General features: G+C 39.3%; 1 protein-coding gene and 3 pseudogenes across 5 annotated transcripts; all 4 read left to right on the top strand.

Moving 5' to 3' along the window:
- The first annotated feature begins 32,904 nt into the window (after positions 1 to 32,904).
- LOC144700392 (small nucleolar RNA R71) lies at positions 32,905 to 33,001 on the top strand (annotated as a pseudogene).
- A 9,200-nt stretch (positions 33,002 to 42,201) lies between these two features.
- Positions 42,202 to 42,298, top strand: LOC144700391 (small nucleolar RNA R71; annotated as a pseudogene).
- A 9,191-nt stretch (positions 42,299 to 51,489) lies between these two features.
- On the top strand, positions 51,490 to 51,586 carry LOC144700390 (small nucleolar RNA R71; annotated as a pseudogene).
- A 7,908-nt stretch (positions 51,587 to 59,494) lies between these two features.
- On the top strand, positions 59,495 to 71,553 carry LOC144716481 (putative UDP-3-O-acylglucosamine N-acyltransferase 2, mitochondrial). 5 transcript variants are annotated; one of them, XR_013584903.1, is made up of 12 exons: positions 59,520 to 59,702; positions 59,791 to 59,979; positions 60,073 to 60,271; positions 60,768 to 60,844; positions 61,192 to 61,241; positions 61,559 to 61,623; positions 61,763 to 61,814; positions 61,897 to 61,967; positions 62,617 to 62,683; positions 70,158 to 70,270; positions 70,955 to 71,026; positions 71,099 to 71,164. XR_013584903.1 is itself a non-coding variant. In XM_078591597.1 (11 exons), the coding sequence occupies exons 2-11, from the start codon at positions 59,883 to 59,885 to the stop codon at positions 71,156 to 71,158; spliced, it is 810 nt and encodes a 269-aa protein (XP_078447723.1). In that variant the 5' UTR covers positions 59,495 to 59,592; positions 59,791 to 59,882; the 3' UTR covers positions 71,159 to 71,553. The 5 variants fall into 5 exon arrangements, 4 of the variants coding, with proteins under 4 accessions (XP_078447723.1, XP_078447725.1, XP_078447722.1 ...); XM_078591597.1 differs by lacking the exon at positions 70,158 to 70,270 and having other exon boundaries at positions 59,495 to 59,592; positions 71,099 to 71,553; XM_078591599.1 differs by lacking the exon at positions 70,158 to 70,270 and having other exon boundaries at positions 59,511 to 59,592; positions 59,852 to 59,979; positions 71,099 to 71,553.
- The last annotated feature ends 536 nt before the right edge of the window (positions 71,554 to 72,089 follow it).

The raw sequence follows: 72,089 nt of genomic DNA, 5'->3' as shown, positions 1-72,089 counted from the left end.
AAAATCGAATACGAAATGGTGTGACAAATGCTGATTAGTATGGTGTTAGACTAAAGATTTGGGATTGCAAGTCACTACCAAACTCCCAATGACCCGATAGGATCAACTAGACGTCTACGTGGTGAGGGACACGACGTGTCTAGAGGTGTCCACATCCTCTATTGCTAGGTGACCTAATTTTATGTCAAGAAAAACCAAATTCTTGATGATGATGGCTATTCCTATGGATGATATATCACGAGGCAGTGGAACAGTTGGTTACGGTACTACAAGAAGTAATGATACTGCAAATTAAGTGGGGGAGAAAATGGTACCTTATGGGGGTCAAAACCCGCAGTCCCTCGAGAGGTTGTCATTTCATGAAAGATGAACGTAGGTCGTTAGGGGGGCTGTAGGCATGGGCCGGCTGTGAGCGTGGACAAATGGTAGGCGTGGGCATGGTCCCATGCTCATAGAGCGCGAAGAGGGTGCATGTAGCACATGGAGCCAGTCAAGAAGTTGGCGGCTGACAGTCAGACAACAACGATCGTAGCTAGTGACCAGGCGATTGTAGCCACGCAGATGTGAGGTACGCAGGGTGCGAGGGGACTTAGTTAGCAGGGCGTCGGCTCACAGCAGTGTGTGGCAGGGTGCTGAGCGCGAGGGAACATGGCCTGGCACCAAGCATGTACACTACCATGCACAGGCATGGAAGCCTGGCACCAAGGGTCGGCGAGGATCGAGCGTGGTCCGGGGGCTCTTGACCAAAGGGCTTTCCCTGGCGAGCCACCAAAGATGACTTAGCAAGTGTCTTCTTGGAGCCCTTTCAGTCCAAGAAGCATGTTCTTAGCAAGGTGAGTTGAAGCAGAGGTTGTCCAAAGCGATGATGTGGCATCGTCAAGCAAGGAGGCTACGGCGAGTACTTGAAGTCGGGTCGCGGGCATCGGCTCGGGCTTCATGGTAAGTTTGTTAGTGTTCCGTGGTCGGTCTGGTGAGATGGTCCCCCATCAAAGAAGATAAACACATAGGTTTTTAAGCTTGCTTAAGTTGGCTCAAGGAAAGGTGATTATACTCTTGAGAGTTCACGAAATGACCATTTTTACCTCAAGAGAGATACTGCTTGATAGATATCCAAAACACTGTACAAAATCATAAAGTGGAAGGATGGATGATGGGTGGATCACTCTATAATATAGATTGACTTGTTAATATGTTAGGAAAAGAAAATCTATATACCAATGTGGAATGATATTAGAGCCAATTTGTTTCAACTTATGAGCCAATGCAAAGGAAAACTACATCAAGAATACTAGAATATAAATGAGCCATCCTAATCTAATTGGTTGTACAAATGGATTGGAAGATGGAAAAGATCCAAAACAGCAAATCAGCTAATATCAATCATTATATGGAGAATCGGTCACATTTATCGTCTGTATTGAGGGAGCCGTTGGAACCTTGGGATACAATTAGATATGTTAAGTGTGAAAGATGGGAAACATTTTATAAAGCACTGCATAGGGTATCATAAAAGAAAGACAAATTTTCAAATGGACTAGACTTTTATAGGCCATCTAGGACAAAGAAATACAAGAGACAATGGTTATGGGAAATTACTAAGATCCTCTCTATCAACTAATCATCAAAACGTAAAACCAAGGATATTGGAAATAGAGATTTGACGTGTAAACTAAAATGGAAATGGAAAGAATGAAAGATAAAATATTGACGAAGGCAAAAATGGGGTGTAATTTGTCGTTGTTATTTTTGCTTTGATCAAATAACATTTTATAAAGCACTGCATAGGGTATCATAAAAGAAAGACAAATTTTCAAATGGACTAGACTTTTATAGGCCATCTAGGACAAAGAAATACAAGAGACAATGGTTATGGGAAATTACTACTTAGATCCTCTCTATCAACTAATCATCAAAACGTAAAACCAAGGATATTGGAAATAGAGATTTGACGTGTAAACTAAAATGGAAATGGAAAGAATGAAAGAATCAATGAGATTGATAGTCAAATATTTATTCTATGAACGTATGGATTTGACCCCATAAAATATTGACGAAGGCGAAAATGGGGTGTAATTTGTCGTTGTTATTTTCGCTTTGATCAAATAAACTTTTATTTTGTAAACTTACTCAGATATGTATAGTGTTGAGTAAGGTCCTCTCCACAGGAATTGGCATTTAGAAGTAGAATTAACTAATGAGTAGGACGGCTAACAAACACCGCTGCATGTTTATTTTAATCTCCCCGTGAAAGTAAAGAAGAATTTAATGGTGATTTATAAAGGAAAATATCCTTACTGATTTTATTTTGCCCTCTGATTTTACAGATAGGTAGAGAAAAAAGATTAGTGATTTTAGGAAATTTGTGTAGAATTTTTAGAGGTCAAATTATAGGAGGAAATGCAGGGGCAAATTACTGAAGTTTAAATGTTTGATAAAAGAGGATTCGAGATTTTTATGATTTTGTTTAATAAGGAACGATATAGAATTTCATTGTACTTTACTTTGTGATGGATGTATAATAGGAAGTATGTCATCCCAGATTTTATTATATTTTTAGAGATTTTTAATTGGATTAAAAATATTTGAAAAGATTGTTTCAGAATCATTTGAAAAACATGCAGACCAAGTGCTCGAAGAAATCCTTAATAGATTTTTTGGGTTCTTTTATATGTTTTTTTACTTGAAATTGATTTCATTCGATTATGAGGAAATGGTTTGAGGAAATGGATTTAGAATTTTGCATCAATCATTGAATAAAATAAGATCTAAATCAATTTAACTTCTAACCATAAAGATTGAATCACTTACCGGATTTCTGCACCAGTTCGGAGTCGCCAACGGCTCCAGACCCTTTCCCGGCTGTGTTGTCCTTCAGGTAAGCGATCTTTCCCCTTCTTCGACTATTCTCCCCCAATAATCTCCCTTCAGGTCACAGCTCTATTACAGGCATTGATCAAGAGATCCAGGAAACAAGAAACAAAGACGCAGGACCTTCTCCTCCGGCGATTAAATTTCAAAAGCGCGGTTCAATATTCCAGCGGCCAAAGATAGTTTCCTGGAAACTTCCAGATCTTTTTATAGTTCAGGAATGGTCTATAGACCTTCCTAAACGATATTGGACTTTTACAGCGAAGTCTCCGGCAACGAATCGGCAGAAATCTGCCTTCTCGTCGTCGGATTACCGTCGCCGGCGATAGAGACGGCAGCCGGACGAGTAGCTCTGTTGAGATTCGTCTCAACTGTCCGGATCTCTTTCAAAGGGATCAACGGCTATGATTAAATCATAGCCGTGGACCCTCTTTATCTACAATGGACCCTGCTCCGTCAGCGGTGCCACGTTAACTCCGAATGTCTACGCGGTCATTTCTGATTCGCCCAGGATGGAGCTCCGCGCTGAGTTGTCGCCTGGAAATAAAAGAAAAGAGAACAAAATTTAAAAGAAGATCTTGAATGTTCGATCTTCCTTTGGAAGATCGACGGTCAAGATTAAAACATGCTTTTTAATAAAAGCTCGAACATACACGGGCTTCAGGCCAGGTAGGCTCAAAGCCCGGTCGGGTTTTGTTTGAGAATTTTTTTAAGATCGTGGCCCGATGGGCCGAGATCATATCTCAAACGAGACCGATGGCCGCCTGATCGGATTTGAAAACCTGGGTTTTCATAATCCCATATTGTTCATTGCAAAAAGCAAAGACAGTTTATAAAGTTTATATTTTATAATATTCTGAAATGAAATAAACCATTTACCTTTGGGCACTAACTTGGATTACCTTGGGCTGCCTTTAGGCTAGGCTTAAGGCGACAGCTGCACTATGGGTGTCGCTTGTGGCTGTGACCTCAGCTGTTGCTGCGGGTGGCTACTGCAATTTTATTAATCAACAATTTTCATACTATGTTAATCAATGCAAAAACCCATTAAAAATATGACATTTTACATCATGGCTGAATAATTGCATGAAAAGGGAATTTAACATAAAAATGCATGTTTATTTCTTTGAATGAGTTCATTAAACCTTAAGAAATGTCGATTTGCAAGCATGATTTATGACTCGTCAAATATCAACAAGGAGGAGAAATAATGGAAGTTTGTAGTAATCTTATAACAGAAAATACCCGTATTACTAGTGATTGATGCCAAGATACAGATCAAGTAATCATGATAGCAATGAAGATCTGGGGGAAATGAGGACATCAGGGGGAAAAGAATATGGCAGTGAGGATTACAATGGAGTTGAATCAGACTCATCCCAAACAAAATAACACTGATGGTAAGAATGGAAAATAGGAGTTGAATGAGACTCATCCCAAATCAAATTCAATATATAATGAAAAACTAACTTGGAAAAAAACAACAAAGCCATTTCAACCAGTGGGAAACACTAAAAACACAGAAGAGTGGAATATTTTAATTGTCACTTTCCTTTTTAAATTTTGAATTATTGCCAACAACTGGATTATGGAACGCAAAATCAAATCCTAACTATGATAGGCAAGCAAGATATATATGAGAAAAATTAAAAACTACTTTTAAGTGTCCTCTCATTGAGAAAGTATCCTCGAACCAACACACAAATGAAAAAAATCAACTGCAACTATGTACATAAACAGATCAGTGACTCATATAATCTCATACCATAACACACAAATAAGATCCTGAACAAAACATACATAATAAATGACGGTATAAGAATAATATTTTTCAAATGATGAAATTGAATGAATGTCAAAACCTTTGAAAAATTAAAATAAGCTAAATCCACATATGGGCCATCGGAGCTAAGTTTATACAAGAGCTCTAGAACCCTTCCAAATTATGAGTCTCGAGCAATAAACACTATGAAAAAGCATGTCATTATTTATAAAAGACATGCCATTGTTGATTGAGGAATGATAAACATTTCACGAAAGCCTGGAGTAAAAGATATACGGAAAGCAAAAGATTCATCATGAGGACATTTTAATGAACCACTGAGATTTACTCAGAAAAATAGTTCACATTGATTCCTATGGGGGCAGGTTTTTCCCCGATTGTGACCACAATTTTTTAACCCAAAAACATGAAAATTCATAAAACGCACCTTTGGAAAATTTTTTGATACTGACAAATGAGTCTAACAATTTAGAAAAATTGGATCTGTCAGAGTTTTTGTAGAAGTTTATTTATCCCAGACAATAACATAATTTATACTCATTCAGTATTGGAGAAAAATAACTTGCCAAAAAGAGTCATAATATAATAATATAGATATTTTTTCCACATTCCAAATGGTGGAATATAATATGGAGACATGTAGAAAGCTACAACAGAGAGGTAAAGAAAATCATCAAAATATTCATCGTGACAATTCATATTTTTCTCAAAATCAAATGCATAAACTAAATTAGCAAATGCATTTTTAATCATTATCTCGGCCATATATAAATGGAGACATAAACAACCTTCACTAGTGAACAATAATATTTTTGCTAATGTCCTAAAAAATTAATAGTTAAAAAATAAGTCCAAATTTAGGCATTTTTTGTCTTTCTTTTATTTAGACGTAACCAACATTTTTATGAAAATTTTCAACTAAATACTCTATAATTAATTTAGGGCAAGTAAGGGGTCAATCCATAGAGAGGCAGAAATTTAAAAGTGAGATACATAATTTCTAAGATTTTATGGATATTTCGTCAATTGATAAATTCCTATGATCTAAATTAAATCTGAAATGCAAAGAAAAACACTAAAAATATTTTATACTAATTTTCATAATACACTAGAAATAATTTTTTTTTGAATTTTCTTGAATTTAATTAACACCAAAAAACAATAGAAATATTATAAATGGGAGTTAAATATTTTTCCCCTAAATATTTTGTAGATGTTTAATTTTAGGGATTTTTTCTGATTTTTTTGGAATTTTAAAATATATAAAATAAGAAAAATACCTTTTGCGGCTATTACCGGCGCCGGCAACAGCGAAGCCGTTGCAGCAGACCGAATGAGCCGGAGGTCTTTGTGTGGCCTGTATAGGGCTAACAGTAATGGGTCAGCCCACTAGGGTTCAGCCCAATTCGGCTTAGTCAAGACTTAGCCAAATGGGCTAAGCCCTAATGTGCTTGACCCAATATGGTTAGGACTTAGTCAAATTGACTAAGTCCTCCAGTTTTTTGCCTTAAATGATGGAATTCAAACACAATTTTCTTTTGGAATTTGAAAGTAAGAAGGAAGGATGATCAAGAGAGAGACTGGAATGGAATTTTCAGAGAGAAAGGAACAGTTTTAAAGAGAGAAAATGACTGAAATGAAGAGATAGCGAGACAAAATGAAGAGAGTGTAGAATAAGTTTGAGATGAAATTTGAAGGCGAAAAGAAGGATACTTTTATGAAATTTTGATAGGATTAACTAGGGATAATTATAAAGATATAGAGAGAATGGAAAAAATCTAGAGAGAGAAAGAAGGGAAAATTGAATGTTTAGATTGAGAAAATGATGGACTTTAAGGGCAAATTGATGGATGATGATGTGAAAATTGAAATCTAGGTTCCTAAAACCTCAATGAAATTCTGGTGAGCCCTCAATGCTTCTTTCAATTTTTTATCCTTATATTTTGCCAAGATCACGCGTTTTTCAATACAAACAAGAGATGAGATTGAATGAAAACTTCGACAAACCTGCATTAAGCAGGTTGAACAACCTGGATTCTGAAATATGCCTTGTCCGGCTGGACAGCCACTTGCTAGAGGACGTCCAAATTCAAAAGTAATTACCAAAACAAATAATCATCATGCAAAAAAGGTTTAAAAAATAGAAAACTAAATCAAACCCCAGGCAAATGATCATGAATACTAATAACATGCATTTCTAGTGCCTTATATTATTATATTTACATGTTTTTCTGCATTAAATTACTCATATTTGCATGTTATCAAGCTTAAAATGATTAAATCTATTTTTAGAACCAATTTCTGATTTTTCTACATTTTCTGGGATATTTCTAACAATATATTCCAAAAGAATATAATTTTCGAGATAGAATATGATTTTTATGGAATTTTTTGACAATAAATGTGAAAAGATATGATTTTTCTGAGTCAAAAAATATATTTATACATATTTTTTGGGATTTAATTTTATTTAATATGATTTTTTAAGTATTTTGGCTTTTTCTGCGCAGGGCGACGTGGCACACCCACAGCCACTCATTCAAAACAAAGAAAAAATAAGAAAGAAGAGGATGACATGGCGCTAATGGGCTGCCACATCACCATCCGAAAATAACATGTTTTTAATGTGTCTATTTTCTTTTCGTCTTCTCTTTTTGTGTCTTTTTCTTCCTCCTAGGAGCATGTGCGCGGAAAAAGACAAATGCGTGTGGAAGACCAAAAGTGCAGAAAATGAGGCGTTTTGACTTCTCACTGGGTGCGAAAACGAGGATGATGATGAGGAGAGAGAAAATATCAATGGGTAGGATTACTCCAACTTCAAATGGCCATAACTTTTGATCTACCTCCGATTTAGCTGAAATTTTCAGCGCTGCTTTGTCTCCCACTCCGCTTTTTATCCATACCCTATGATCTATAAATAGAGGCCTGGATCATTGTAAAATTCATCTTGAATGTGCCTCCTACTTGTGTGGCTGATTGAAAGATAGTAAGTTTTGAGATCCATCAAGGGTGTTCCTGGTGTCCTGAGTGTGTGAGAAGAAGCAATACAGAAGAGGGGGAGCTTACCAGCACTCGTAAATCGCCGTGATCCTGGCAGAATGTAAGGATCTAAGGTAAGCATCTTCGCCTAACGTTGTTTCTTTCTCCTCACTAAGGTTAACAGAATTAGGGTTTATAATCATATTTGCACGATCATTCTACTCTATTTTCTCGTATTTTTCATCTTAGCCACCATACCATTCCATATCCAACCACTATCCTCGTTCATACCATCGTTTATCATCATATCCATCTCAATCACTCACTCTTCTCTTGATGTTAATTTAACTTATAAATTACGTGATTTGTATCGATATCACTAGCTAACATCCTTGAATCTTGTTTCCGTCAATCTCCTCGTCCATCATCAGTAGTATAAGAAAATAATTCCTTAATCATCATTCCCTGTGGAAACGATCCGTACTTACCACCAACTACGTATTTTTAAGTACAGTTAAAAAATATTTTTATTGAATAATCTCAATCACCAACGCCGAATTTTAACCCTAAAATTGATATTATCAAATACAAGTTGCATACTATAACATGATTCCCATCTCTTCTCAAAACTAGGGCAAAGCTAACCTTCTTCAGTGAAGTTGTATCTGGAACTGAATATTTGGAAAAGGGAGTACAAAATGAGTGATTTTTATTACATATCCTACTCTACCTGTTGGATATCATTTTACTGTGTACTCCTTAAATAGCATAGCTGATATTATCTTCTCTTCTTCAATTGCCTCTGTCAACTCTATTCTGCATTGAATTGATATGTATTTACAACCTCTTTTTATTAATCTATACATAGGTATATCCATACATTGACATGATACTTGCATTAAATTCGAGTATAGCTTCTAAAATGTGCCTCAATTTGGAAATAATGAAACAGAAATGCTAATGACATAATGATGATCAGAATTTATTATATATAATCTCCTTTTGACTTTTTCATTCCATGTTTTAACGATGAGTGTACATATCAGACAAGCTTTAAACAATACATCTACCAGACAAGTTAAAAAACTATGCAAGTCTCAAACTCGGATCAAACGCAACCAAAGGGAACCCATAAAGTAATTAAGCAGAAAAATAAGGATTCAAAGACAAGAGATTATGAATGTTTCATCCTCATCCCGAATGACATGACTTTCTAGTGTCAATTAGAAAAGCAAATAATGGAAAAGGGAAACCAGCTTATGGAAAAACTCTAATACGTATAGTAAGCATGCATATGAACATAAATCAATTAATGAAGTCAAATAAAATCCAAACTACGAAACACAATCTAGATATGGAAAATAATGTCCTCAGTCAAAAAATAGAAGAAAATACATGGAAAATAATCAAATTCTTACTGATGTCACAAAATTAGGAGTGCCAATTATATCTCATTTCCTATTTGCAGATTCTACCATAATGAAATTACTACTGATGCCACAAAATGAGTGAATGTCCAGTCTCACTCATATGATGATTATAACTGATCCGATATCCATTATTATGGAAACACTAATGATAGATTGTGGATACTTCTTTAATAGAACAGTTCACTAAATTTGGTTTGTTTGAATCCCTGAATAGTTTGATACAAAACTATCAATTAAGTAACTTCAAGTCATGGTTGTGTAAGTGGTCCTTGAACCTGAGACACCTATGACATCTTGTGGATGGACAATCATACTTTCACCATGGTCCATGAGTTACTAATCATGTTATTCTAAATGGTCCAGCAAGACATTCATGAAGACTATTGAGCAGTCATAATGGGACCATCCACCCTTAGTGTTGAATGAGACAGATCAAGGAAGGTGATGGAATGAATTTCTTGTCAAAGCTGGAGGAATATCGAACAATTATCCTTTGATGATTTTTGAATATTTTTGTACTAACACACAAGACCAATTAGGGTTTGGAAGTTGACCATACCCTAAATTATCTTAGGACCATAAGGAGGATGAGGAGCTAGACTTACAGGATAACCAAGGGCAGACCGGTTCTATGATTGAGTTGAATCAACACTCATTTGTATCTCCTGGAGTATGAAGCATAGCTTGGCACTCTAGGGGTTGCAAGTTCAACTTATCGATTGGGTTAATCAATCATTCATTAGTTCATCTAAATGATGATGCATTTAATTAATGCGGATGACCAATAAAGCTAATTAAGCATTTAAGTTATAAACTAGATGGATACATTGGCCTATTCGGTCACACACAAATGGTCTTTTGGACGTTGAAAGATATACTTAATGTTTGGAGGTTTTAAAAAATATCTATTTATTAATAAAAGGAAAAAGTCATTGAACACAATTCACCCCAGCCAGAATTTTCAAGGATATTCCCCTTCTTTTCCCTTCTCCCTTTGGATCCTGTATATTCCTAATGGGATTAGGAATGCATATCAATGATGACAGAGTTTTAATGGGGCTTGTCTAGGTAAAGGAGGAGATTTGACATGCCATGAATCCCTTGGATAGATCTGTAGGTTGCACACTTGAGAAGCTCAACATGTCTCACTCGAGGATCCAAGAAATTCCATATCAAATCTATGCCCAATTTATTTGATCAATCATTTTGGAGATGCCATATCTATGCCCTTCGAAGACTTCCACCATAGGAATCCCTCGTCTTTCCCCATATCATCGCCATAGAAGCCAACATAAATATTACAGGAATTTCAATGAGTAGACCAAATTTTACAAAAGCCTTGCATGATTAAATTGGAAAAAATAAAGATATTAATGCATGATCAGTTCATGAAGTAACTGAACTCAGTACTTATGACATTACTGAATCATTGGACATCTATTGGAGGTTTATATGGACTAGGATACTATCAAATATTTTAAATCATAATAAAGTGTATCAGGGAAAGAATATACCTTAGAATTTAGAGGAAAATTGCCTTTTATGCATTTTTATAAAATGAACAAGTAGATGTCATTGTTACAATAAAATGTTACGTAGCACCTATAATGAGGTTGATTATTGATTTACATAAATGCATGTTACTTTATGAAGAAATCCTTCAAAATGTAGACAATGTATTCACTCGTGTGAAAAATGAGAATGTGAGAAATTGATAACCAAGAGTTAAGGATGATGAAACGTTAGAGGAATTAGAGAGTAGACATCTTTTATATGTTATTATTCCTCCTAGACTGTAATACATGCCTCAAAGAGTGACTAAGGGTGGAGTATTGGCTATCATAAATAGACACGAAGACTATAAATAATGTATTCATAAATCCTACATTCTAAGGTGTCCAAAGTGTTGAATTATTAAGAAATGGAATGCCTGAGAGGGGGGAGTGAATTAGGCTATCCTTTGAAATTTTTAGTTTAGATAATAATATAATCCTAGTTCCCCTTTATCTATATTTTATAGTAATAAGAAGGAAACGGATGACACCAGAGTTTTTAATACAGGTTAGGGCTAATCCCTTGCTCGTGTCCCAGGATATCCGACCAAATTTCTTAATCAAACCCTAACCAAGTATTTATAGCCCCCAAAGCTAAAACATTCTGGTAATAGGAATACATAGATACCTCCTATCTAGGAATTGAAAACTCAAGTTGCCTTGACCCCCTTATCCTTTGCAGGTACACACGCTTTCTCCATTTCTTCCCACAGACCACCAAGGTTCTTCACAGCTGGCCCAATCTGCCTTCATCCAGAGATTTACCTATCTCCTTTCAAGAGCTAATTACAGTACAATGTTGAGTATTCAAGATGATACAATTGATGTTTTGACAAACAAACGAAGGACAATTAAGATTTTGACAAAGTGATTATAAAATGTCCACCTTTATACCTTTGAGTCATGGAATCACCTGGTCACTATTAATCATTCTAAATCTCAAATTGACACTTTGTTTTTATCAATGTAATCTAAAGTTTTGTAATAAGGAGACATTTCTCCTTCAAATACCTTAAGAAAACCAGCCTAAATCATTGAGAAAATTTTGACATCGTCTTGTTTATATTTTAGTGTTTTCTCAATGTTTATCTGCTCAAGGGAATTTTAACTTTTACAGATGAAAGGAATTAACCCTGAAATAAACATGTACTCAAAGCTGAAAGGACTTGTGAAAGTCCTTCTTTACTCCTCCTTGGTATACGATTCAAATTCTCCACCACCATTAGCTGGAAGATGCAAAGGTTCTCCAACAACAAAAGTACATATTCACTGTAGGATCAAACTTATTATGGTAATCTTGATCAATGGACAGTGGCTTTTACTCAAAAATTTGTAGATAGTAGTATCTAATTACAGAATGAAAAGAAATCTTGCACAGGTTTATTTATTTCGGATACATATCAAATATAGTTTCTCAATATTATAACTCCCCAAAATTTAGCACGTTTTCTCAAAATCTAAGAAGTCAATTATAAGAACTATATTAAAATTCAGTTCAATGACTTAATATAAGTTGATATAGTAATTAACTTCACCGGGATTAATTTCAAAAACAACAGATTTAATGAATGATGAATGGATTTAATTAGATGTAATGGAGCGCGTCCAAATGACCTTCTGGATACGTCACCGGAGCTGCCCTCACCGTCATCAGCATCACCGCCGGTCCATGTCCAGCCTGACTGGCACGCGAAAGCGTTCGTGAAGACACCCCGGTTTAAATACCCCAGGTAAGCATGTCCGCGCACGTGCCTGTGTTTTAATTGTGCACTGATCATTGGATCGCTCGTATGCAAACATGGCTCTTGGTTGCCATCTTAGTACTACATTGTGCCTATGGTTTACTGTCGGTGTGGATGCTGTTTGTAGCAGTGATAGACAGTGTTGGCGCTACCTCTAAACTCTCCGGTGCACCAACGCCACTCGGTCACCTCCCTACAACCAATTGACGTAGGTCTGATCTGCTCTCTAGGACCAACCCATCATCTTCTCGCTGCCGGGTTGCTACATAACCCTGTCATTGTATTGTTGTTCATGAACCATGGGCTGGAAACTCGACTGAGTGTGCCATTGTTACTCGATCCCTACTCGGCAATGATATTGGATCAGTCTGCCCGCCAATCCACCCTGATACAACTCGTAGAGCCGACACCAATTGGTGGCTATGGCCTACCGCCGCACTACTCTCTCTCACCTCCAACCTCCGTCATTACGCTCTTGCATCACGTCACCGCTTGATGGAGGACCATCCAGTCGATCGTACCCCGACCCATCGCCAGCCACGTCGCGGAGCCCCAGCCGATGTGAAGAATCTACAATTCCACTATCAGGTTTGAGAAGCGGCGCCATCGTCTCACTTCGTGTCATGTGTCTTTATATTCTTTTCTTTCTTTCCTCGTCTTTGGATTGTCGGGTGGCCCCTCCCGCGTGAGTACTGGCCTCCTGCATATGTTTTCTTTTATTTAATTGTGCTTAATTGTCCTCTTTAGGGGAAGAAAACCATGATGGGCTTCTTCTTCCCCTAAAGAGCCCTTTAAAGGGAAAGCCCAATAGGCTTTCCCTTAGAAGGGGGTCCCAATAGGGCCAACCACAACTACCACTTTCCCTCAATAAGAGGGGAGGAGTGGACGTGGGAAAAAAACATGCTTGTTGTTGAATTGAAATCCAGACCTAGAGTCATTTTCTTTAACAGTTCTAGTTTGGAAAGAAGAACAAGAAAACTTCTGCATTTGTTCTCGTTGCCAAGGATCCCCATCTTTCCACCTGTGGAGAACTCTATCGCATTATCAAAGATTCCTCGTGGCTTCTTTGAATCAGCTGTTTATTTTTATCGTTTGGTGGCATGTTGTCTCGTCGCTCTCGACGATCGAAGCCGCCACAGAATATCTGCTATCAGATCGAACTGACGATTGTTGAAGGATTCTCTATGCTGGAGAGTCTTCGACTATCCCGGTACACACAGTCTCAAGAGACGCCATCGCGCGGGGCTTCGCATGGGCCGGGGATAACTCTTGTTTTACCGGTCAGAGCCTACGACAGGGAAGATATGGATCTGATGATAGCGACTCCATCGTGTAGGGGGGCTTGGCGTTGACTGCTGATACCTTTTTTCTGCCGCGCAGCAGCTACGACGGGAAAAAAAAACATGGCTACGACAACGGATAAACCAGTCGCTCGGGAAAGATCTCCTTGCTTGCGATTCTCCTCTTGGTCAGCATCTCCTATTCCTTTTCACGTCGGGAGGTCTATCGTGCTCCATCACTGTAATTGTCCTCTTTTTATACTCGGTATATCCAACAGCAAATACGAATCCAAAATGGGAAACTCTACGCCCGCGTCATTGCTGCTTTGAAGGCTCTTGGTCAATATAGATACATATTGGATTGAATCTCTGGATCTGATCTCCTAGAGTTTCATCGACATCTTCCACGATGGTTGGTTTTCACTTGGCAGCCAGTCCACCTACAGGTCACATCCTCTCCTCTCCCTCTATTTTATAGTGTTAATTACGTCTTTCAGTATTGAGTTACGACTGCTCCGGTGCCGGAAGAATTCATCGTGAGCATAGGAATAGCCACCAAATTACTGTGTTAGTTAATTTTCTTTGATGGTACTTCATCAGTTCGTACTCGTCGACTGTGTCGATGTTCATGGACGGTGACATTCCCTACCTCATCGTCCTCGAGCTGAACACCCGGAATAGTGGGAATTCGGTCGTGTCAAAACCGGTCGCGTGTTGTCCAATGAAGCTGCATCTCGCATCATCCGGCGATTGAATTTACGCATAAACTTACGCATCATTTGGCATATTCGTTTTGTTTTTTTGTGATTGATCGGTCATTGTGTAACACGATCTGAATGATGCTGACAGCCGTGTTACATCAATGCCACCAGTCGAGCCCAGCTGTACCCCTCTACGGCCCATCTCTCATTGCATCAGCCTGCACCGGCACTCGCACCGATGAAGACCCGATGACGATCGGCGCCACCGACAAGGTACGTCATTCCCTTGCTCATTAGTTACATTACTTTCTATAGTATATTTTTTGGCTGCACTCCACCATGCTCGGGCTAGTTTAGGTGAGAGAATTTATCGATAAATCTATATCACGAGTGATTTCCTCGGTACGGGTCAAGCCCGTTCGTTACGTGCGAGTGTCAACTGAATTATTCCATTCGACACCATAGTCGGCATCGTCGCTCTGACGAGGTTCAGAAGGTCATCATCATAATCATCGGTCACTAGTCCTAGAGCTCGGGACTCGGCAAATTCCCACAAGTAAGACCTACACGTACTCCCATCTAGGGTCTCCTCACATCACATAGTTACATTGCTCGTTAGTGAATGACCGTCTGACGACATCATTGACGACAGCTGACATCATCTTGATATCAAAGCATCCTCTCAGTACACGTCCAAACAACTTCTCTAACGATGTCTGGCATCATCTTGGTATCTGAACATCATCTCGATACACGACCAAACGATGTCTCTAACGATATCCGACATCATCTTGGTATCAGAGCCAGGTTGTGGACGCCCACAGTACGTCTCTGTACCCTAGCATCATATCATATGCATTCATCCATTTTCAAAATCCCATCTAGGTACCCCTGAGGAACTGGCCATGGTCATCGAGACGCGATCTAGCAAAAGGATGCATCCGGGAGGATTGACCTCCCCGCGACTAGAGGTCGGGCCTGACGTCCTGACTGATATCCCACACGTGACCCCCAAGATGTCCGTGTCCAAGATAGACAAGACCTACGAGACGACTATGGTCATGAGTTTGAGGCCGACCTATCAGCCCACCATGACGACTATGTCTGGCCTTATGATCGCTGGTATGACAAACCCAACAAGGTTCCTTAGTACCCATCGCGTGTGATACCTGAATACCGCGCCCCGTACGATAGTCAACCTCGACAATGGGTTGATCACAAATGCTACCCGACCCCACCCCAACAACACACCGAACAGTGATATGGAGGACACCTGGTGCCCGAGCCGCGCCCGCACAACTACGAGCGCTGACAAGAGGAGCATCGCGCAAGGATCCAGAAGAGCGTACAAGCTAATGTCGTTGTCTCTAAAAGGTCAAGGAAGTCAAAAGATTTTATCGACTGGGAGTCAAGTTTGTTACCGCATGGACGATGACTTGTGCGCCAAATATGCAGAGACAAGACTTGGCGAACAGGCCAAGATTTTTTGGGAGAACGAGTGCATCGTAGCTAAGTTATGAGGATGACCCATCACGTCATCGGCCGAGATGGCTCAGAAGCTGACAAGCAAGTACATGCCACGATAGTACCAAATGATGTTATTCTTTCATGACTTGACCTAGGATAGGGTGGACAGTCCGTGACAGAATACATCGAGGCCTTCGAGGAGTCCCGTATATGGTGCCAGTTCGTTGAGGACCTGTGAATCGTCATTGGACGGGCTTTGACCGACCTTGCACAGGGAGATGCTTAAGTGCAACCTAGTCGAGGTCGACGATGCCAACCACATTGTAGAGCACTAAGAGTATCCGGGCAAGGCGACCATTACCCATGCTTCCCCAGCACCACATTGAGTGACACCCACTCTAACTACTCCATCCGCATCCACTCAGACTTCACAGAACACCGGAGGGCAAGGAAACGCCCGGGCTACTTCAATGGGCTAAGCCCCACCTGCTCGGGCCGTCACGACCGACACCACGGTCCGTAGCGCTACCGTGACCCAAGCACATATAACATGCTTTAAGTGCCAAGGGAAAGGGCACCGAGCCAGCCAGTGCCGGTCATCGGCACTATTGATCAACATTGGAGATGTCGACCTAGATCAGACTGGCGAGATGGAGCCACTAGACGAAGATGAATACCACGTGGATGAGGAGTTTGTGTAAGATTACAAAGAAACTAATGGATGAGTCAAATACATACAGATCACAGAACATAGAGTGACTCGACCACCCGCTTCCCAACCCGCTGGTCGATAGTTGGCCAATATCATTGCAGATCACCCTAGCACTAGTGGAATGTGGCCACCACCTCAAGCGGCCCCACCTACTCGACCTATGATAAGCCGAAAATAGGGGTAAAAACTATGCAATTTTTAGCCCTTGTCGTTGTGGATTGGCTTATGCAATAAAATTTATAAGAACTCCACTTAAGACGTATAGTGATAAGTACGAGTGTCGTCCAAGGGAAGCTAGTAAGGAATTCGATTTGGTGATTGTATTGGTTGTTTCACTCTGATTAAACTGAATTTGATCTTCAATGAGGATCAAGTCACCCTAATTAGATGAGAATTCAGAAAGGGGGGTAGAAGAGTTGAGATGAATAGAAGAAATATGGAGCTCTAAATTGGCTTCTTTGATCCTAAAAAAAGGATCCAAGAGGTCAATTAGAGAGGTTAAAGGGAATTTTTAATTTGAGTTTGGTTTGTTTTTGCAACTTTGATAATTCAGAACTGAAATGGGGGTAATTTAATCTCCTAAGAATTAAAACTAATTATTTTAGAGTTTTTCTTTAGAATGCAGTTGAATGCTTAGTTGAATCCCTCAAATTCTCCTCCCAATCCTAACCAGGGCTTGTACATGCCGCTCAAGCCAAGTGATTTAGAATTTCAGATCAAAACCAAGAAGAAGAAACAAGAAATTGAACTAATCTCATTCAAAATGCACAAATCCAAATACAATCAAGGAAAAAGTACCAGATAACTTGATCCAGGGTGGGACTCCTCTCTGTCTTGCAGTTGTGATAGAGAACCATCAAGAATGAGCTCCCCCTCTCAAAATTTAGCTTTTATACTTAGGTTATATGGTAAAAATCACCATTTTACCCCCATTTAGTGCTTAATATTTATCTATCAATGTAGACTGGATCTGAATGTACAGATAGAAAGAGGGGATCAAGACAAACAAATCCGTAAAAAAATCATCTCAATCGGACTTCAGGATCAAAAGTTATTAATAAATCCATTTTAAACCAATTTAATCCATTGGATTTAAAATTGATTTATTTATTCATTTCGTTTTTAAACACACAATGACGTGTCGCTCTCTCATTGGCTGGCGCATTTTGAATCCTCCTTTTTGCAGAAAAGTCCTTAAAAAGCCTGGAATTGCTTTTGGACGCCGCCCAAAAGTAATTGCTTATATGCCCCTGGCGCACTCTCTCTCCTCCGATTTCTCCTAAAAACATTAAAAATATATATTAAAAATTGCAATAAAACCATGTAAAATTTTTAAATTGGATCTTTACACATGCAGTGGCGACCGAGAACTGTTTTCAGGGTGTTTTGCAACGAAAGTTCGCAAAAAGGCACTTGAAAGTTCAAAAATAATAAAAATACTTTTTTTCTATTATAAATATACTTTTTTTCCTTGAAATAAATACATTTCCTCTTCAAATAAATCTCATAAAAATCCTTAAAATTCATAAAAAATTCTAAAAAATTCTAGAAAATTCACTGATTCATTCCCATGCTGATAAATGTCGAAATAAAATATTAAATATGCTATTTTCATTCAAAAATAATTATTTCGAGCTTCAATAAATCCTTTAAAATTCATAGAATTAATAGAAAATTAGGGAAAAATCAGAAATCACTTGAAAACACTATTTTCATGTAAATATATGATAACGACCCCATTTTAAGCTCTTTAAATGCATAAAATTGTGCTAATAACGTAAAATAAAGACAGAAATTAGGGTGTTATCAACCTACACCCATCATATCTGCCATTAGATGGGTCCGCTGCACCTGTAGTGCAGCGGACCGATCTGATGGCTGATGTAACCCCTCGCACTTTGATCTTCTATACCTATGTCAAGATCAACGACAAGGTATGTAAGATGATCGTGGATATTGGGAGTTGCATCATCGCTATCTCCAATGTGATGGTCGCCCCACTAGGGTTGGCAGCCATACCCGACCTGACTCCCTATGATGTGTCGTGGATCGACGCTTCATCCTTGCTTGTGAAACGTCAATGCTGCGTCCCGTTAAAGGTGAACTCCTACGGTGAAAGGGACCTATGTGACGTACATCCTATGAAATTAGGAAGCATCATCCTAGCCCGCCCTTGGTTATATGACCACGATGTCACTCTAGCCGTAAGGACGAACATGTCTTCGTTCATGTACCAAGAATGGAAGGTCACATGGTACCCATATACCATGAAACCAGCGAACAAGACGGTCCCAACCAACACGTTAGAGTTAGTGGTCGTACGTGGCACCTTGTTTGCCCTGGACTTGGGACATGAGATCAACCACACGCCAGTGTGCTTGGCCGTCTCTCTTGACGCTTCCCCAGATACACCTGAAGCTCCCCGACCACCTAAAGTCGAGACCCTCATATCGGAGTTCAGTGACATGTTCCCTAAAGAGTTGCCCGGCAAATTACGGCTGATGCATCACATACAACACGCGATTGATCTCGTGCCCAAAGCGTCACTACTGAATCTGCCCCAATACCGCATGTTCCAAAAGTACGAGGAACCGCTACGACAGGTACAAGAGGTACTAGCGAAAGGCCTCATCCAAGAGAGCCTCCGCCCATGTGTGGTTCCCACACTTTTAGCCTCGAAGAAGGATGGCAGGTGGCATATGTGTTGTGACAGCCGAGCCGTCAACAAGATAACGGTCAAGTATCATTTTCCCATTCCTCGCATGTAGGATCTCTTCGACCTGATGGCCGGATCCACCATCTTCTCGAAGATAGATCTCCGTAGTGGATACCATCAGGTTCAAATTCATCACGAGGACGAATGGAAGACCATCTTAATAAATAAAGACAGGTTATATGAATGGAGAGTCATGCCCTTTGGCCTCTCCAATGTGATGAGTACCTTTCAGCGGCTCATGAATGAAGTACTACGTGCATTCATTGGAAAGGTTGTCGTTGTCTACTTCGATGACATCCTCATAAATAGCCGCATGCAAGGTGAACATCTCGAACATCTCCGATAGGTCTGCACGATTCTCAGGCGAGAACAATTATACGCCCACCCAAAGAAATGTAGCTTCCTTACCGTGGAAGTTATGTTCCTAGGATTCATCATCTCAGCCCAGGTCATCACTGTCGACTAGGAGAAGGTCTGAGCCATTACATCATGGCCTCTAATAATTAACATCCACGACAGACAGAGTTTCATCAGACTCACCACGTTCTACCGCCGATTCATACAGAACTTTAGTTCTGTCACGACTCAGATCACTGACTACCTTCAGGTGTAGCCATTCACTTGGACACATGCAACAGACAAAGCTTTCCAGCGAGTAAAGCACATGATGACATAGGTGCAAGTCCTCTGCCCGCCCAACTTTGGGAAAGTCTTCAAGGTTACGTGTGATGCTTCAGGCATCGGGATTGGGAGTGTGCTCAGCCAGGAAGGGCACCCCATAGAGTTCTTCTGCAAGAAGTTGAACGACACAAGACTCCACTACTCAATGATGTTGGAAGTCATCAATGATGTCGTCCGACAGGTAATTACCTAACAGAGAATGTAACTATGTGACTGTAGTATCCTAGTTAGAGAGTACGTGTAGGGCTGACTCACATGAATTTGCCGAGTTCCAAGCTCTAGGGCAGATGACCGATGACGGTAACTGTGACCTTCTGACCCTCTCCGGAGCGATGATGGCGACTATGGCATTAAATGGAATAATTCCATTGGCGCTCGCACGTCACAGAGGGCTCGACCCATACCCAAGAAATCACTCGTGGCGTAGCTTTCTAAAAAATTTCTCTCACCTCATCTAACCTGAGCGTAGTGGAGTGCGGCATGTAGAGAGAGATGATCTCGTGATCCGTAGCATTGTTGCAAATGCTCTCAAGATTCACAATGGTGTCAACCGGCGGTGGAGACTGACATGTCACAACGAGTCAGCTTCGAAAGGGTTTATTGTCCCTTTCCAGTTGCGTGCGAGGCAGTTGGACACGCACTACTTTGTGCGGCGGACCAAGTTGAAATTCCCTCCCCCCTTTTTCATGTGTCCTCCTTCTCTCCCCCCCCCCTTTTCTTCTTCTCCTCTCCTTCCTTCTTCTCCTTCATCTCTTTCTAGTGAGACCTGGATGTGGGGTAACTGCAAACACAAATTCCAGATCTAACTTCTTTTTGGGCCCCCATCATGGCCTTATATGGCCTTACATGGAGTACACATAAGGGGTCCAATAAGGGGACCCTTTTTACAACAAAACAAACTTTGGAAATTAAATGATGTGACGATGCAGACGAATTCAAACACGACAATACAGATGAATACAAACACAACAATACAGACGAACATGATGTTATAGACAAACACGATGATACGGATGACAAAAATAAAAACACGATAAATTGGCAAATCAAGCGAGCATGAGTGGGCAAGAAATTCAAATCATTCGATGGTGCACTCATCCTTCTCGCCTGGGGTGTTAAACCCGTATTCTTCACCATAGCCTTGGCGTGCCGGTCGTGTGGTGCACGAGACGGGGGTGGTGGTGACGATGATGATGGCTTCGATGATATGGTGACAATCCCTGACAGACGCTCTCCATCAATCCTCTCGGGGTCAAAAGAACTTGGCTGCAACGAGTTGGGGTAGCTAGTGGCGCCAGTTGAAGAAGATCTAGCCGCATGCATCGTAATTCATCCCCAATGCATCGTCTACCCCTATATGTCCCTGACAACGCACTAAAAACCCCCGTGATACCTCTTCCCTTACATAATTAATTACTTGTCGTAGTATATAATCGACTGACTCGTGCTAATCGGGTGAAAATGTTGGGGAAGTGGTCGTGGCAACCTCACTCACACTGAAGAGGTCTAGAAAGGCTAGGTCAGAGGGGAGAAAGGGGCTTGGTACAGAGTCAGGTCCGCTATGTTAAACGTGGAGCTGATTCCCCACGAGGGATGAATTTTGATGACATAGGCGTAATCGCCCACTCGTTGGAGGATCAAGAACGTGCCGACGTTGCGAACATGTAGAATTATAGTCGACCTAGGAGAATAACTCTCTAGTCTAAGTATCACCATCACACGGTCTCCCATGTTGAACACTCGGAATTGGCGATGCGAGTCGGCAGCCTGCTTGTACAATGTAATGAGACTCGTGGTTCTAGCATGAAGATGCTGATACAATGGCAAAACATGTAGGGCAAATGCAAGACAATGACGATCTACGGGTGCTAGGGCGAGGGGTCAACGAGGAATCTGGCCATTGGCGATCTTGGGATGACTGAACCCGGACGTGCATTCCCACGAGGAGTTTCGTGCGTACTTGACACGAGGATGGGGACAATGGTACTTGACCGTCGTCTTATGGATGGCACGGTGATCGCAACGCATGTGCATCGTACCATCCTTTTTCTGGGGTGAAGAGTGTGGGTTTCGCATGAGGAGTGTTGCGTACCTGGATGAAGCCTGGAGGGATGACGCATTCTTGCTCTGGTCGGATGGTGCGGGTGGCTGGACAAGTGGTGCAAGTGGCCAAGCAGATGATGCGAGCGGTTGGCTGTGCGGCGTTGATTGTTGAACGCGCCGCGCGGGCGGTGGAGTGTGCGGCGTGAGTAGCCTGGCGAGCGGCACAGTTGGCTATGCATTATAGCGTGTCTTCGATAGTGTCTCCCAGCTCTCGGGTGTGCATGGGGTGTCAAACGACCACTAATCCAACTGGGTTGGTAATGGCTTCGGGGTACATGGATACCATATAACCTTTCGTCCCTGGCATATGAACGAATATATTTTTGTTCTACCTTCTATGGTGACATCGTTGTCATATATCTAGGGACGGCTTAAGATGATACTTCCTACTTTCATAGGAAGAACGTCACAAAGGACACTCTCATCTTAAGTGCTCACCTTTAACAGAGCGTGGCACTGACGTTTCACTTGCAACGATGAAGCATCAATCCACGACACGTCATAGGGAGTCGTATGGGGTATGGCCGCCAGCCGCAGTCAGGCAACCATCGTGTCGGAGATGATGTTGATGCAACTTTCGCTGTCCACGATCGATTTACACACTTCGTCGTTGATATTGACATAAGTGTAGAAGATTGAGGTTCGGAGAGCCATATCGACCATCGGGTCTGCCCTCTGTGCGATAAATGCAGGGTTAACCCACGACATCTCTTGGCATGGGACAGATGTCCCACTAGTGCTAGGGCGACCGACTATCAAATTGGTGAGTCGTCGACCAATAGGGTGTGGAATAGATGTTGGGATCACAAGAGTATCCATGATCTAGATGTACCCGACTCGAGTGTCGGATTCTTCATACTCATTTGGGAGCTCCTTGTCCACCTGGTAGTCATCATCGGGTAGCTGCTCCATCTCTCCTACTTGGTCCTATTCAACTGCTCCCGTATCAATCAGGAGAGCTGAAGATGAACACTGACTAGCTCGGTGCCCTTTCCCTTGGCATTTGAAGCACGCGACTTGTGCTTGTTTCACGGTCGTGCTACGGGTCGTAGTGTCGGCAGTGACAGCCCAAGCTGGTGGGGCGGAGTCCACTGAAGTGGCTGGGGTGTTTCTTTGCCCTCCGATAATTTTTGAGGTCCGTTCGGTCACGGACGGGTTAGTTTGAGCGGGTGTAGCTCGAGGGACAGCTGGGGTAGTGTGAGTGACAGCCTCCTCGCTCATATGCTCCATTTGCTCCACAATGTGGTTGGCTTTGTCGACCTCAACGGGGTTGCATTTAAGCACCTCGCTGCATAGGGTCGGTTGAAGCCCAAGGGCAAACAAGCTGATACCGATTCATGGGTGCTCCACGAAATGGCACCGCAGTCGGCACTCCTCAAAAGCCTCGATGTATTCTATCACCGACTATCAACCATGTCGTAGATGGAGCCATGAAAGGAATAACATCATTTGGTACTACCGTGGCACGTACTTGTTCCTCAGATTTTGAGCCATCTTGGTCCATGTCGTAATGGGTCGTCCTCATCGCTCTACTACAACGTGCTCGTTCTCCCATAAAATCTTGGCTTGTCTGCCAAGTCTCGCCTCCGCATATTCGACGCACAAGTCATCGTCCATAAGATACTATTAGAAATAGGAATTCATGTTTGACTCCTAGTCAATGAATTCCTTTGGCTTCCTCGACCCTTTCAAGATGGCGACATCGGCTCGTATGCTTTTCTGAATCCTGGTGTGATGCTCCTCTTGTCAGTGCTCATAGTCATCTGGGCACCATTCAGGTACCGACTATCCTCCATGTCGTAGTCTGACATATCATTGGGGTGGGGTCGAGTAGTGTTCTTGATCAACCCATCATTGGGGTTGATCATCATACGGGGCAAGGATATTGGGTATCACGCATGGGGGGTACCGCGGAACCTCATTAGGTACATCGTACCAGCGATTGTAGGGCCGAACGTATTTGTCTCGGCGGGCTGGTAAGTTGGCCTCGTACCCACGGTCATAGACTTCTCGTGGGTATTGTTTGTCCCCGACACAAATGTCCTGTGGGTCACATGCACAGTATCGATTAAAGTGTTGTTCTCTACGCTCCTCGTCTTGCCATTTGTTGTCCTCTAGGTACTCGTTGTTGTCGTATGGGCTCCTCGAACGCTCTATGTGTCGCGCGGTCCGGGGCGGGTCACGGGCTCACTCAAGAGCCACAAGTATGGGTGTGACGATGGGTACCGGAGGTACTACGGGGCGTGCGAGCAATTGCTCCACGCGTTCGTCGATGGCACTCAGGGTTCGGAGATACACGCCTCATTCTTCGGTCGAGTTCTCCTGGGGTCGATGTTGATGCTGTGATCTTCCTCGTCCACATCCTGCTCCTCGGCAAAGTGCTGAGGGATCCCGGGGTGTAGGCTCGTCCACGGGATCCATCCCATGTGGGCGACTGATAAGCCGAAAAATCACGTAAAATTACGTGGTCGTTGCGCTTTTTAGACTTATGCAATAAATTTGTAATTCCCTTAATTACTAACTAAGAATATAGAGCAAGCAAGGGGTCGATCCGCAAGGAGGCAACAATTCAGAATTTTCAAACAATTTTTATGAATCAAGTCAAGTAATTTTGAATTTTGCAATATTTAATTCAATTAATATTAAATAATATTCTTAAAATAATCAAAATTAAGTAAAACTTAATTTTCATTTCAGTCAGATAATTCCAGATAAGAATATTATTATTATTATAAGCTCATAAAAATATAAATTATTAATTTCCCAATTTAATAAAATTTATAATAATTTTCAGAATTAAAATTGGGAATTTAATAATCAAGAAAGTGATTTTTGAATTGGAGTTCAAACTGGATGAATTTTCGGTTCAAATTTTATTTTTGGGTTTTCTATATATTAAATTAAATTCCTAAACAATAAAAACCGAAATCTAGAGAGAGAAACAAATCAAAGTAACCAAGAGAGAAAGTGAAGAAATTGGGGAAAGCCCCAATTTACCCTAAATTAAAAATGTAATGAAGCAGAAATGTCCTAAAATAATTAAGAATTAATTATCAAAAGTCAGATCTCGAATCAAAATCAAAAAGAAGTGCTGATGCATTCAAAACATGAATCTAGGGCATGTACATTTCGCCCATGCCAAGGCGTTTTCGAATCGTTCTAGAAGATGATCAAATACAATTCAGAAACTTACAAATTTGATAAAGAGATCTAGATCTGACGACTTCCAGAATGCCTCCTGTGTCCTTCCTGGCCAATTGCTTGGGGAGAGCCTCCAAAAGTGAATTTCGCCTTTTTTCTGACCTCTATTTAAAGATCCAACAGTCCAGATTGTAGAGGAGGAAAAGACGAACCTGCCCTCAAAATTTCAGCCCAATCGGAGTTGTAGATCTCAAGATATCGCAGTTTTAGTGAGATCAAATGTGGGCCGTTGGATCTCTTTTATTTTCTCTAAAAAAATCGGAATTTCCTATTGGCTGGGCTTGATTTTCTCACTTTCCGTGTTTCGGGACACGTGCACCCTCGTTGTCCGCGTCGGCCGCACTTTCTGACTTTTCAAATCTCTCTCCTCCTATTAAATATCTTTTCTTCTCTCTCCTCTCTAGCCGCTCTACTCTCTCTGCTCTCTCTTCCGCTTTTCTCTCTCTCTCTTTTAATCACTCTATTTGACTTTTCCTATCTCTCTCCTCTCTTCTCTCCTTTCTTATTTAATTAATATATCCCTTCATTCGCCCGAATTTCGGGCGAATGACGTGGATATTCATTTTAAATGCATTTAAAATGCAAAATAAATAATCAATATATTATTTAATTAAATAAAAATCATTTCTTGCCTAAATAATGGTCAGAAAAATTCAGAAAAATTCATTAAAATATGGGAAAAATTCAGAAAAATCAGGAGATGATTTACTGACCTTAAATCAAGCAAATAAAATCATGTGAAAATATTTCTTCACTGAAACAATGTCAAATTCCATGTAAAAAATGATAAAAAATATGAAATAATAGAAAAACGACATGTTAACTGATTTCAATGTATTTTATCATGATAACATGCAAATATGACCATTAAAACACATAAATAGAATGTATAATTCAGTAATTAAGTATATTAATTTGCATGTTATCATACCCTCCCACTTAAATCATTGCTAGTCCCTTAGCAATGTATCATGAATTCTTTAGATGATTTCTTCATCCATTCATCCTTATTCATCTGCATGAAGTGTTAGAATTATCAATAACATGCTTAAACGAAACTCTCTTCTACAATTCGGATTCCACCTTGTGAGGAATATGAGTGCCGTCCTCATGGTTTGGATAGAGCTAATGAAATGAGTAGAAAGATGTACTTCTCTCTAGATATTACACTATGATCCATAATGCTCCTCACTGCACTCATCAAGTGGTGGGCCTTTCCCTCTCATAACAAGATCACTCTCTCACGGGTAGCGGCTACTTGTGTTCAAATTCTCCACTAAGTTTCCTCCCACTATAAGATGAAATTTAAACATTCTCCGCCTCCCAGTTAGCACAGAATATCAAGTGGTGTGATGGCATGGGTAAGAGCATAAGAATGAATGAAAACGAGGCTCAAAGGTGAAGAGATGGGTCGCGAATGGAGGGGAGGGTATATCAAAGATGTCTCATTTCAAGTTGCCTTCTCCCAAGACTTAGACGAAGTGAGAAAGAAATAGAAAGAAGATATAGTGAAAAATGCCCTTACTAGAATCAATAATTCAAAGCAAAAATCAATCTACCAATAATCCCTATCACAAATAACCCCATTTGTTTTCTTTGAATGAATTTTTTTTTTTAATTTTTCTCATATTTTTCTTGAGCTTGAGGACTTCCACTTTTTTTTTTTTTTTTTTTGTTGAAAGGGGTAAAAAAAACTACTAAATATTTTGAAGAAGCAAATACAAACATATTTATCATTGACTCTTATAAGGGCATGATTTTTTTTTGTTTGAAAAAAATCATTTGAGAGAAGAAGAGTTAATAAGAATATGAAGAGTGAAATTTAGACAGAATTGGAGATAGAGGTGGGATAAAAGTGATCCCATGGAAAGAGAGATAGAGTGGCTTGGGAGATGGCTACCATCCATGAAAGGCTGTTAGGTTAGAAAAAAAAAATTCAACAAGTGGATAGGAAAAATTGGCTCATGGTTGAATAAATAGATGATAATGTGGATAGCATGATAAGTAGAATGGTATGGCAAATGGCATAAGGTAGATCAAGAAAAGGGAGTTCTGTGCTTAAGGACTTGGAGAAATGCCTATCTTCCAGCCTACAGTAAGATTGACTCAATGGAAGAATGAAAACAATCAAGTAGGATCGGCTCATTGATTGGTGGCGCGATGGGGGTCCTCAATTCACTCAACTCTCTAGCATATTGAACCATAGTGCTTCAATCCTTTGATTTTCCTATCCCCTACACACCCACTAGATAACCTAGCCATTTGGAAATCAACTCTCATATCATCCAAAATCAAAGTTTGTCCCATCTTTGCATGATCATGATCCGCTATATAAAGCCAAACTTCCCTACACATGTAATTCGAATTCATGGATGAAGAATATCTCCTAAAGGTGGGTTTCATTTATACATGGAATTTATATGACATAAAGAAAAGTAAAGGTTTGCATTATGCAATGTAAACACATGAAATGTTCTCTCCCCCCCACTAAATTATGCAATGTCCTCAATGCATGGGAAAAAAATCAAAATTGAAATTCAGAAGTTCAGAATTGCAAACCTGCTTGGCGTGATCTTTGAAGGACTTACTAATGATGAGTTGACATCTCGTGTTGTTTCTGAATTGTACTTGATCATCTTCTTTATTCTGGAAAAGCTATAAACTGAAAACAACATCAAAGAAAAATTACGAGCTAGGGAATTAGGTTAATTCCCCTTTATTTGCAAAATCAAAATTCAATAATAAAAAGAGAAAAGTAGTGAAATCAAAATCCTAGATTTATGCTTCCTGTATGGTGGTTTCGATCGGATTTAGCGTTATTGTTGCCGTAGGTTGCGATATATCTTCTGCTTCCACATATGGCTTAAGTCGCATACCATTAACTGTGAACTCCTTCCCTTTCTTATGATCAAAAATCAAAACAGCTCCATTATCATATATGTCAGAAATTGTAAATGGCCCATCCCATCTTGATTTTAATTTTCCTGGAAAAATTTTCAACCTTGAATTATAAAGCCAAACCTTTTGTTGTTTCTGAAAATGCTTACGGTTAATATTCTTGTCGTGGAAGTGCTTCATCCTGGCTTTATAGATTCTTGAATTTTCGTAAGCTTCGTTCCTTAGCTCCTGGAGTTCATGCATCTGCAAACGCTGTTTTCCGCTGCATCTAAAGAGAGATTAAGTTTCTTAATAGCCCAATAAGCTCTATGTTCTATTTCAACCGGAAGATGACATGCTTTACCAAAAACCCTGTAAGGAGACATCCCTAAAGGTGTTTTGTAAGCAGTTCTATAAGCCCATAGAGCATCATATAATCTGCTAGACCAATCTTTTCCATCAGGCCTAATGATCTTCTTTATAATCTTTTTAATCTCCCTATTTGAATTCTCAATTTGACCATTTCCTTGTGGATGATATGGGCTAGTGATTCTATGTTGAACCCCATATTTTTTAAGCATGGTCCTGAATTGAGAATTATTAAAATGGCTTCCTCCATCACTTATGATTGCTCTAGGACAACCAAACATGCAAAATATATGTTGTTGAATGAATTTAAGCACTACTTTATGATCATTTGACCTAGTGGGGATTGCCTCAACCCATCTGGAAAGATAATCCACTCCCATTAAGATGTACTCATGCCCATCTGAATTAGGAAATGGTCCCATAAAATCAATCCCCCATAGGTCAAATATTTCTACTTCAATGATAGGCTGTAGTGGCATTCTATCATTCTTTTTGATATTCAGCGCTGCTTGACATTTTAAACAACTAGAGAAAAACTTAAAAGCATCAGAAAATAGAGTTGGCCAGAAAAATCCACAGTTTAAAACTTTAAATGCAGTCAATTTAGGAGCATAATGTCCAGCACATAAAGAAGAATGGCAAGCATCTAAAATGCTCCATTGTTCTTCCTCCGGTACACACCTTCTAAACACATGATCAACACCTTATTTAAAAAGCTCAGGTTCATCATAATAATAGTAATTAATATCTTTATAAAATTTCTTTCTATCATTCATATCCCAATTATTAGGTATTAATCCTGTGACAAGAAAATTCACAATATGAGCGTACCATGGAAGCCTTTTACTTTGAATTTTTAAAATATATTCGTCGAGAAAACCATCATGAATAGGAATAGATAATTCTGTAGATAATCTAGAAAGATGATCTGCAACAGTATTATCTATCCCTCGTTTATCTTTTATTTCCAAATCACATTCTTGCAAAAGTAAAATCCACCGAATTAATCTAGGTTTGGTTTCTTTTTTATTCAGTAAAAACTTTAAAGCTGCATGATCTGAAAACACAATTATTTTACTACCTAAAAGATAAGAACAAAATTTTTCTAGGGCAAAAATAATAGCAAGCAATTCTTTTTCAGTAGTTGAGTAATTTACTTGTGCTCGTCCTAGAGTCTTGCTTGCATAGTAGATGACAACTGGCTTCTTATCCACTCTTTGTCCTAAAATTGCTCCCACTGCATTGTCAGAAGCATCACACATAATTTCAAAAGGCTTACCCCAATCTGGAGCTTGCAAAATAGGGGCTTGAATTAGAGCTTCTTTAATCTGCAAAAAGGATGCTTTAGCATTTTCATCAAAAACAAATAGTTTATCTTTAGAAAGTAAATTAGTTAAGGGTTTAGAAATTTTAGCAAAATCTTTAATAAATCTTCTGTAGAAGCCAGCATGCCCTAGAAATCCCCTAAGTTGCTTTAGGGTTGTGGGCAGGGGGAGGTTCTTGATAACCTCGACTTTGGCCCTGTCCACCCTTAGCCCATCCTTGCTGATATGATGGCCTAGGACAATTCCCTCCTCCACCATAAAGTGGGATTTCTCCCAACTTAGAACCAGATTGTTCTGTACACATATCTGCAAAACCTTAGTTAAATTAGATAGACAAATATCGAATGAGGAACCAAACACTGAAAAATCATCCATAAAAATTTCCAAGCAATCCCCTACTAATTCAGAAAACATGGCAGTCATACACCTTTGAAAAGTAGCTGGAGCATTACATAACCCAAAAGGCATTCTTTTAAATGCAAAAGTACCTACTAGACATGTAAATGTTGTTTTCTCTTGATCACTTTTGTTAATTTCAATTTGATTATAACCTGAATATCCATCTAAAAAACAATAAAAATTTTGACCTGAAAGTCTTTCAAGAATCTGATCAATAAATGGTAATGGATAATGATCTTTCTTAGTCACAGAATTAAGCTTCCTATAATCAATGCATACTCTCCAACTAGAAGCTACTCGAGTTTGTACCTCATTACCATTTTCATCTTTAGTCACTGTTATTCCTGTTTTCTTAGGTACTACATGGATAGGACTTACCCATGGGCTATCTGAAATGGCATAAATAAAATCAGCTTTTAGCCATTTCATGATTTCCTTTTTAACAACCTCCAACATGTGCGGGTTAAGTCGCCTTTAGGGTTGCCTTGTTGCCCTAGAATTTTCTTCTAGAAAAATTCTTTGCTCACAAATATTTGGACTGATGCCTTTAATGTCATCAATTGTCCATCCTATAGCAGATTTATAAGTAGATCAGACATTCAAAAGCTCTAATTCTTGTTCAGATGATAACAATGATGATATGATTACAGGAAAAGACTTGCATGGTCCTAAATAAGCATATTTCAGAGATGATGGTAAAGGCTTAAGTTCAATTTCAGAATGGAAAGAAATATTTGTTGGTATGGAAGATTTTTCATTCAAACATTCATTAGATTCACAAGAAAATAAATCATAAGAGCATGGATCAAAATCAAAATCATCTTCTTCTACCAACCCTAGAAAGCAAACATCCTCACTTGTGTCTTTAGGGTATTTCATTAATTTGGAGATAGATAGTTCAATTTTTTCATCTCCTACTTTAAGTTTCACTGTACCCTTATCCCAATCCGTTGTGGCTTTCGCCGTAGCTAGGAATGGTCGACCTAAAATGATAGGGGCATGGCTCAAATTTACTGTTATTTTCATATCTGCAACTATGAAATCAACAGGAAATTTACAATTCTCCACTTTTACTATGACATCTTCTAATTTTCCATAAGGTTGCCTAATTGAACCATCGGCTAATTGTAATTCAAGAAAGATAGGTTCAAGCTCACCAAATTTAAATTTATCATACAAAGCTTTAGGCATTATGTTTACACTAGCTCCTGAATCAAGAAGTGATTTACTAAAAACCATGCCTCCTATTTCACATTTAATGAGAGGAGCACCCGGATCTCTTCTTTTCCTAGGAATATCATTCAATAAAATTGAACTGATATTTTCAGAAAGTTGTACCCTTTTCTGCTTTCTAGAAGGTGTACATAGTTCCTTCACATATTTTGCATAAGAAGGAATATTTTGTATTGCCTCAGTCAGTGGAATAGTGATGGTTGCATTTTTAAATATTTCAAGCAAATGAGAATTTTCAGGTTTTTGCTTGGATATATTTAAAGCACTAGGAAATGGAATGGGTGGTCTATAATCAAGTGGATTAGGGTCTGCCATTCGTGGATGCCTTTCCTCATCCTGGCCACCCTTATCTTTGTTGATCATTTTCCATCTCTCCATTTTCTTTATCTTGATGCTCCGACAATCCTACATTTTTTTTATGAGTATCTAACAAAACCTTCCCACTTCGTAATTTTGAAATCACACTCACATGTTCATCATTAATCATATCTTCTTCAAAGCCATGTAAAATATTCTTTGTAAAATCATGACATGATGCAACATTATTATTTTCACCAATGCAAGATTCATTTAAAATTTCGGAAGACACACAACATGATGATTCTAAATTTCTATCTACACACAACATGATATTTCTAGGATTTATATTAGGTTGGGTAGGGAGTTGACCTGGATGTCCTTCTCTTAGAAGGATTTCTTCTGATTTACCTTTGATCCTGAGAGCAGGTTGTTGTGCTTGAATCCCTTGTCCTCGCTTGAGCATCTCAATTTCCTTCTTGTGCTCTTCTAAAGTTTGCATCAACATCTTCCTTTCCTCATGCATGCTTTTTCTCTCTTCCTGTCTTTCCTGATAAAATCCATTAAAGTAGAGTTAGTGTTGTCATTATTGTTGTTAGGACGAGTAAAGGGCTTAGAAAAATTTTAAAAATTTTGCTGATATGGTTGCGGGGCGAATTGCTTTGAGGTGAAATTGTTCTTTCCTCCTTTGCTCCAATTTTGATTAGGTCGTGCATTCCATTGGTTTTGACCTGCATCTTGTTTCCCAAATGCATTAACCTGTTCAACCATAGGACAAGCCTCATCAGAATGTTCTTCACTAGAACAAAACAACAAGGTTTGTTAGTGGAATTGTTGCCCTCGTTTGCATTCGCCTTTCCTTTAGACTCCTGCAAAAAAGATTTAATATCATTGCTCATATCTTTAACTGTTTTACCAATATTGCTCATTTCTCTTTCTAGCTTATCAATCCTGATCTCCGGTTCAACTGCCTTGACGTCAATGATTCCTCCACGCTTGGGACCTGCACTTCGGTTAGTGTACGAAAAACTTTGACGGTATGTCCAATCTTCTACTAATTTTTCCATCAATTTCATGGATTCATCTGCATGGGTATCAAGGAACATTCCTCCACTAGATATATCCACTAGATGCCTTTCCTGATCATTCAATCCACCATAAAAAATTTCAACCAATTCATGAGATGGTATGCCATGATGTGGGCACTTCCTAGTGAGTGACATGAATCTCTCCCATGCTTCTCCTAGAGTGTCAGTTCCTTGACAAAAATCTCTTATATGTTTCTTAATTGAAGATGTCTTTCCATAAGAAAAGAATCTCTTTAAAAGCAAGCTTGCATTTCACTCCAAGATTGAAATTCTTGACCTACCCTTTAAACCAATCATTTGCCCTATCTTTCAAAGCAAACTGAAATAACCTTAGTTTGAGAATTTCCTGAGGAACACCTGTATAACTATAAGCAGAACAAATCTGGTTATACTCTTCCAAAAACTCATAAGGCTCCTCATTAAATCTTCCATAAAATGTAGGAAATTGATTAATCATATTCGGTCAATTCTAAAATTAACATTTTCTGGTAAAGGAGCAGATATTTTAGTGTAGGTTTCACTCTCTATAGGGTCAGAAAATTCTCTCAACCTCATTCTTCTAACACCCTGTTCAACCCCAAAATTTTGATTATTCTCCATTAAGTCACAAAAATGCTGATTTTCACCTTCGGAGCTTTCAAAAATACAATCAAAACTAGGAGTTCTACTAACTGTTTCAAGATTCACGAGATGAGGTTTTAAAGATCTCCTACCGAACATGCAATGTTAAACACATCAATATAAAAAATAATCAGTTTTGATGAACAAGAAAAATTAATTATGCAATGATGAATTTTTTTTTTCAATTTCACTATTTCATCAAAATTCACAAAATCATTGCAAAATTCAGCTCAATCCAAGACTTAATATAAAAAATAAAGAGTAATGAATCCACACAGAATAATTTAAAAATTCAAACCGTGCGTCCCCGGCAACGGCGCCAATTGATAAGCCGAAAAATCACGTAAAATTACGTGGTCGTTGCGCTTTTAGACTTATGCAATAAATTTGTAATTCCTTAATTACTAACTAAGAATATAGAGCAAGCAAGGGGTCGATCCGCAAGGAGGCAACAATTCAGAATTTTCAAACAATTTTTATGAATCAAGTCAAGTAATTTTGAATTTTGCAATATTTAATTCAATTAATATTAAATAATATTCTTAAAATAATCAAAATTAAGTAAAACTTAATTTTCATTTCAGTCAGATAATTCCAGATAAGAATATTATTATTATTATAAGCTCATAAAATATAAATTATTAATTTCCCAATTTAATAAAATTTATAATAATTTTCAGAATTAAAATTGGGAATTTAATAATCAAGAAAGTGATTTTTGAATTGGAGTTCAAACTGGATGAATTTTCGGTTCAAATTTTATTTTTGGGTTTTCTATATATTAAATTAAATTCCTAAACAATAAAAACCGAAATCTAGAGAGAGAAACAAATCAAATTAACCTAGAGAGAGAAAGTGAAGAAATTGGGGAAAGCCCCAATTTCGACCCTAAATTAAAAATGTAATGAAGCAGAAATGTCCTAAAATAATTAAGAATTAATTATCAAAAGTCAGATCTCGAATCAAAATCAAAAAGAAGTGCTGATGCATTCAAAACATGAATCTAGGGCATGTACATTTCGCCCATGCCAAGGCGTTTTCGAATCGTTCTAGAAGATGATCAAATACAATTCAGAAACTTACAAATTTGATAAAGAGATCTAGATCTGACGACTTCCAGAATGCCTCCTGTGTCCTTCCTGGCCAATTGCTTGGGGAGAGCCTCCAAAAGTGAATTTCGCCTTTTTTCTGACCTCTATTTAAAGATCCAACCGTCCAGATTGTAGAGGAGGAAAAGACGAACCTGCCCTCAAAATTTCAGCCCAATCGGAGTTGTAGATCTCAAGATATCGCAGTTTTAGTGAGATCAAATGTGGGCCGTTGGATCTCTTTTATTTTCTCTAAAAAATCGGAATTTCCTATTGGCTGGGCTTGATTTTCTCGCTTTCCGTGTTTCGGGACACGTGCACCCTCGTTGTCCGCGTCGGCCGCACTTTCTGACTTTTCAAATCTCTCTCCTCCTATTAAATATCTTTTCTTCTCTCTCCTCTCTAGCCGCTCTACTCTCTCTCCTCTCTCTTCCGCTTTTCTCTCTCTCTCTTTTAATCACTCTATTTGACTTTTCCTATCTCTCTCCTCTCTTCTCTCCTTTCTTATTTAATTAATATATCCCTTCATTCGCCCGAATTTCGGGCGAATGACGTGGATATTCATTTTAAATGCATTTAAAATGCAAAATAAATAATCAATATATTATTTAATTAAATAAAAATCATTTCTTGCCTAAATAATGGTCAGAAAAATTCAGAAAAATTCATAAAAATATGGGAAAAATTCAGAAAAATCAGGAGATGATTTACTGACCTTAAATCAAGCAAATAAAATCATGTGAAAATATTTCTTCACTGAAACAATGTCAAATTCCATGTAAAAAATGATAAAAAATATGAAATAATAGAAAAACGACATGTTAACTGATTTCAATGTATTTTATCATGATAACATGCAAATATGACCATTAAAACACATAAATAGAATGTATAATTCAGTAATTAAGTATATTAATTTGCATGTTATCATACCCCCCCACTTAAATCATTGCTAGTCCCTTAGCAATGTATCATGAATTCTTTAGATGATTTCTTCATCCATTCATCCTTATTCATCTGCATGAAGTGTTAGAATTATCAATAACATGCTTAAACGAAACTCTCTTCTACAATTCGGATTCCACCTTGTGAGGAATATGAGTGCCGTCCTCATGGTTTGGATAGAGCTAATGAAATGAGTAGAAAGATGTACTTCTCTCTAGATATTACACTATGATCCATAATGCTCCTCACTGCACTCATCAAGTGGTGGGCCTTTCCCTCTCATAACAAGATCACTCTCTCACGGGTAGCGGCTACTTGTGTTCAAATTCTCCACTAAGTTTCCTCCCACTATAAGATGAAATTTAAACATTCTCCGCCTCCCAGTTAGCACAGAATATCAAGTGGTGTGATGGCATGGGTAAGAGCATAAGAATGAATGAAAAACGTAGGCTCAAAGGTGAAGAGATGGGTCGCGAATGGAGGGGAGGGTATATCAAAGATGTCTCATTTCAAGTTGCCTTCTCCCAAGACTTAGACGAAGTGAGAAAGAAATAGAAAGAAGATATAGTGAAAAATGCCCTTACTAGAATCAATAATTCAAAGCAAAAATCAATCTACCAATAATCCCTATCACAAATAACCCCATTTGTTTTCTTTGAATGAATTTTTTTTTTTTTTAATTTCCCTCATATTTTTTCTTGAGCTTGAGGACTTCCACTTTTTTTTTTTTTTTGAAAGGGGTAAAAAAAACTACTAAATATTTTGAAGAAGCAAATACAAACATATTTATCATTGACTCTTATAAGGGCATGATTTTTTTTTGTTTGAAAAAAATCATTGGAGAGAAGAAGAGTTAATAAGAATATGAAGAGTGAAATTTAGACAGAATTGGAGATAGAGGTGGGATAAAAGTGATCCCATGGAAAGAGAGATAGAGTGGCTTGGGAGATGGCTACCATCCATGAAAGGCTGTTAGGTTAGAAAAAAAAAAATTCAACAAGTGGATAGGAAAAATTGGCTCATGGTTGAATAAATAGATGATAATGTGGATAGCATGATAAGTAGAATGGTATGGCAAATGGCATAAGGTAGATCAAGAAAAGGGAGTTCTGTGCTTAAGGACTTGGAGAAATGCCTATCTTCCAGCCTACAGTAAGATTGACTCAATGGAAGAATGAAAACAATCAAGTAGGATCGGCTCATTGATTGGTGGCGCGATGGGGGTCCTCAATTCACTCAACTCTCTAGCATATTGAACCATAGTGCTTCAATCCTTTGATTTTCCTATCCCCTACACACCCACTAGATAACCTAGCCATTTGAAATCAACTCTCATATCATCCAAAATCAAAGTTTGTCCCATCTTTGCATGATCATGATCCGCTATATAAAGCCAAACTTCCCTACACATGTAATTCGAATTCATGGATGAAGAATATCTCCTAAAGGTGGGTTTCATTTATACATGGAATTTATATGACATAAAGAAAAGTAAAGGTTTGCATTATGCAATGTAAACACATGAAATGTTCTCTCCCCCCCACTAAATTATGCAATGTCCTCAATGCATGGGAAAAATCAAAATTGAAATTCAGAAGTTCAGAATTGCAAACCTGCTTACGTGATCTTTGAAGGACTTACTAATGATGAGTTGACATCTCGTGTTGTTTCTGAATTGTACTTGATCATCTTCTTTATTCTGGAAAAGCTATAAACTGAAAACAACATCAAAGAAAAATTACGAGCTAGGGAATTAGGTTAATTCCCCTTTATTTGCAAAATCAAAATTCAATAATAAAAAGAGAAAAGTAGTGAAATCAAAATCCTAGATTTATGCTTCCTGTATGGTGGTTTCGATCGGATTTAGCGTTATTGTTGCCGTAGGTTGCGATATATCTTCTGCTTCCACATATGGCTTAAGTCGCATACCATTAACTGTGAACTCCTTCCCTTTCTTATGATCAAAAATCAAAACAGCTCCATTATCATATATGTCAGAAATTGTAAATGGCCCATCCCATCTTGATTTTAATTTTCCTGGAAAAATTTTCAACCTTGAATTATAAAGCCAAACCTTTTGTTGTTTCTGAAAATGCTTACGGTTAATATTCTTGTCGTGGAAGTGCTTCATCCTGGCTTTATAGATTCTTGAATTTTCGTAAGCTTCGTTCCTTAGCTCCTGGAGTTCATGCATCTGCAATAAACGCTGTTTTCCCGCTGCATCTAAAGAGAGATTAAGTTTCTTAATAGCCCAATAAGCTCTATGTTCTATTTCAACCGGAAGATGACATGCTTTACCAAAAAAAACCCTGTAAGGAGACATCCCTAAAGGTGTTTTGTAAGCAGTTCTATAAGCCCATAGAGCATCATATAATCTGCTAGACCAATCTTTTCCATCAGGCCTAATGATCTTCTTTATAATCTTTTTAATCTCCCTATTTGAATTCTCAATTTGACCATTTCCTTGTGGATGATATGGGCTAGTGATTCTATGTTGAACCCCATATTTTTTAAGCATGGTCCTGAATTGAGAATTATTAAAATGGCTTCCTCCATCACTTATGATTGCTCTAGGACAACCAAACATGCAAAATATATGTTGTTGAATGAATTTAAGCACTACTTTATGATCATTTGACCTAGTGGGATTGCCTCAACCCATCTGGAAAGATAATCCACTCCCATTAAGATGTACTCATGCCCATCTGAATTAGGAAATGGTCCCATAAAATCAATCCCCCATAGGTCAAATATTTCTACTTCAATGATAGGCTGTAGTGGCATTCTATCATTCTTTTTGATATTCAGCGCTGCTTGACATTTTAAACAACTAGAGAAAAACTTAAAAGCATCAGAAAATAGAGTTGGCCAGAAAAATCCACAGTTTAAAACTTTAAATGCAGTCAATTTAGGAGCATAATGTCCAGCACATAAAGAAGAATGGCAAGCATCTAAAATGCTCCATTGTTCTTCCTCCGTACACACCTTCTAAACACATGATCAACACCTTATTTAAAAAGCTCAGGTTCATCATAATAATAGTAATTAATATCTTTATAAAATTTCTTTCTATCATTCATATCCCAATTATTAGGTATTAATCCTGTGACAAGAAAATTCACAATATGAGCGTACCATGGAAGCCTTTTACTTTGAATTTTTAAAATATATTCGAGAAAACCATCATGAATAGGAATAGATAATTCTGTAGATAATCTAGAAAGATGATCTGCAACAGTATTATCTATCCTCGTTATCTTTTATTTCCAAATCACATTCTTGCAAAAGTAAAATCCACCGAATTAATCTAGGTTTGGTTTCTTTTTTATTCAGTAAAAACTTTAAAGCTGCATGATCTGAAAACACAATTATTTTACTACCTAAAAGATAAGAACAAAATTTTTCTAGGGCAAAAATAATAGCAAGCAATTCTTTTTCAGTAGTTGAGTAATTTACTTGTGCTCGTCCTAGAGTCTTGCTTGCATAGTAGATGACAACTGGCTTCTTATCCACTCTTTGTCCTAAAATTGCTCCCACTGCATTGTCAGAAGCATCACACATAATTTCAAAAGGCTTACCCCAATCTGGAGCTTGCAAAATAGGGGCTTGAATTAGAGCTTCTTTAATCTGCAAAAAGGATGCTTTAGCATTTTCATCAAAAACAAATAGTTTATCTTTAGAAAGTAAATTAGTTAAGGGTTTAGAAATTTTAGCAAAATCTTTAATAAATCTTCTGTAGAAGCCAGCATGCCCTAGAAATCCCCTAAGTTGCTTTAGGGTTGTGGGCAGGGGGAGGTTCTTGATAACCTCGACTTTGGCCCTGTCCACCCTTAGCCCATCCTTGCTGATATGATGGCCTAGGACAATTCCCTCCTCCACCATAAAGTGGGATTTCTCCCAACTTAGAACCAGATTGTTCTGTACACATATCTGCAAAACCTTAGTTAAATTAGATAGACAAATATCGAATGAGGAACCAAACACTGAAAAATCATCCATAAAAATTTCCAAGCAATCCCCTACTAATTCAGAAAACATGGCAGTCATACACCTTTGAAAAGTAGCTGGAGCATTACATAACCCAAAAGGCATTCTTTTAAATGCAAAAGTACCTACTAGACATGTAAATGTTGTTTTCTCTTGATCACTTTTGTTAATTTCAATTTGATTATAACCTGAATATCCATCTAAAAAACAATAAAAATTTTGACCTGAAAGTCTTTCAAGAATCTGATCAATAAATGGTAATGGATAATGATCTTTCTTAGTCACAGAATTAAGCTTCCTATAATCAATGCATACTCTCCAACTAGAAGCTACTCGAGTTTGTACCTCATTACCATTTTCATCTTTAGTCACTGTTATTCCTGTTTTCTTAGGTACTACATGGATAGGACTTACCCATGGGCTATCTGAAATGGCATAAATAAAATCAGCTTTTAGCCATTTCATGATTTCCTTTTTAACAACCTCCAACATGTGCGGGTTAAGTCGCCTTTAGGGTTGCCTTGTTGCCTAGAATTTTCTTCTAGAAAAATTCTTTGCTCACAAATATTTGGACTGATGCCTTTAATGTCATCAATTGTCCATCCTATAGCAGATTTATAAGTAGATCAGACATTCAAAAGCTCTAATTCTTGTTCAGATGATAACAATGATGATATGATTACAGGAAAAGACTTGCATGGTCCTAAATAAGCATATTTCAGAGATGATGGTAAAGGCTTAAGTTCAATTTCAGAATGGAAAGAAATATTTGTTGGTATGGAAGATTTTTCATTCAAACATTCATTAGATTCACAAGAAAATAAATCATAAGAGCATGGATCAAAATCAAAATCATCTTCTTCTACCAACCCTAGAAAGCAAACATCCTCACTTGTGTCTTTAGGGTATTTCATTAATTTGGAGATAGATAGTTCAATTTTTTCATCTCCTACTTTAAGTTTCACTGTACCCTTATCCCAAGCCGTTGTGGCTTTCACGTAGCTAGGAATGGTCGACCTAAAATGATAGGGCATGGCTCAAATTTACTGTTATTTTCATATCTGCAACTATGAAATCAACAGGAAATTTACAATTCTCCACTTTTACTATGACATCTTCTAATTTTCCATAAGGTTGCCTAATTGAACCATCGGCTAATTGTAATTCAAGAAAGATAGGTTCAAGCTCACCAAATTTAAATTTATCATACAAAGCTTTAGGCATTATGTTTACACTAGCTCCTGAATCAAGAAGTGATTTACTAAAAACCATGCCTCCTATTTCACATTTAATGAGAGGAGCACCCGGATCTCTTCTTTTCCTAGGAATATCATTCAATAAAATTGAACTGATATTTTCAGAAAGTTGTACCCTTTTCTGCTTTCTAGAAGGTGTACATAGTTCCTTCACATATTTTGCATAAGAAGGAATATTTTGTATTGCCTCAGTCAGTGGAATAGTGATGGTTGCATTTTTAAATATTTCAAGCAAATGAGAATTTTCAGGTTTTTGCTTGGATATATTTAAAGCACTAGGAAATGGAATGGGTGGTCTATAATCAAGTGGATTAGGGTCTGCCATTCGTGGATGCCTTTCCTCATCCTGGCCACCCTTATCTTTGTTGATCATTTTCCATCTCTCCATTTTCTTTATCTTGATGCTCCGACAATCCTACATTTTTTTTATGAGTATCTAACAAAACCTTCCCACTTCGTAATTTTGAAATCACACTCACATGTTCATCATTAATCATATCTTCTTCAAAGCCATGTAAAATATTCTTTGTAAAATCATGACATGATGCAACATTATTATTTTCACCAATGCAAGATTCATTTAAAATTTCGGAAGACACACAACATGATGATTCTAAATTTCTATCTACACACAACATGATATTTCTAGGATTTATATTAGGTTGGGTAGGGAGTTGACCTGGATGTCCTTCTCTTAGAAGGATTTCTTCTGATTTACCTTTGATCCTGAGAGCAGGTTGTTGTGCTTGAATCCCTTGTCCTCGCTTGAGCATCTCAATTTCCTTCTTGTGCTCTTCTAAAGTTTGCATCAACATCTTCCTTTCCTCATGCATGCTTTTTCTCTCTTCCTGTCTTTCCCTGATAAAATCCATTAAAGTAGAGTTAGTGTTGTCATTATTGTTGTTAGGACGAGAGTAAAAGGGCTTAGAAAAATTTTAAAAATTTTGCTGATATGGTTGCGGGGCGAATTGCTTTGAGGTGAAATTGTTCTTTCCTCCTTTGCTCCAATTTTGATTAGGTCGTGCATTCCATTGGTTTTGACCTGCATCTTGTTTCCCAAATGCATTAACCTGTTCAACCATAGGACAAGCCTCATCAGAATGTTCTTCACTAGAACAAAAACAACAAGGTTTGTTAGTGGAATTGTTGCCCTCGTTTGCATTCGCCTTTCCTTTAGACTCCTGCAAAAAAGATTTAATATCATTGCTCATATCTTTAACTGTTTTACCAATATTGCTCATTTCTCTTTCTAGCTTATCAATCCTGATCTCTGGTTCAACTGCTTTGACGTCAATGATTCCTCCACGCTTGGGACCTGCACTTCGGTTAGTGTACGAAAAACTTTGACGGTATGTCCAATCTTCTACTAATTTTTCCATCAATTTCATGGATTCATCTGCATGGGTATCAAGGAACATTCCTCCACTAGATATATCCACTAGATGCCTTTCCTGATCATTCAATCCACCATAAAAAATTTCAACCAATTCATGAGATGGTATGCCATGATGTGGGCACTTCCTAGTGAGTGACATGAATCTCTCCCATGCTTCTCCTAGAGTGTCAGTTCCTTGACAAAAATCTCTTATATGTTTCTTAATTGAAGATGTCTTTCCATAAGAAAAGAATCTCTTTAAAAGCAAGCTTGCATTTCACTCCAAGATTGAAATTCTTGACCTACCCTTTAAACCAATCTTTTGCCCTATCTTTCAAAGCAAACTGAAATAACCTTAGTTTGAGAATTTCCTGAGGAACACCTGCATAACTATTAGCAGAACAAATCTGGTTATACTCTTCCAAAAACTCATAAGGCTCCTCATTAATTCTTCCATAAAATGGAGGCAATTGATTAATCATATTCGGTCAATTCTAAAATTAACATTTTCTGGTAAAGGAGCAGATATTTTACTGTAGGTTTCACTCTCTATAGGGTCAGAAAATTCTCTCAACCTCATTCTTCTAACACCCTGTTCAACCCCAAAATTTTGATTATTCTCCATTAAGTCACAAAAATGCTGATTTTCACCTTCGAGCTTTCAAAAATACAATCAAAACTAGGAGTTCTACTAACTGTTTCAAGATAAACGAGATGAGGTTTTGAAGCCCTCCTAACGAACATGCAATGTTAAAAACATCAATATAAAAAATAATCAGTTTTGATGAACAAGAAAAATTAATTATGCAATGATGAATTTTTTTTTTCAATTTCACTATTTCATCAAAATTCACAAAATCATTGCAAAATTCAGCTCAATCCAAGACTTAATATAAAAAATAAAGAGTAATGAATCCACACAGAATAATTTAAAAATTCAAACTGCAAGGCCCCCGTAACGGCGCCAATTGATAAGCAAAAATCACGTAAAATTACGTGGTCGTTGCGCTTTTAGACTTATGCAATAAATTTGTAATTCCCTTAATTACTAACTAAGAATATAGAGCAAGCAAGGGTCGATCCGCATGAGGCAACAATTCAGAATTTTCAAACAATTTTTATGAATCAAGTCAAGTAATTTTGAATTTTGCAATATTTAATTCAATTAATATTAAATAATATTCTTAAAATAATCAAAATTAAGTAAAACTTAATTTTCATTTCAGTCAGATAATTCCAGATAAGAATATTATTATTATTATAAGCTCATAAAAATATAAATTATTAATTTCCCAATTTAATAAAATTTATAATAATTTTCAGAATTAAAATTGGGAATTTAATAATCAAGAAAGTGATTTTTGAATTGGAGTTCAAACTGGATGAATTTTCGGTTCAAATTTTATTTTTGGGTTTTCTATATATTAAATTAAATTCCTAAACAATAAAAACCGAAATCTAGAGAGAGAAACAAATCAAATTAACCTAGAGAGAGAAAGTGAAGAAATTGGGGAAAGCCCCAATTTCGACCCTAAATTAAAAATGTAATGAAGCAGAAATGTCCTAAAATAATTAAGAATTAATTATCAAAAGTCAGATCTCGAATCAAAATCAAAAAGAAGTGCTGATGCATTCAAAACATGAATCTAGGGCATGTACATTTCGCCCATGCCAAGGCGTTTTCGAATCGTTCTAGAAGATGATCAAATACAATTCAGAAACTTACAAATTTGATAAAGAGATCTAGATCTGACGACTTCCAGAATGCCTCCTGTGTCCTTCCTGGCCAATTGCTTGGGGAGAGCCTCCAAAAGTGAATTTCGCCTTTTTTCTGACCTCTATTTAAAGATCCAACAGTCCAGATTGTAGAGGAGGAAAAGACGAACCTGCCCTCAAAATTTCAGCCCAATCGGAGTTGTAGATCTCAAGATATCGCAGTTTTAGTGAGATCAAATGTGGGCCGTTGGATCTCTTTTATTTTCTCTAAAAAAATCGGAATTTCCTATTGGCTGGGCTTGATTTTCTCGCTTTCCGTGTTTCGGGACACGTGCACCCTCGTTGTCCGCGTCGGCCGCACTTTCTGACTTTTCAAATCTCTCTCCTCCTATTAAATATCTTTTCTTCTCTCTCCTCTCTAGCCGCTCTACTCTCTCTCCTCTCTCTTCCGCTTTTCTCTCTCTCTCTTTTAATCACTCTATTTGACTTTTCCTATCTCTCTCCTCTCTTCTCTCCTTTCTTATTTAATTAATATATCCCTTCATTCGCCCGAATTTCGGGCGAATGACGTGGATATTCATTTTAAATGCATTTAAAATGCAAAATAAATAATCAATATATTATTTAATTAAATAAAAATCATTTCTTGCCTAAATAATGGTCAGAAAAATTCAGAAAAATTCATTAAAATATGGGAAAAATTCAGAAAAATCAGGAGATGATTTACTGACCTTAAATCAAGCAAATAAAATCATGTGAAAATATTTCTTCACTGAAACAATGTCAAATTCCATGTAAAAAATGATAAAAAATATGAAATAATAGAAAAACGACATGTTAACTGATTTCAATGTATTTTATCATGATAACATGCAAATATGACCATTAAAACACATAAATAGAATGTATAATTCAGTAATTAAGTATATTAATTTGCATGTTATCATACCCCCCCACTTAAATCATTGCTAGTCCCTTAGCAATGTATCATGAATTCTTTAGATGATTTCTTCATCCATTCATCCTTATTCATCTGCATGAAGTGTTAGAATTATCAATAACATGCTTAAACGAAACTCTCTTCTACAATTCGGATTCCACCTTGTGAGGAATATGAGTGCCGTCCTCATGGTTTGGATAGAGCTAATGAAATGAGTAGAAAGATGTACTTCTCTCTAGATATTACACTATGATCCATAATGCTCCTCACTGCACTCATCAAGTGGTGGGCCTTTCCCTCTCATAACAAGATCACTCTCTCACGGGTAGCGGCTACTTGTGTTCAAATTCTCCACTAAGTTTCCTCCCACTATAAGATGAAATTTAAACATTCTCCGCCTCCCAGTTAGCACAGAAGATCAAGTGGTGTGAGGGCATGGGTGAGAGGATAAGAAGGAATGAAAACGAGGCTCAAAGGTGAAGAGATGGGTCGCGAATGGAGGGGAGGGTATATCAAAGATGTCTCATTTCAAGTTGCCTTCTCCCAAGACTTAGACGAAGTGAGAAAGAAATAGAAAGAAGATATAGTGAAAAATGCCCTTACTAGAATCAATAATTCAAAGCAAAAATCAATCTACCAATAATCCCTATCACAAATACCCCCATCTGTTTTCTTTGAATGAATTTTTTTTTAATTTCCTCATATTTTTCTTGAGCTTGAGGACTTCCACTTTTTTTTTTTTTTTTGAAAGGGGTAAAAAAAACTACTAAATATTTTGAAGAAGCAAATACAAACATATTTATCATTGACTCTTATAAGGGCATGATTTTTTTTTGTTTGAAAAAAATCATTGGAGAGAAGAAGAGTTAATAAGAATATGAAGAGTGAAATTTAGACAGAATTGGAGATAGAGGTGGGATAAAAGTGATCCCATGGAAAGAGAGATAGAGTGGCATGGGAGATGGCTACCATCCATGAAAGGCTGTTAGGTTAGAAAAAAATTCAACAAGTGGATAGGAAAAATTGGCTCATGGTTGAATAAATAGATGATAATGTGGATAGCATGATAAGTAGAATGGTATGGCAAATGGCATAAGGTAGATCAAGAAAAGGGAGTTCTGTGCTTAAGGACTTGGAGAAATGCCTATCTTCCAGCCTACAGTAAGATTGACTCAATGGAAGAATGAAAACAATCAAGTAGGATCGGCTCATTGATTGGTGGCGCGATGGGGGTCCTCAATTCACTCAACTCTCTAGCATATTGAACCATAGTGCTTCAATCCTTTGATTTTCCTATCCCCTACACACCCACTAGATAACCTAGCCATTTGAAATCAACTCTCATATCATCCAAAATCAAAGTTTGTCCCATCTTTGCATGATCATGATCCGCTATATAAAGCCAAACTTCCCTACACATGTAATTAATTCATGGATGAAGAATATCTCCTAAAGGTGGGTTTCATTTATACATGGAATTTATATGACATAAAGAAAAGTAAAGGTTTGCATTATGCAATGTAAACACATGAAATGTTCTCTCCCCCCCACTAAATTATGCAATGTCCTCAATGCATGGGAAAAAAATCAAAATTGAAATTCAGAAGTTCAGAATTGCAAACCTGCTTGGCGTGATCTTTGAAGGACTTACTAATGATGAGTTGACATCTCGTGTTGTTTCTGAATTGTACTTGATCATCTTCTTTATTCTGGAAAAGCTATAAACTGAAAACAACATCAAAGAAAAATTACGAGCTAGGGAATTAGGTTAATTCCCCTTTATTTGCAAAATCAAAATTCAATAATAAAAAGAGAAAAGTAGTGAAATCAAAATCCTAGATTTATGCTTCCTGTATGGTGGTTTCGATCGGATTTAGCGTTATTGTTGCCGTAGGTTGCGATATATCTTCTGCTTCCACATATGGCTTAAGTCGCATACCATTAACTGTGAACTCCTTCCCTTTCTTATGATCAAAAATCAAAACAGCTCCATTATCATATATGTCAGAAATTGTAAATGGCCCATCCCATCTTGATTTTAATTTTCCTGGAAAAATTTTCAACCTTGAATTATAAAGCCAAACCTTTTGTTGTTTCTGAAAATGCTTACGGTTAATATTCTTGTCGTGGAAGTGCTTCATCCTGGCTTTATAGATTCTTGAATTTTCGTAAGCTTCGTTCCTTAGCTCCTGGAGTTCATGCATCTGCAATAAACGCTGTTTTCCCGCTGCATCTAAAGAGAGATTAAGTTTCTTAATAGCCCAATAAGCTCTATGTTCTATTTCAACCGGAAGATGACATGCTTTACCAAAAAAAACCCTGTAAGGAGACATCCCTAAAGGTGTTTTGTAAGCAGTTCTATAAGCCCATAGAGCATCATATAATCTGCTAGACCAATCTTTTCCATCAGGCCTAATGATCTTCTTTATAATCTTTTAATCTCCCTATTTGAATTCTCAATTTGACCATTTCCTTGTGGATGATATGGGCTAGTGATTCTATGTTGAACCCCATATTTTTTAAGCATGGTCCTGAATTGAGAATTATTAAAATGGCTTCCTCCATCACTTATGATTGCTCTAGGACAACCAAACATGCAAAATATATGTTGTTGAATGAATTTAAGCACTACTTTATGATCATTTGACCTAGTGGGGATTGCCTCAACCCATCTGGAAAGATAATCCACTCCCATTAAGATGTACTCATGCCCATCTGAATTAGGAAATGGTCCCATAAAATCAATCCCCCATAGGTCAAATATTTCTACTTCAATGATAGGCTGTAGTGGCATTCTATCATTCTTTTTGATATTCAGCGCTGCTTGACATTTTAAACAACTAGAGAAAAACTTAAAAGCATCAGAAAATAGAGTTGGCCAGAAAAATCCACAGTTTAAAACTTTAAATGCAGTCAATTTAGGAGCATAATGTCCAGCACATAAAGAAGAATGGCAAGCATCTAAAATGCTCCATTGTTCTTCCTCCGGTACACACCTTCTAAACACATGATCAACACCTTATTTAAAAAGCTCAGGTTCATCATAATAATAGTAATTAATATCTTTATAAAATTTCTTTCTATCATTCATATCCCAATTATTAGGTATTAATCCTGTGACAAGAAAATTCACAATATGAGCGTACCATGGAAGCCTTTTACTTTGAATTTTTAAAATATATTCGTCGAGAAAACCATCATGAATAGGAATAGATAATTCTGTAGATAATCTAGAAAGATGATCTGCAACAGTATTATCTATCCCTCGTTTATCTTTTATTTCCAAATCACATTCTTGCAAAAGTAAAATCCACCGAATTAATCTAGGTTTGGTTTCTTTTTTATTCAGTAAAAACTTTAAAGCTGCATGATCTGAAAACACAATTATTTTACTACCTAAAAGATAAGAACAAAATTTTTCTAGGGCAAAAATAATAGCAAGCAATTCTTTTTCAGTAGTTGAGTAATTTACTTGTGCTCGTCCTAGAGTCTTGCTTGCATAGTAGATGACAACTGGCTTCTTATCCACTCTTTGTCCTAAAATTGCTCCCACTGCATTGTCAGAAGCATCACACATAATTTCAAAAGGCTTACCCCAATCTGGAGCTTGCAAAATAGGGGCTTGAATTAGAGCTTCTTTAATCTGCAAAAAGGATGCTTTAGCATTTTCATCAAAAACAAATAGTTTATCTTTAGAAAGTAAATTAGTTAAGGGTTTAGAAATTTTAGCAAAATCTTTAATAAATCTTCTGTAGAAGCCAGCATGCCCTAGAAATCCCCTAAGTTGCTTTGGGGTTGTGGGCAGGGGGAGGTTCTTGATAACCTCGAACTTGGCCCTGTCCACCCTTAGCCCATCCTTGCTGATATGATGGCCTAGGACAATTCCTCCTCCACCATAAAGTGATTTCTCCCAACTTAGAACCAGATTGTTCTGTACACATATCTGCAAAACCTTAGTTAAATTAGATAGACAAATATCGAATGAGGAACCAAACACTGAAAAATCATCCATAAAAATTTCCAAGCAATCCCCTACTAATTCAGAAAACATGGCAGTCATACACCTTTGAAAAGTACCTGGAGCATTACATAACCCCAAAGGCATTCTTTTAAATGCAAAAGTACCTACTAGACATGTAAATGTTGTTTTCTCTTGATCACTTTTGTTAATTTCAATTTGATTATAACCTGAATATCCATCTAAAAAACAATAAAAATTTTGACCTGAAAGTCTTTCAAGAATCTGATCAATAAATGGTAATGGATAATGATCTTTCTTAGTCACAGAATTAAGCTTCCTATAATCAATGCATACTCTCCAACTAGAAGCTACTCGAGTTTGTACCTCATTACCATTTTCATCTTTAGTCACTGTTATTCCTGTTTTCTTAGGTACTACATGGATAGGACTTACCCATGGGCTATCTGAAATGGCATAAATAAAATCAGCTTTTAGCCATTTCATGATTTCCTTTTTAACAACCTCCAACATGTGCGGGTTAAGTCGCCTTTAGGGTTGCCTTGTTGCCCTAGAATTTTCTTCTAGAAAAATTCTTTGCTCACAAATATTTGGACTGATGCCTTTAATGTCATCAATTGTCCATCCTATAGCAGATTTATAAGTAGATCAGACATTCAAAAGCTCTAATTCTTGTTCAGATGATAACAATGATGATATGATTACAGGAAAAGACTTGCATGGTCCTAAATAAGCATATTTCAGAGATGATGGTAAAGGCTTAAGTTCAATTTCAGAATGGAAAGAAATATTTGTTGGTATGGAAGATTTTTCATTCAAACATTCATTAGATTCACAAGAAAATAAATCATAAGAGCATGGATCAAAATCAAAATCATCTTCTTCTACCAACCCTAGAAAGCAAACATCCTCACTTGTGTCTTTAGGGTATTTCATTAATTTGGAGATAGATAGTTCAATTTTTTCATCTCCTACTTTAAGTTTCACTGTACCCTTATCCCAATCCGTTGTGGCTTTCGCCGTAGCTAGGAATGGTCGACCTAAAATGATAGGGGCATGGCTCAAATTTACTGTTATTTTCATATCTGCAACTATGAAATCAACAGGAAATTTACAATTCTCCACTTTTACTATGACATCTTCTAATTTTCCATAAGGTTGCCTAATTGAACCATCGGCTAATTGTAATTCAAGAAAGATAGGTTCAAGCTCACCAAATTTAAATTTATCATACAAAGCTTTAGGCATTATGTTTACACTAGCTCCTGAATCAAGAAGTGATTTACTAAAAACCATGCCTCCTATTTCACATTTAATGAGAGGAGCACCCGGATCTCTTCTTTTCCTAGGAATATCATTCAATAAAATTGAACTGATATTTTCAGAAAGTTGTACCCTTTTCTGCTTTCTAGAAGGTGTACATAGTTCCTTCACATATTTTGCATAAGAAGGAATATTTTGTATTGCCTCAGTCAGTGGAATAGTGATGGTTGCATTTTTAAATATTTCAAGCAAATGAGAATTTTCAGGTTTTTGCTTGGATATATTTAAAGCACTAGGAAATGGAATGGGTGGTCTATAATCAAGTGGATTAGGGTCTGCCATTCGTGGATGCCTTTCCTCATCCTGGCCACCCTTATCTTTGTTGATCATTTTCCATCTCTCCATTTTCTTTATCTTGATGCTCGACAATCCTACATTTTTTTATGAGTATCTAACAAAACCTTCCCACTTCGTAATTTTGAAATCACACTCACATGTTCATCATTAATCATATCTTCTTCAAAGCCATGTAAAATATTCTTTGTAAAATCATGACATGATGCAACATTATTATTTTCACCAATGCAAGATTCATTTAAAATTTCGGAAGACACACAACATGATGATTCTAAATTTCTATCTACACACAACATGATATTTCTAGGATTTATATTAGGTTGGGTAGGGAGTTGACCTGGATGTCCTTCTCTTAGAAGGATTTCTTCTGATTTACCTTTGATCCTGAGAGCAGGTTGTTGTGCTTGAATCCCTTGTCCTCGCTTGAGCATCTCAATTTCCTTCTTGTGCTCTTCTAAAGTTTGCATCAACATCTTCCTTTCCTCATGCATGCTTTTTCTCTCTTCCTGTCTTTCCCTGATAAAATCCATTAAAGTAGAGTTAGTGTTGTCATTATTGTTGTTAGGACGAGAGTAAAAGGGCTTAGAAAAATTTTAAAAATTTTGCTGATATGGTTGCGGGGCGAATTGCTTTGAGGTGAAATTGTTCTTTCCTCCTTTGCTCCAATTTTGATTAGGTCGTGCATTCCATTGGTTTTGACCTGCATCTTGTTTCCCAAATGCATTAACCTGTTCAACCATAGGACAAGCCTCATCAGAATGTTCTTCACTAGAACAAAAACAACAAGGTTTGTTAGTGGAATTGTTGCCCTCGTTTGCATTCGCCTTTCCTTTAGACTCCTGCAAAAAAGATTTAATATCATTGCTCATATCTTTAACTGTTTTACCAATATTGCTCATTTCTCTTTCTAGCTTATCAATCCTGATCTCCGGTTCAACTGCCTTGACGTCAATGATTCCTCCACGCTTGGGACCTGCACTTCGGTTAGTGTACGAAAAACTTTGACGGTATGTCCAATCTTCTACTAATTTTTCCATCAATTTCATGGATTCATCTGCATGGGTATCAAGGAACATTCCTCCACTAGATATATCCACTAGATGCCTTTCCTGATCATTCAATCCACCATAAAAAATTTCAACCAATTCATGAGATGGTATGCCATGATGTGGGCACTTCCTAGTGAGTGACATGAATCTCTCCCATGCTTCTCCTAGAGTGTCAGTTCCTTGACAAAAATCTCTTATATGTTTCTTAATTGAAGATGTCTTTCCATAAGAAAAGAATCTCTTTAAAAAGCAAGCTTGCATTTCACTCCAAGATTGAAATTCTTGACCTACCCCTTTAAACCAATCTTTTGCCCTATCTTTCAAAGCAAACTGAAATAACCTTAGTTTGAGAATTTCCTGAGGAACACCTGCATAACTATAAGCAGAACAAATCTGGTTATACTCTTCCAAAAACTCATAAGGCTCCTCATTAAATCTTCCATAAAATGTAGGCAATTGATTAATCATATTCGGGTCAATTCTAAAATTAACATTTTCTGGTAAAGGAGCAGATATTTTAGTGTAGGTTTCACTCTCTATAGGGTCAGAAAATTCTCTCAACCTCATTCTTCTAACACCCTGTTCAACCCCAAAATTTTGATTATTCTCCATTAAGTCACAAAAATGCTGATTTTCACCTTCGGAGCTTTCAAAAATACAATCAAAACTAGGAGTTCTACTAACTGTTTCAAGATTCACGAGATGAGGTTTTAAAGATCTCCTACCGAACATGCAATGTTAAACACATCAATATAAAAAATAATCAGTTTTGATGAACAAGAAAAATTAATTATGCAATGATGAATTTTTTTTTTCAATTTCACTATTTCATCAAAATTCACAAAATCATTGCAAAATTCAGCTCAATCCAAGACTTAATATAAAAAATAAAGAGTAATGAATCCACACAGAATAATTTAAAAATTCAAACCGTGCGTCCCCGGCAACGGCGCCAATTGATAAGCCGAAAAATCACGTAAAATTACGTGGTCGTTGCGCTTTTTAGACTTATGCAATAAATTTGTAATTCCCTTAATTACTAACTAAGAATATAGAGCAAGCAAGGGGTCGATCCGCAAGGAGGCAACAATTCAGAATTTTCAAACAATTTTTATGAATCAAGTCAAGTAATTTTGAATTTTGCAATATTTAATTCAATTAATATTAAATAATATTCTTAAAATAATCAAAATTAAGTAAAACTTAATTTTCATTTCAGTCAGATAATTCCAGATAAGAATATTATTATTATTATAAGCTCATAAAAATATAAATTATTAATTTCCCAATTTAATAAAATTTATAATAATTTTCAGAATTAAAATTGGGAATTTAATAATCAAGAAAGTGATTTTTGAATTGGAGTTCAAACTGGATGAATTTTCGGTTCAAATTTTATTTTTGGGTTTTCTATATATTAAATTAAATTCCTAAACAATAAAAACCGAAATCTAGAGAGAGAAACAAATCAAATTAACCTAGAGAGAGAAAGTGAAGAAATTGGGAAAGCCCCAATTTCGACCCTAAATTAAAATGTAATGAAGCAGAAATGTCCTAAAATAATTAAGAATTAATTATCAAAAGTCAGATCTCGAATCAAAATCAAAAAGAAGTGCTGATGCATTCAAAACATGAATCTAGGGCATGTACATTTCGCCCATGCCAAGGCGTTTTCGAATCGTTCTAGAAGATGATCAAATACAATTCAGAAACTTACAAATTTGATAAAGAGATCTAGATCTGACGACTTCCAGAATGCCTCCTGTGTCCTTCCTGGCCAATTGCTTGGGGAGAGCCTCCAAAAGTGAATTTCGCCTTTTTTCTGACCTCTATTTAAAGATCCAACAGTCCAGATTGTAGAGGAGGAAAAGACGAACCTGCCCTCAAAATTTCAGCCCAATCGGAGTTGTAGATCTCAAGATATCGCAGTTTTAGTGAGATCAAATGTGGGCCGTTGGATCTCTTTTATTTTCTCTAAAAAAATCGGAATTTCCTATTGGCTGGGCTTGATTTTCTCGCTTTCCGTGTTTCGGGACACGTGCACCCTCGTTGTCCGCGTCCGCACTTTCTGACTTTTCAAATCTCTCTCCTCCTATTAAATATCTTTTCTTCTCTCTCCTCTCTAGCTCTACTCTCTCTGCTCTCTCTTCCGCTTTTCTCTCTCTCTTAATCACTCTATTTGACTTTTCCTATCTCTCTCCTCTCTTCTCTCCTTTCTTATTTAATTAATATATCCCTTCATTCGCCCGAATTTCGGGCGAATGACGTGGATATTCATTTTAAATGCATTTAAAATGCAAAATAAATAATCAATATATTATTTAATTAAATAAAAATCATTTCTTGCCTAAATAATGGTCAGAAAAATTCAGAAAAATTCATTAAAATATGGGAAAAATTCAGAAAAATCAGGAGATGATTTACTGACCTTAAATCAAGCAAATAAAATCATGTGAAAATATTTCTTCACTGAAACAATGTCAAATTCCATGTAAAAAATGATAAAAAATATGAAATAATAGAAAAACGACATGTTAACTGATTTCAATGTATTTTATCATGATAACATGCAAATATGACCATTAAAACACATAAATAGAATGTATAATTCAGTAATTAAGTATATTAATTTGCATGTTATCAGCGACGATTTGTCATCGCTACCTCAACGTCAGTAGGATAGGTCTTACCTAGTGACCGTGAGGCACTGTGATGGGATCGAGCTCGTCCACGGTGACCACGGTCGTGTCTGTGCGGGCTGTGTGATCCGTCGGCACCCCTATTGACAAGTGCGGCTCGTCCGAGCTCCAAAGGAGGCAGTGATGTGCTACCTTCAGGCGTGAAGGGATGATGCTCTAAGAGTTGTATAGAACTGACTCTTTCGAGTGGTGACAGTCATCTCGTCGTGGGGAAGTCGCACCTTCTGGGTGCATCCTTCTACTCGATCGCGTCTCGACCACCATGGCCAGTTCCTTGATGGGTACCTAGATGGGTTTTCGAAAATGAATGGATGCAGATGTTATGATGCAAGGGTACAAAGAAGTGATGTGGGCGCCCACAACCTAGCTCTGATACTAAGATGATGTCGGACGTGACAAAAGTGTCTTCCAATGGGTAATTACTTAACGGAGAATGTAACTATGTGAGTGCAGTGTCCTAGGTGGAGTGTACGTGTAGGGCTGACTCACAAGAATTTGCTGAGTTCCAAGATCCAGGGCGGATGACCGATGATGATAACGGTGATCTTTTGACCCTCGTCGGAGTGACGATGGCGACTACGGCGTTGAATGGAATAATTCCGTTGGCGCTCACACATAACGAATGGGCTCAAGTCGTACCCAAGAAATCACTCGTGGCGTAGTTTTTCTCAACAATTTCTCTCACCTAATCTAACCTGAGTGCGGTGGAGTGCAGCCAAAAATATACTAGAGAAAGTAATATAACTGAAGAAAAAAGGGGAACGGCGTACCTATTCGGTGGTGGCGTTCGTCATCTGAATATTCTTTGATGCATAGAATGGGACGAGTTGGGGCGGAGTTGGGCCGAGAGGAGACTGGGATGGCTCAACAAGCAGTAGGAAGGCAAGACTAGAGCAATAGTCGGTCCAGAGATGAGAAGTCGACAGGGTAGTGGGAGGCAGTTCAAGCGAATGGCTAGACTGATCAAGTACAGCTTAGCATAGCACGTCGCGAGCTGGTGACCGCAACGGTTGCGAGTTGTGGGGGTAGTGCAGGACTAGGGCAGGTAGCTGTAGTAATGGGTGCAACTGGGTATCGTAACGGTGCAAGCGAGTTGTTCACAAGCGATACAAGCGGACCAAGAGCACAGTACGAGCCTCACGGGTAACTTTGCACAGGTAACCGAATGTGGACCGACGGCAATGGCAAATGGGCCCATATCAAAGGGGTGGCTTCTCGTCACAGAAAAATGGCAAATCCTCCTTGGCGACGGTGGCTGTTAGTGCTCAGATCCACGTCTGGACAGGGCGGGTGACCGGTGTGCTATCCAAAAGGTACAACTCAAGTCACGTACCACTTAGACAGGTTGTGCAAGTCGAAGATGGGCCATTTGCCGTCAGTCGGGCACAATGGGTGTAGAATCCGCTTCTTGCACATGTATTGTCATGCACGAGGCGACCAGTCAATGGCTAGTGATTTGTTGTGGTTCGACGATTAAGAACCCTGTGGTGTAGCAACACCACGCCGACACGGTAGTGGCACCTTGTATGTCGGGTTATGCAGTGAGCGGAGTGACTTGGAGAAACACTATGATTCTTTGCTGTGCAGTCAACGTCGCGTGGCACCCTGAATAGCCAATAGTTCACAATTGGGAGAACCGATGAGCGTTGTCACAGCAACGATCGTGCTGTGGGCATGTAGAGAGAGATGATCTCGTGATCTGTAGCATTATCGCAAATGCTCCCAGGATTCACAATGGCCTCGGCTGGCGGTGGAGACCAACATGTCACAACGAGTCAGCTTCGAAAGGGTTTATTGTCCCTTTCCAGTTGCGTGCAAGGCAGTTGGACACACACTACTTTGTGTGGCGGACCAAGTTGAAATTCCCCCCCCCCTTTTTCATGTGTCCTCCTTCTCCCCCCTCCCCCCCCCCCCTTTTCTTCTTCTCCTCTCCTTCCTTCTTCTCCTTCATCTCTTTCTAGTGAGACCTGGATGTGGGGTAACTGCAAACACAAATTCCAGATCTAACTTTTTTTGGGCCCCCATCATGGCCTTATATAGGGCCATGATGGGCCCTTACATGGAGTACACATAAGGGGTCCAATAAGGGGACCCTTTTTACAACAAAACAAACTTTGGAAATTAAATGATGTGACGATACAGACGAATTCAAACATGACAATACGGATGAATAAAACACGATGATACGGATGACAAAAATGAAAACACGATAAATTGGCAAATGAAGCGAGCACAAGCGGGTGAGAAATTCAAATCAGTCGATGGCGCACTCATGCTTCTCCCTCGAAGTGTTAAACCTTGATTCTTTACCATAGCCTTAGTGTGCCAGTCGTGCGGCAGGCAAGCTGGCGGATTGTTAGTGACGATGATGATGACTTCGACGATGTGGCGGTGATCCCTAATGGGTGCTCTCCTTCACTCGACCTACGACAAGGAGTTCTACACTATAGTCAGGGCATTGAAACACTAGCAACACTATCTCCTCTCAAAGGAGTTTGAACTCTTCTCAGATCACGAGACACTTAAGTACCTTCATTCTCAGTAGAAATTGAGCAGTTGCCGCACAAGATGGATTGAGTATTTACAGGATTTTACCTTCATCATCAAGCGCAAGAAGGGAACGGATAACGTTGTTGTTGATGCAATCAGCTGACGAGCGCACGTGCTTAATGTCATGAAGGTAAAGATTCTAGGATTTTGACCAGATTTGAGAGGGATACACTAGCTGCCCTTATTTCGGGCCTATCGTCATGGAGATCCATTGAGGACCGACAGTGAGTTCAAGTACAATGTCATTACCGACGATTACCTGTTCTTCTGAAACAGGTTGTGCATGCCACGCATGTCACTTCATGACTTCCTAACTTGGGAATGTCATGCTGGAGGTCTTAGTGGCCACTATGGCCGCGAAAGATGAAAGCCACCATAGGATATCAATTCTATTGGCCCAGCTTAAAGCGTGACGTTGGCAATATCGTCGTCTAGTGCCAAAAATGTGCTTTGGCCAAACAGGTCAAGAAGAGCGCCAGATTATACACCCCGGCTACAGGTGCCCAAGCATCTGTGGGACGATGTCAATATGGACTTCATCCTAGGGTTACCCCAGACCGCACGAAGACACGACTCTATCATGGTCGTCATTGATAGGTTTTCGAAGATACACACTTCGTGCCTTGCGCGAAGACATCCGATGCTACACATGTCACACAATTATTCTTTCGAGAGATTTTGCGTCTACATTGCTTGCCCACTTTGATTGTCTTCGACCGTGATGTTCATTTCATGGGTTACTTCTGCAAGACCTTGTGGAGTCCCCTCGTGATGAAACTTAAGTTCTCGACAGCTTACCACCCTCAGACCGACGGTCAGACGGAGGTAGTGAATCGGAGCTTAGGTAACCTACTCTGGTCCCTAGTAGGCGAGCACCTTACGACATGGGATTTGATAATTCCCACACCGAGTTCACTTACAACTCCTCAGTCAATCAAACCACCGGATTGAGTCCTTTTGAGATCGCTTATGGCCAAGCTCCTCGTCGACCCCGTGACTTAGCACCCGTAGATCCTCATGTTAGGGTTTCTAAGGATGATTTTGCATTCACCCAACATGTTTCTTAATTGCATAAGCATATTCATGATAAAATCACAAGTCAAAATGCATTGCACAACCAGGCTACTGACTAGCATCGCCGACCCTGAGTGTTCGAGGTGGGAGATCGCATGATGGTGAGACTTGGTTTGGAGAGATATTCTCCTGTGACGCCAACCAAGCTACATGCTCATAGTGCCGGCCCGTTCTCGATCCTCCAAAGAGTGGGCGATTACGCCTACATCATCTAAATCCCTCATGCGTGGGGGATCAGCTCCACGTTTAACACGACGGACCTGGCTCTGTATCATGAAACTATTTTTTATGACACGAGCACTATCATCACGTAATTAATAGGGTGGACGAGGTGGTGAACGTTCTTAGATCAGAATACTTGGACTCATTACTCATTGTCGTGATACATTTACTGAAATGGAGTTGCATCTATGCCAATACGATGGATGATATAATATCTAAAATATAGGGAAGGTAGGCATAGAAAGGTCAGGCTCAACTACAATTTGATACTGGATGACTAAGGTGAACATCAAATGGAAAGCCTAGTGTTGGATTAGTCAACCCACACAATCTACACAATTGATTGAAACCACTAAATTCATAGAAAATAATGATATTTCAAACACTTTCATTAATCGAGCCCAGGAGTACTATCTTAAATCAACTGTGATAAAAATATCCAAATTTAAAATCCTGAAAGATCAATGACATTTAGATGCAAATATAGTCTACTAAATCCAGTACTGGTGGAAAAATAGTAGTGAAAATACTAGATGGTTCAGTGTGAATCAGTCGGGAGAAAAGAATGGACCTTTGTCGCTAGTATAACACAATAGGCAAAAATGCATTGAAAATCTTCATCATATCACTGTCATACCTTGTCAACCATTGGCATTGTCAGGCCCTAAAGATGATAGCCACAACAATGTCGTCAGATCGGCGACGGTGACACCATCGATGTCATAGGATGATGACTATGTCAGCAGTTGTAACAAGCCTGATACACTGGCCTTATATTTTCTTCATGGTTTTTTTACTTTGAAAGCTTGCCTTTATCACTAGGCTGAAAATTTATTTATCTTGGAGAAAACCTTTTTCTGAAAGCTAAACCAATCTTCATACTCATAACCCATCTATCAAGTCCTTTTTTTAAACTGATTCATTTTTGTATTTCTTTCCTGTTGCATACTAATATTCCAGATAAGAAATTATTCAAAGTATTTTGAAACGTTTGAAGAAAAGTAAGGGCATATTTTTTATTTCTGTTTTGATTATTCATGGTCCAGTAGTTACAGCTAAAGTTCTGGATCGGACGGGGCAAAGTTTTCCATCCTACGTACCAATTTATAGAGTTTCGACTAAATCGTCCCGTACAGGGTTCATCCCGTCCTGTTTTTTTTGTCCACATCCCGTCCCGTCCAAGAAATTCTCGTCCCGTTCAACGTCATGGGACGAAACAGGGCGTGTGTCAGCATTAAAACACTCAGATACTGACACGAGGCGCGCAGCATGTGCGTCAGGCAGGTGGAACTGCCAGACACATACTATACTTCTACAGGACGAAATAACCATCCCGTCCACCGTCCAAGGCCCCAGACGGGACGAAATAACCATCCCGTCCACCGTCCAAGGCCCCAGACGGGACGGTTAATTCGTCCATGGACGGAGCAATCGTCCCGTCTGGAGACGGGCAGACGAGTCTTCGTCCCGTCAATCGTGCGAAGTCCTGGACGGGTTTATGTTTTCGTCCACGGACGAAATTACCGTCCCGTCCGCGTCCCTGCACTAAAAACTTGAAGATCCAAGTATAACTCAAACGTTTTAGGTTCCCGCCTCCGTCATTCAAATCCGTTGTAATTCGCCGCGATCTTCTTTGAAATTGAGCCGACTCGAAGAGAGAGTCCAGTGTAATGATTGTTTATCGTCTTATTCCAAACTATAATTTGCGAACAATTTCTGTTCTGGTTTCCTGTTGGTGATTCTGCTTTCGAGTCCAACGCGTCGGTCTTCAATCTAGGTTTATCAAGTTTATGTAGATCACGCTCGATTCTTTCTCTTCCAATGCCTTTTCCAAATCTCATCATTGGAGTCCTATAATTTGCTAGCTTGGCATCTTTCCAGCTGGAGGAAGAACAGAAAATCACGTCACAACTCGTAACATTTCAGTTTTGGTTGAAATCAAGGCCCGAGTTCCAGAATGGGTAGAAAAATAGTTGCTGGGGTCTTTCACTGGCTGCCAAAGCAGCTCCGGGGATGCTCCACCACACCTTTATTCATGTTCTGCACGTCACGTGGTAATTCAACTCGTAATTTCATTTTTAAAACTTTCAAATTCTGGCGAACTAATGCGATGATTTCTTGACTTTGTTTTTTTTATTTTGAGAAAGATTGCAATTCCTCCTCAGAATTTAGCCGGTGGTCCAACGGCGGGGGATATTTTCATAGATCAGCAGTGATTGATCCCAGTGTGAAGATTGATATCGGAGCTGTAGTTCACTCGAATGCAAAGCTTGACCAAGATGTTCATGTCGGATCAGGCGCTGTGATTGGGGCCTCTGTTTCAATCGGGAAGTCCACCAAGATTGGGTATCGGACACCTTAACATAGATGATACTTGTTTACTGGATTACTCTCATGAATTTATTTCTGTGATCAATGTAGATGTTTCAATTGTACTGTCACGGATCCCCAACAAATGATGTTCATAATCCACGAAGCTTTGGTTTAATTTTTAATTGTTGTGGTGATTATGTTGCATGTTTCTGTTGTTAAATAATGTACCGTTACTTTATGGGAAGCAAATCAGGAAGAAGCACTTGGATGTTATTCATATATCCAGAAGAATTTCGTGGTCAGTAGTATTATCTAGCTTTCTCAAAAAAAGGAATCTTCCTCGTCTTCTGAAATTATCAGCCTTAACTAATTAGCTGCTAACTTCTTTACAATAGCACTTAAATATCTAATATTCATTGTTCTTTTTTAATAATTTGCTTTCATTTTCGAGCTCTTCTTGCATATTCCATCCCTCCGTCTGAAAAGGGCATGCGTAGGCATCTAACTGTGTCCAGTTTATTTCTTTTAGTTATAACGCAGTATTGGGCAACTGCTCACTGGGAATGTCCTGTACCTTGCACAGTGGAGTCTGTATAGGTCAAGATGGTAAGTTTGATACTTTCAGTTAATAGTTGTTAGAGTCCTCTCTTTTCAAAGGTTACTTCAGTCTTTCTTTCCTTGAGTATCACAAATCATTTCACAAATGCCCTGCCAAAAATTGAACAAAAGGGTTGCTGATTCATGGGGACAAATGACCGAATTAATCAATAAATTGATGAACTCGATCCATTCTTGCACATATATTCCAATAAATGTTTCTTGGAAATCAGTTAAGATGGTTATACATTCGAAAGTATATTTTTTGTTATCGATATTAATAAGATGATTATATTTTATTATCACCCCAAATTTTTTTCATCTCCTTTTATTTTGAATCAGGGATTTATATGCAGGATTTGGATTTTTTGTTGATGGAGATCGATGTGTAAAGAAGAAGCCTCAAGTAAGCTACGTCTTATTGAAGTCTGGTCCTCATCTCAGATTATCAACTTTTTGGTGGTAATCAAAGAAAATTTATGATTTGGTCATGTCCGAAGATCTATAAGAATATAATTTATTTCTGTCCGTTTGATGCTATGTATGGGGAAGATAATTTTATTAATAATATAGAATTCATCACTATACTTTTTTATATTCGGATTTGAAAAGCTAGGAATATCTGTATTTTATCACGCATCAATCCATTCGGTGGTAAGACTAAATTTCCCCATTAACTTTTCACTTACTGTTGAATTCTAACGCTGAATCTCTTTTCTCTAGACGCTTCAAGTCAAGATAGGCAATGATGTAGAAGTGGGAGCCAATACGTGCATTGATAGGGGAAGGTGAGATTGCTTTTCCTTTTTCAAATTCTCCTCGATATTTTATTTTCTTCTTTTTCACTGAGCACAGTCTTTTTCATCTTATTTTACCTTCCACTTAGTTACATTGTTTTAATTTTTTTATTTCACTTTTGGTCCTAAGTTGGAGAGATACAATAATAGGAGACAGTACAAAGATTGATAACCTTGTCCAGGTAGAGTCTTTTTTCAAGTTTGGCTTCATCATGCATGCTAGAATTTTTCATAATCAATGAAAATATTTTTTTTCTTTTCCAGATAGGCCATAATGTAGTGATTGGGAAGTGCTGCATCCTTTGTGGGCAAGTGGGAATCGCTGGCTCTGCTACGTATGACAATTTCAGATCAAATTCCTCAATCACCATTTAGTATCTTGAAACTACCCTAATATTCCTCTAATATTTGGATTTTATATTATTCTTCTATGCTGTTATGATCCTATGAGCAGGAAAAGGGTAGTAGGGTTTAAATCTGAATTTCCATCTTCAAGGTGTACGATCCAAGCTCTTTTACGGAGAAAAGAATTCTAAGGGGTTATCCTCTTGTATTCTTCTTGAATATTCCCTTTTAGATGTTGATTTGTATCCTTCTTTATCTATTTTTTTATTGATCGCTCTATATTTTATCTTTCTTATGAGAACCAAAGATTCAAACATATTCTTCCATCATCTTGATCAGTGAAACAAGAAAATAATTAAACCGCACACCTGCTTTTCCACTGGACACCAAATACTACTTTTGCTGTCCCTGTCTAAATTTGTTGAATAAAAATCATTCTCATCGGCAAAGAAATGTGAGAGGGTCTGCTGATCGGTGATGTACTATATTCAGATATTCAAAAAGCTTGAACCTTCCTTTGATTACGTTTGAATGTAAGAATTCAAATATATATAATATTTTTTTACATCGTTAGTTATGCATTTTCATGTTACTTGGATAGTAAAAGAAAAAAAAATCGGTGGCATTATTCACCTGCAGGATAGGGGATTATGTCACGATGGGAGGCAGAGCTGCAGTGCGAGATCATGTGTCAATCACATCAAATGTATGTTATTTCATTTCATACTTCCTCCCACTCTACTACATTTAACCCATGTTTAAACTTTTAAGGCATTGCTCTTGCTCAAAATATCATTAGATTCTTTCAAACTGGTTTTGCCTAAGAGCCAATTTCAATCCAACAATTTTTCCTGCTCCCAGTTTTTGAATTTAGGTCATTACCCATGCTCAAAACCTCATAGAACTCTTCCAAAGCGCATTTTTCAGCGTCTTTCTTGATATCATCTGGACACTCTCCAGCATCTTGAGTTCCATGAGGACTAATGTTGACCCAATAAGTGTTTCTTGCTCTAGTTTTTAAATTTGAATTCGGCAGCATGGGCACACTGTGGAAAGGCAAGTGCACCCCCGGCACTCGATGAGAAACATGGGTGCATTGCAGACAGGCAGGGTTGCCACACATGCATGTCTCCGCATACAAGGGGATGCACCGTAGGAAGCAGGGGGGGCACTGCCTGTTTGCAGTGCCACCCATGCCTGCAAGGCCAGCCCTGCCTGTGTGCGGTAGCATCTTTAGGTGACCACATTTTCAGAGTTTGACTGGGACAATATCAGTTGGGATCATGGTGGCAAACTCAGGTATTGTCCACGGAAAAACCATGCAGATGATCTCAGCATTTACTGAGAGTTGACTGTAGCGTTGACTGAAGCAGAGGACTTTGATGATGACTGCGACATTGTCCATGACATGGGTATGACTGCATTGGAGGCTGTGGGTGTGATCCCAATGAAGACTTCGGGTTTGGCCTATTTTTGACCGTAGCAGAGAACCTCAAAGTTGATCAAGCTGAAGGTCCTACATGTAGACCATGGAATTTTGACCGATGCTTGACCGTATGATGGTGACTGCAGAGGAGGGACCAGGATGGTGGAGGCAAAGGGGACTAATGAAGAGGAGAGCTCGCGGGTATCAGAGGATGTGAATGCAAGTGATGGCATGATGGATTCACATAGCTTGGGAGCGACCGAGCGGAAAGGGGCCAGGAGAAAGGGCACCCTGCGGTTGCCAAGAGGAAGGCGGTTATTGAAAGGAGACTTACTGGGACGTTGCATTGGTTATGAGAGGCAACAACTCTATATCAAGAACGTCGACGGAGTGAGGATATGGTTGGAGGTTGGGAAAGGTGGGAGGATGCAGTTCCCCAGTGATTGGATGGTAGTAAGAGTGGCCAAGACAAGGCGCGACAAGACGGAAAGGAAATCAAACAAATCGAGAAGCAGGACAAGGGAGTAGATAGAGAACGAGGAGTCACTCGAGCCGGAAAGGGAGGCAGTGGCGAACAAGGATGACGACGCGACACGAGACACAATCGTGGGTGTGCTCAGAGGCTTCGCGGAGACTCAAAAGGACGGGAGGGGGTTGTGCCAGGTTCCATGAGATGCATATCATGGAATGTGGGGGGGCTCCGGGATGCCAAGAGGAGAGGGATCGTGGGCAAATACTTACGGGAGTGGGGTGTAGGGAGACGATGTTGGAGGAATGTGGAGTAGGGGACTGTCGTGTGGTTGTAGGGAGTTTGGTGGAGGGTTTTATTTCGATGAACACAAATGGGCGGTCAGGAGGGGTGTTGATTGCTTGGAACGGGGCGATCTTTAGGAAGGAGGAGGCATGGCGGTGACAGTGAGGTTGACAAGGAGTGATGGTATGGGGGGGGTCGTATCTTCAGTTTATGAACCCCTGAATGCCAGCCTGAGGGAGGGCCTATGGTTGGAGCTGGCGGAACTTGTGGATAAGTTTCGAGGGATGCCATTGTTGTTTGATGGGGATTTCAATGTGACGCTGGAGACCAATGATAGGCCCAATGGAGCGGGGGGGCATGATCAGGGGTCAGAGGAGTTCTGGGCTTTCTTGGTGTCAGCAGGGTTGCAGGAGGTGGGGCCCAATGACAATTCCTACAAATGACGGAGTTTGGAGAGAGCGGCACATAAGTCGCGGCTGGATAGGTTCTTTTGCTCAGTGGAGTTGATGGAGAGGTTCCCGGGGGCAGATGTGTACGCGCTGTCCAGACCTATATCAAACCATACCCCGATCATTTGGCAGACTCATGAGGGCCATGGGCGGACCACGAATTTTAAAATTGACAAGTCATGGCTACGAGAAGGGGGGTTCAGAGAGGAGGTAAAGGATATATGGCAGACACAATCAGAGCAGGAGCCAGGGGCTAATAGAATGGCAAATCGCATAGATGGGCTGAGAGAACATTTGAAGAGCTATAGAAGGAGGATAAGGGAGGCGAGATGTAGAGTGAGGATCAAGGCCCCACAAAGATTAGAGAACTGGACGTTGTGGAGGACAGTCGGGCATTACTAGTTGATGAGACTCAGGAATGAAAGAGGTGGAGAAATGTAGTGGCAGAGGAAGATATGAAGGAGGAAATGGATTGGAGACAAAGGTCCAGGCAGCTCTGGCTAAAGGAGGGTGACGCCAACACGAGGTTTTTCCACTTTGTAGCAAATGGACGACGGAGAGTGAATCAGATTCTATCAGTGAAGGTCAGATCACAAAAGTATACCGGCTCGCAGGCAGTGGGTCGAGCAATGGCGTAGCATTTTCATTCGATGTCACGGCAGGGGGCCCCGAACAGATGGCGGTGGACAGGCTAGAGGGCGTCACAATTAACCCAAGACCAGAGAGATGATCTAGTGCGGCCTTTTGATATGGCGGAGGTTCTGGCAGCTATGGTAGGACTGAATGGCGAAGGCGCCTCGGGACGGGACAGCATACTGGTGTTTTCCTATATGGAGTTCTGGAATGAAGTCAAAGAGGATGTGATGGCCACATTGGGGGAGCTGAGAAACCCTCAAGCAAATATGGATAAGATTAATAAATCTTTCCTATTTTTATTACAGAAACAGCAAGGGGCAGAAAATGTAGGCGACTACTGGCCCATATCGCTATCAACTCCATATATCTTATAGTTGCAAAGGTAGTGGCCAATAGACTACAAGAGGTGCTTGGGGACTTGGTTGGTCCGTTTCAATCTGCTTTTGTTCTGGGTAAACAGCTAGTCGATAGTGCCATCTTGGCGGGGGAGATTATTGCTTCGTGGAAGGATAAAGGGACCAAGGGGTTCATGTGGAAGGTAGATTTTGTGAAGGCATATGACTCTTTGGATTGGTGATTTCTATGGGCATCTTTACGAATGAGGGGTTTCCCGGAGGAATGGATCAAATGGGTGAAGCGATGGGTGATCTCTCAGTCCTTTGTGGTGTTGGTAAATGGATGCCCAGAAGGGGGGTGGATTAGACCGCAGAGAGGGATCAGACAAGGGTGTCCTTTAGCACCGATGCTTTTTGTTCTGGCAGCTGATGTCTTAGCCATCAGTACATCCTTGGTATGTGTGAGGGGGTGTGTTAGAGGATTCCAGATGCCGAGCTATCCCTTGGGCATCCCTTTGCTACAATATGCCGATGATATAACGTTCTTCATCGAGGGATCAGTGGAGGAGGCCAAGAATTTGGCAACACTCCTGCGGGTGTTCACAGATTGCTTGAGACTGCGCATCAATAGAGGCAAATCAGAATTTGTGGGCTTTGGTCTATCGCCGGAGGAAGAGACCCAGCGTTCTAGTGCACTTGGAACGCCAGTGGGATTATTGCCTATGCGATACCTGGGGCTACCCCTATCCACCGGTAAATTACAAAAAGCAGATTGGCAACCTGTGGCGGAGAAGGTGGAGAAACGCTTGGAGGGATTGAAACAGAGAGTTTTATCGCGAGGGGGGCGACTAGTGCTATTGCGGTCAGTACTATCAGCAATACCAACCTTTTATTTATCTGTGTTTAAACTGCCGGTGGGTGTTGAGAAACGCCTAAGCAGGCTCATGCGGAGATTCTTTTGGAAGGGGTCCAATGCAGGGGAGGGGCGTGGCATGGCGTTGGTTTCATGGGAAGACATTTGCACGCCAACTAAACAGGATGGTCTTGGAGTACCTCACCTAGATACATTGAATGTGGCTCTACTGACGAAATGGGTTCAGACGGATCGTGGGACCGGAGGATGACCTGATTAAGTCTGTCTTGAGGGACAAATACAGCTCCAATTTGGACTGGGAGAATTTGATGGATAAGGAGAGGGGGGAGTCGGCCTTTTGAAGAGGGCTGAGGAAGGTGTTCCCCTTGGTTAGGGATTTCTTCCAGGCTCAATTGGGGAATGGTGCCGGCTTTAGGTTTTAGATGGATGATTGGACGTTGCGTGGACGCTTTCGAGACCTTTTCCCTCACCTGTATGCCGTAGCCCGTCAGCGGCAAGCATTGGTGGAAGAGTGTTGGGATTGTGTGTGGTGTCCAACTTTTGCGGCCAACTTATCTAATCAGCAGGTGGAGTATTTCATAAGCCTTCAGCAAACACTGGGCAACTGGCAGCCAATGGAGGGGATGACAGATGGGTGGATATGGGCATTTGGCCTGTTCTCCAGTCGAGGAGTATACCAGAGGTTGAGAACGCACCACAATGAGGACCCAATCATCTTAGGGGCATGTCGCTCAATTTGGAGGCAAAAGATACCCTGAAGGTTATGGTGTTTGCTTGGATGTTCGTCAGAAAGTGGACAATGACCCGTGTGAGACGTCAAAGGTTTTTCCCGGCAGAATCCTCACTGTGCCTTCTGTGTACAGAAGAAAAAGAGGAGTGCGAGCATCTTTTTTTCCAATGTCGGATTGCCCGTGCGATATGGGCTAGCCAGGGGCTAGCAGAGATTATGTCGAGTTCGGTCTTATGGGTCACACTGCCGCGGTGTCAAAGTGGGTATGAGAAGGAGCGAGGGCTGAGATTCGCGGTGCTATGGGTGACATGGTCCCACTGCAACGAGGTCTTATTCTAGGGGAAGGCAATGTCGGTGGATAGGGCTATAAATGAAATGGAGAGACTTGTGTTTTGTTGGTTTGGTCCTGGTTGAGATGGAGGGTATGGGGGGCACGATGGGCCATTGTACTGGCCTAGATATCCCCACTGTCCACGTGTACGGAGGTTCACCAAGCTGGGTGATCTTCTTTATTGTTCAAAGAAAAAAAATGATGGTGACTGCAGAAGTTGACACCAATGGAGGAACCTGGGAATTGATTGTGGTGTTGGCTGTAGCAGAGGAGCTCAGTGTTGACTGTGGCGTTAGCCTTGGTGTTGTCTGTGTCCAAGGGCTTGACATCAAACAGGAGTTGACAATGGGTATGACTGCTCCAGAAGACCTTGACATCAACTGAGGGTTGCCAGCTTGAAGGGAAGTGTTAGATGGTGGGGTAGAATTGCTATTCCCTATGTTTGAGGGGTGTTTTATGAAATTTAACAACTTTTTCGCTGCCTATAAAAGCAGATGAAACCCTCTTGTCTGGTGAGCCATTTTTAAGGTAGTTTCAAGCTCCAAGGGATGTGGCCTCCTATGCCATCCAGTCTCCTCTCTCTGATCATTCCAAGATCAACATTTAAAAATACAAGGTGTTGCTCGCAGTAAGAGTGGTATGAATTTCTGCCTGACTTCATACTGATTTTTGTCAGTTCTCCCATTCTAGAACCCCCCCAAGTATTGGAAATGTCCTCAGACAATCAAAAATCTTTGAGGACCAAGTTTCACTCATCAAGCTTCTTCATATAGGTCTCTATTGCAGAAGGGATAGTGATCAGAAGTAGGAATGGATCAAAGATGAATTGGCTCTATGGTGGGGAGTGGCAATCGCAAGGGGAGGAAATATTGAGGGTTTTGGGGGGAAAGACTGAGTCTACGCAAGCTAGGGATCAATTCTGGGATGAGCCCAAGATCTAATGAGATGTTCGCAGGGGAGGGGGGATGGAATTTTTTAACAGTATAAGAGAAAGTGACTGAGAAGTGGAGGATATGAGAGGACCTCCAACTTCAGTTACTTATTCTTGTCTGCCCTCATCTATAGTGTTTGGAGATTCAATCTGATTGATGAAATGGGTGATCCAGGTTGATCATTATGATCAAATCACAGTTCTCTACTCTGGGATTGCTACTGCTTATCTGAAGGGAAATATTCAATAAAAAATAAAAAATACCCCTAACTGATTAAAGGATGTAAATACATTTAGAGGGGTTGGACATTGAATAGGAAAGAGAGTTAGTATCTATCTTTTGGTAAATACACTTAGAAGGCTTGGACATAGAGTAAAAAGTCTCTCCCTTTTGGTAATGATGCTCCCCGGTGGCAATGTCCACCAATCAGTCCTCGTGCAAGAAGAATGAAGGTCTCTTGTCTCTCCTCTCCATGTCTACAGTCCATCTCTCCCTCTACAATCCATGTCCCTCGTGATTGCCTCTACCTCACCGCATCTTCAGGTCGCTCGTCCCTGGTCGATTCCTGCCTCATCAGTTCAACCCTGGCTGATTCTCATCGCTGCACCCTGGACAGAGGACAGAGGTGCTCAACAGGGGCCTTTGCCTTAAAGCAAGACAGCCAGAGGTTGAAGACCAAACCTGGTCCATGCTGACGTGAAAAGGCCAGCCAGAAAGGGCCAAACATGGGCTTTTCAAACCCCCCCCCCCCTCCCCGGGCCCATTCTGGCCTCTTGGGATCCAGCTTCAAGCAGGCAACTCACAAAATGGGTCGGACATGAGTTTTTCAACCTTGACTGGCCCAATTCAGCCTCTTGGGGGGCAGCTTCAGGCAGGCGACCCAGTAAGTGGACTGTTCAAGGGTTTTTCACTTGTGTTTAGCCAAAACAAACCCCTCGAGGGGCCTGCTTCAGGCACGTGACCCAGTTGAGTTCTTGATGGGCCTCCATCTGGCTGCCATTACTGTCCCAGAAGGCCATGTAAGCGCATACCACTTAGGCACAATACCAGCCATTTCATTGTTGCCTGCCCACCATGACGCCCACCCTTCAATTGGGGACCCTGTCCATAAGCCCTGGCCCCTTGTTGGCAGCAGGAGCTGGACACCAACGGCAGCGGCCCACGGCTTTGCCTGCTCACACGAGCTAGGCCACTCACGGTGAAACCAATGTAGCCACTCCGCAGGTCAGATCAGACCTAAGTCTGTCTACCTTGTCTCTGCCTACGCCAGGCTAACTTCCCATAAGACCGTCCATGTCTTCAGGTGTCTCACTAACTGTTGTAGATCTTGAAGACAGACCGAGTCATTCCATAATGAAATGAGTAGAAAATCTGCCCAAAGAATCTCAGTACAGGGAACCGTCGCGAGAGAACAATGTGTGTGATAGATAAGTAGAGGCGAGTGGAGAAATGCGGTGGATATGACAAGGGATAGGTCAAGAATCTGGAAGGGGAGCTCTCTTCTCTGGATCACTGGCCGGCTCCAGCTCCCCAACCTCCAGTTGCAGTCTGCAACTGATTCTTGAGAACTGAATCTTCGATACCCTTCCTCTGGCCTCCCTTCTTTATTTATACGTTCCAAGTCTTCTTATTGGACGAATCTTCTTTTCCTTCTTTCGTAATTCCCGGGGCATGGTTGTTTCATAAACCTCAACATTCACATCGTCATGCCAGGTGGCGAGCGGCACTCAGGAGAGGTCACTGACACGTCAACAACCAATGACAATGCACCAACTGGAATAAGCTGGAGCTTCTTAGGGGGAGTAATGTTACCTCTGTCTCCAATCGTAAGCCCACTAGGGGCCTTTTCGTCTCTCAATTTCTCTCTTAAATATGTATACCTCCTCGTTGCAGGGTATCACTATTTAAAGGGAAACATTCAAACATTCAAAGATAATATCACCATTTAAAGGGAAACATTCAAGAGGGGAAAGACCAAAATACCCCTGGAGGTTTAGGGATCATATCACTTCCCCAATAGAAGATATTGGTTAACTTTGACCCTATATCTGCAAATTCAGGGTATTTTTCTCAGTCAGAAATGCATGAAAATATTTCAAACTGGCTTGTGGGTGAAAATATTTCACAGTGAGATATTCTACACGTTGGAATTACTCAAAAGTTCCTTTCCAAGTTTCGCCCAATCAGCTTCTCTGTTACTAGTCATCTTTTTACGTTAATGGGTAAAATTGTGATATTTCCTCTGGACAAATAATTTATTAAACAGCGAGGGCAGGATTCAGACACTTTCTGTGTGTGGAGAAAGAACAGATTTCACAGATATAACAGAAGAAATATTAAATATTTCAGGCGTTTTCTCTTGAAATGAAGAATGTAAGTATTTTTCGTGAAAGACTATCCCAACAGGACTAGATATTGCCTAAAACAGTACAAAAAATAATAAATTGGACTAAAATCAATCTTTAGTTGACCAATTACTTGTGTATGACTTGTTTCTTATCATGGTGTAGGTTCGGCTGGCAGCAAACAGTGGAGTTACAAAGGATTTGCCATTTCCTGGAGATTATGCGGGTTTTCCAGCGGTATTAATCTGGTCTAAAATGTTCTTCTGGGCCTTAATATATATTCTCACTATTTTTCTATGTTTTTTGCAGATTCCTGTAAGAGAATGGAGAAGGCAGATTTTGAGCTCTCGTCGTCTTGATGACAAGTAAGGCCCGGCGTCATCCGGTTTCTAATATCGTACTAGGTATTCATCATCCATCTGTTAATGAAAAATCAAGATCGTCTGTTGTTCAAGCAAAGATGAAGATGATGATGATCATAAAATTTGTGGATGTCAAAGAAGAGGGTAGATTTTTCAGAGTAGGGTTTAGTGCAAACCAAAACAATGATGAGTGGACAATGACGAATAATACTTGCCATTATCATCTGGTTTCCAAGAGTAGGTTTGAGAACCATCATCATCATCATCATCATCGTTCATGATAAAGATGGACAGCCATGATGAATCTTGAGCCAGGGAGGTCAGTTGGAGCATACTTTTCCATGTCCTGTATGTCCAAAAACTATTCTAAATATTACAAAAATTGCTTATTTATTTGTTTGATTTTCGAGTTTTTTAGGATTTAGGTTTGTTTTTAAACTTTAAGTAGGCTTTCAGGTGTTGGTATTATCTATTGGTGGTTCATCTGAGAAGATTGTCACTTGGTCATAGGATAGTGATTAAAGGATTAGAGATACATGCACAGGAAGAAAGAGAGAGAGATGCTTGATCAGTGAGACAGCGACTTTGTAAAAGGACTGAACATTGAACAGAGGATGAGAGAGAGATACATCGAGGTTGTAGAGATAGAGAGAGAAATTGTTTAATGAGAGAGAGAGGGCAAGGAGCATGGTTTAGAGGGAGAAAGATACAGACAGTAAAAGTAGAAAATGATTGAACAGAGGATGAGAGAGATAGAGACCAAAGAGGAGACATAGATACAACGATAATTAGAGATTGAGCGAGAGATATTTGATGAGAGAGAGAGGGGGCAACGATTACGACCTAGTGAGAGAAAGACTCAGAGACATAGTAGGAGAAAAAAACATTGAACCAAGGATGAGAAAGATACACAAGACTACAAGAGGGAGACCCATACA

This window comes from Wolffia australiana, chromosome 2 (assembly GCF_029677425.1).
Source record: "Wolffia australiana isolate 7733 chromosome 2, ASM2967742v1".
Classification (NCBI taxonomy): domain Eukaryota; kingdom Viridiplantae; phylum Streptophyta; class Magnoliopsida; order Alismatales; family Araceae; genus Wolffia; species Wolffia australiana.
The sequence above is the reverse complement of the archived record's forward strand: the minus strand, read 5'-3'. Positions and strand labels throughout refer to the sequence as shown.

Excerpts from the sequence above, each read along its gene's own strand:
- LOC144716481 (XM_078591597.1), top strand. The coding sequence starts at position 59,883 with ATGGGTAGAAAAATAGTTGCTGGGGTCTTTCACTGGCTGCCAAAGCAG. Across the intron at positions 59,980-60,072 it reads CATGTTCTGCACGTCACGTG|ATTGCAATTCCTCCTCAGAA; the intron begins GTAATTCAACTC and ends ATTTTGAGAAAG. Across the intron at positions 61,242-61,558 it reads GTGTAAAGAAGAAGCCTCAA|ACGCTTCAAGTCAAGATAGG; the intron begins GTAAGCTACGTC and ends TCTTTTCTCTAG.